This window comes from Arachis hypogaea, chromosome 20, assembly GCF_003086295.3.
Source record: "Arachis hypogaea cultivar Tifrunner chromosome 20, arahy.Tifrunner.gnm2.J5K5, whole genome shotgun sequence".
Lineage (NCBI taxonomy): Eukaryota > Viridiplantae > Streptophyta > Magnoliopsida > Fabales > Fabaceae > Arachis > Arachis hypogaea.
This window is the reverse complement of record NC_092055.1, coordinates 65,260,884-65,332,972: the sequence shown is the minus strand read 5'-3', so window position 1 is coordinate 65,332,972 and position 72,089 is coordinate 65,260,884. Positions and strand designations below refer to the sequence as shown.

Sequence of the window (72,089 nt, the reverse complement as noted above, 5' to 3'; positions counted from 1 at the left end):
TTGCTGCATTAATTTTAAGTAGTTGATTCATTGATGTTATTATTATTAATTTTATTGTTGATTGGTTTATGATGCTAATTATGAATATGCAGTGATATTACTAATTATGAATATTCTGAGGTTTTGTTGATTGTTGAATTGGTTTTATATGAATTCATAATATAAAGAAAAAATTGACATTATTCCAATTATCCAATGAATATTTTCTTATTTTGAAAATGTGTCATTTTAGGAAGAAATATTATTTTAAGTATATGTGTTATGTACATTATTGAGCTTCTTGTTGATTTTTTTCTTATTTTTAACTTGCAAATGTTTTGAAATCATCTTAGGTGCACTAATTGAGTTGAATTTGAACTTTGAAAAGTGTTTCGATTATTGAACTGAATTGTTGAATATTGTTGATGGAGTTGTTTGAAATTGCCTGAATTATGTTGATTCACTGTGTTACCACTACAAGAAAAATGTTAATTATCGTCGGATTTAGCGTTGTACATTAGTGTTGACTAAAGCGACAAATTTATTGACGATTTTGATGGGGAATTGGTTTAGTCAAATCGTTATCGGCATATTTCCAATTCCGACGGTAATCTCACTGGTAGTACTTGGAGGGAAAATGGGGAAAATAAGCGCGAAATGTAGCATGGGATTACCATCGAAACAATCTGCTGGTAACCCCATTTTAGTGAAACGCTCCGTTTTGGTCACATGTAGCGAGTTACCGTCGGATTTATCCACCGATAAATCCAACGATAATGAGCTCTAAAATTCAAAGCGCAAACCCCTCTCCCCCTTCAATTCAAAATAACTCTCTCTCTCTCTAATCTCTCTTCTCCCCACAACCGCTGACGACGACACCTCCGTCCTCTCCTTGCACCTTCCGTTTGCTGCGACGTCTCCATTCCAGCCGCCGTTGCAAATCGTACCCTCCGTTGCAGCCGCCGCTCTTTTCAATTCCAACGAGCGCCGTCCTTCGTGTTGGCAGCTTCTTCCCCTCGTCCAGTACGCTTCATCTGCCGCCAAGTTCGTCATCATCCGCCAGGTCCAGGTTAGAATCTGATTGACCATTTTTTATAACATTTATTATTATTCCCTTTTGACATTGGTTCATATGGTAGTATACATTTACTCATATATTGTGGGTTTTTTAAGTGAATTTTATGAATTTGCCAACACTTGCTACAATAGATTTAGACTAAAGGTTATATATATGTATTTAGTTTATTTATCATGTGGTTGAAGATTTGTTTTTTGCTGCATATTTTAACAAGGATACATATTACTTCTCATTAGAAATCTGTGCAAGCTTCTCTTTAGTTAATGGTGCACAAAATCGTGATTGTTCATTCCCCGGCAACGGCGCCAAAAACTTGGTATGCACGTTCATAATCTTAGTTCTTTTTTACAAATTCGCACAACTAACCAGCAAGTGCACTGGGTCGTCCAAGTAATAAACCTTACGTGAGTAAGGGTCGATCCCACGGAGATTGTCGGCTTGAAGCAAGCTATGGTCATCTTGCAAATCTCAGTCAGGCGGATTCAAATGGTTATGGTGAATTGATAGTTAAAATATAATTAAAATATAAAATAGGATAGAGATACTTATGCAATTCATTGGTGAGAGTTTCAGATAAGCGTATGGAGATGCTTTTGTTCCATCTGAACCTCTGCTTTTCTACTGCTTTCATCCTATCACTCATACTCCTTTCCATGGCAAGCTGTATGTTGGGCATCACCGTTGTCAATGGTTACATCCCGTCCTCTCAGTGAAAATGGTCCAAATGCACTGTCACCGCACGGCTAATCATCTGTCGGTTCTCAATCATGTTGGAATAGGATCCAGTGATCCTTTTGTGTCTGTCACTACGCCCAACACTTGCGAGTTTGAAGCTCGTCACAGTTATCCCTTCCCAGATCTTACTCGGAATACCACAGACAAGGTTTATACTTTTCGGATCTCAAGAATGGCCGCCAATAATTCTAGCCTATACCACGAAGACTCTGATCATGAACCAGGAGGCTAAGAGATACGCATTGAAGCTTGTTTTCATGTAGAACGGAAGTGTTTGTCAGGCATGCGTTCATAAGTGAGAATGGTGATGAGTGTCACATAATCATCACATTCATCATGTTCTTGTGTGCGAATGAATATCTTAGAATAAGAATAAGCTTGAATTGAATAGAGAAACAATAGTACTTTGCATTAATTCATGAGGAATAGCAGAGCTCCACACCTTAATCTATGGGGTGTAGAAACTCTACCGTTGAAAATACATAAGAACAAGGTCTAGGCAAGGCCGAATGGCCAGCCTCCCCCAAATGGCATATGAATTTGAAAAAAGGGAAAAAGACCGATCCCTGATCAAGGATGATCAAAAGATTCTAAAATAAATCACTAAAAGTAGTTTTTATACTAAACTAGTAGCTAGGGTTACATAAGATAAGTAAATGATGTAGAAATCCACTTCTGGGCCCACTTGGTGTGTGCTTGGGCTGAGCATTGAGCTTTTATATGTAGAGACTCTTTTTGGAGTTAAACGCCAGGTTGTAGCCTGTTTCTGGCGTTTAACTCCAGAATAGGGCAGGAAGTTGGCGTTTGAACGCCAGTTTGCATCATCAAAACTCGGGCAAAGTATGGACTATTATATATTGCTGGAAAGCCCTGGATGTCTACTTTCCAACGCAATTGAGAACGCGCCAATTGGGTTTCTGTGACTCCAGAAAATCCACTTCGAGTGTAGGGAGGTCAGAATCCAACAGCATCTGCAGTACTTCTTCAGCCTCTGAATCAGATTTTTGCTCATGTCCCTCAATTTCAGCCAGAAATTACCTGAAATCACAGAAAAACACACAAACTCATAGTAAAGTCCAGAAATGTGATTTTTATTTAAAAACTAATAAAATTATATTAAAAAACTAACTAAATCATACTAAAAACTATGTAAAAACAATGCCAAAAAGCGTATAAATTATCCGCTCATCATAACACCAAACTTAAATTGTTGCTTGTACCCAAGCAACTGAAAATCAAATAGGATAAAAAGAAGAGAATATACTATAAATCCCAAAATATTAATGAAACTTAGCTCCAATTAGATGAGCAGGACTAGTAGCTTTTTGTCTCTTAACAGTTTTGGCATCTCACTTTATCCCTTGAAGTTCAAAATGATTGGCATCTATAGGAACTCAGAATTCAGATAGTGTTATTGATTCTCCTAGTTTAGTATGTTGATTCTTGAACACAGCTACTTTATGAGTCTTGGCCGTGGCCCTAAGCACTTTGTTTTCCAGTATTACCATCTGATACATAAATGCCATAGACACATAATTGGGTGAAACTTTTCAGATTGTGACTTAGCTTTGCTAGAGTCTCCAATTAGAGGTGTCCAGGGTTCTTAAGCACACTCTTCTTTTTTCTTTGGACCTAGATTTTAACCGCTTAGTCTCAAGTTTTCACTTGACACCTTCACGCCACAAGCACATGGTTAGGGACAGCTTGGTTTAGCCGCTTAGGCCAGGATTTTATTCCTTTTGGGCCCTCCTATCCACTGATGCTCAAAGCCTTGGATCCTTTTTATTACCCTTGCCTTTTGGTTTTAAGGGCTATTGGCTTTTTCTGCTTGCTCTTTTTTTTTTCTTTATTTTAATTTTTATTTTTATTTTTTTTTCGCATTTTTTCTGCATGCTTTTGTATTCACTGCTTTTTCTTGCTTCAAGAATCAATTTTATGATTTTTCAGATTATCAATAACAGTTCTCCTTTTTCATTATTCTTCAAGAGCCAACAATTTTAACATTCATAAACAACAAATTCAAAAGACATATGCACTATTCAAGCATTCATTCAGAAAACAAAAAGTATTGTCACCTCATCAAAATAATTAAACTAATTTCAAGGATGAATTCGAAATTCATGTACTTCTTGTTCTTTTGTAATTAAAACATTTTTCATTTAAGAAAGGTGATGGATTCATAGGACATTCATAGCTTTAAGACATAGACACTTAGACACTAGTGATCATGTAATAAGACACAAACATAAATAAAACATAAAGTATAGTAAACAAAAAACAGAAAAATAAGAACAAGGAGATTAAGGAATGGGTCCACCTTAGTGAGGGTAGCGTCTTCTTCCTCTTGAAGAACCAATGGTGTTCTTGAGCTCCTCTATGTCCCTTCCTTGTCTTTGTTGCTCCTCCCTCATAGCTCTTTGATCTTCTCTAATCTCATGGAGAATGATGGAGTGCTCTTGGTGTTCCATCCTTAGTTGTCCCATGTTGGAGCTTAATTCTCCTAGGGAGGTGTTGATTTGCTCCCAATAGTTTTGTGGAGGGAAGTGCATCCCTTGAGGCATCTCAGGGATTTCAGGATGAGGAACTTCCTCATGCTCTTGTTGAGGTCCATGAGTGGGCTCTCTTGTTTGCTCCATCCTTTTCTTAGTGATGAGCTTTTGAGATGAATCTCTCCATCTCCCATGACTCAGAGGTGGAAGCTTTTGCCTTTCCTTTCCTCTTTCTAGAGGTTTCTCTGGCCTTAGGTGCCATAAATGGTTATGGAAAAATAAAAAGCAATACTTTTACCACACCAAACTTAGAAGGTTTGCTCGTCCTCGAGCAAAAGAAGAAAGAAGTGAGTAGAAGAAGAAGAAAATGGAGGAGATGGAGGTGTGTGAATGGTTTGAATTTGAGTGGGTAGGTGTAGGTGGGTTGTATGATGGTTTTGGAGGAGTAATGGAGGTGATTGGTGGAGGTTATTTTGGGGAAGAGTGTTATGAAAAGGTGTGAAGAGGAGAGAAGAAGAGGTGGGGTAGGTGGGGATCTTGTGGGGCCCACAGATCCTGAAGGGTCAAGAACTTAACATCCCTGCTCCAAGTAGGCGTGCAAAACGCTCTTAGAATGCATGTTTGGCGTTAAACGCCAGCTTGCTGCTTGTTTCTGGCGTTTAACGCCAGCTTTTCTCCCATTCTTGGCGTTAAACGCCAATTCCATGCTCTGTTCTGGCATTAAACGCCAGTCTGGTGCTTGTTTCTGGCGTTTAACGCCAGCTTGATGCTTCTTTCTGGCGTTAAACGCCAGTAAGCTTTTCCTCCAGGGTGAGCTATTTTTAATGCTGTTTTTCATTCTGTTTTTGATTTTTCAGTAGTTTTTGTGACTTCACATGATCATCAACCTAAAGAAAACATAAAATAGCAATGAAAAATAAATAGATATAATTAAATAATATTGGGCTGCCTCCCAACAAGCGCTTCTTTAATGTCAATAGCTTGACAGTGAGCTCTCATAGAGCCTCATAGAAAATCAGAGCAATGTTGGGGGCTCTCAACACCAAACTTAGAGTTTGGTTGTGGCCTCCCAACACCAAACTTAGAGTTTGGTTGTGGCCTCCCAACACCAAACTTAGAGTTTGAATGTGGGGGTTTTGTTTGACTCTGTATTGAGAAAAGCTTTTCATGCTTCCTCTCTATGGTTACAGAAGGAGAACTTTGAGTCTTGAATACAAGGTAGTCTTTATTCAACTGAAGGACCAACTCTCCTCTGTTAACATCAATCATAGCTTTTGCTGTGGCTAGGAAGGGTCTGCTAAGGATGATGGATTCATCCTCATCCTTCCCAGTATCTAGGATTATGAAATTAGCAGGGATGTAAAGGCCTTTAACCTTTACTAACACGTCCTCTACTAGTCCATAAGCCTGTTTCATTGATTTGTCTATCATCTCTAATGAGATTCTTGCAGTTTGTATCTCAAAGATTTCCAATTTCTCCATTACAGAGAGTGGCATGAGGTTTATCCCTGACCCAAGGTCACACAGAGCTTTCTCAAAGGTCATGGTGCCTATGGTACAAGTATGAAGAACTTTCCGGGATCCGATTTCTTCTGAGGCAATGTCTGCCTCATTAGTGCACTCAGTTCATTGGTGAGCAAAGGGGTTCATCCTCCCAAGTCTCATTACCAAATAAACTGGCATTCAACTTCATGATTGCTCCTAGATACTTAGTAACTTGCTCTGCAATGGTGTTTTCATCCTCTTCAGAGGAAGAGTATTCATCAGAGCTCATGAATGGCAGAAGGAGGTCCAATGGAATCTCTAGGGTCTCTGTATGAGCCTCAGATTCCTTTGGTTCCTCAAAAGGGAACTCCTTTCTATCTAGAGGATGTCCCAAGAGGTCTTCCTCACTGGGATTCACATCCTCCTCCTCCTCTGGGCATTCGGCCACACCAAGTAAGGTTATGGCCTTGCACTCTCTCTTGGGATTTTTTTTTATTGCTTGGGAGAGTACTAGGAGGAGTTTCAGCAATCTTCTTACTCAGCTGATCCACCTGTGCCTCTAAATTTCTAATGGAGGACCTTTTTCATTCATGAAACTTAGTGTGGTCTTGGATAGATTAGAGACTATGGTTGCCAGGCCAGAATGGCTCTGTTCATAATTCTCTATCTGTTGCTGAGAAGATGATGGAAAATGCTTGCTATTGCTAAACCTATTTCTTCCACCATTATTATTGAAGCCTTGTTGAGGTTTCTGTTGATCCTTCCATGAGAGATTACGATGATTTCTCCATGAAGGATTATAGGTGTTTCCATAGGGTTCTCCCATGTAATTCACCTCTGCTATTGCAGGGTTCTCAGGATCATAAGCTTCTTCTTCAGAAGATGCCTCTTTAGTACTGTTGGATGCAGCTTGCAATCCATTCAGACTCTGAGAAATCATATTGACTTGCTAAGTCAATACTTTGTTCTGAGCCAATATGGCATTCAGAGTATCAATTTTAAGAACTCCCTTCTTCTGAGGCATTCCATTGTTCATAGGATTCCTCTCAGAGGTGTACATGAACTGGTTATTTGCAACCATTTTAATGAATTTCTGAGCTTTTGCAGGGGTTTTCACGTGAAGAGATACTCATGCAGAATGGTCCAATGACATTTTTGACAACTCAGACAGACCATCATAAAATATACTTATGATGCTCCATTCTGGAAGCATGTCAGTAGGACACCTTTTGATCAGTTGCTTATATCTTTCCCAAGCTTCATAGAGGGATTCTCCTTCCTTTTGTCTGAAGGTTTGGATTTCCACTCTAAGCTTGCTCATCTTTTATGGTGGAAAGAATTTGGCCAGAAAAGCACTGACCACCTTATCCCAAGAGTTCAGGCTATCCTTAGGTTGTGAATCCAACCATGTTCTAGCTCTGTCTTTTACAGTAAAAGGGAAAAGCATAAGCCTGTAGACCTCGGAATCAACTCCATTGGTCTTGACAGTGTCACAAATTTGCAAGAATTCAGCTAAAAACTGATGAGGATCTTCCATTGGAAGTCCATGCAACTTGCAATTCTGCTGCATTAGAGAAACCAATTGAGGCTTAAGCTCAAAATTGTTTGTTCCAATTGCAGGAATTGAGATGCTTCTTCCATAGAAGTTAGAAGAAGGTGCAATAAAGTCACCAAGCATCTTCCTTGCATCTTCACCATTGTTATTAGGTTCGGCCATGTCTCCTTCTTTTTCGAAATTTTTTGTCAGGTCCTCTCCAGAGGGTTGTGCTTTAGCTTCTCTTAGTTTCCTCTTCAGAGTCCTTTCAGGTTCAGGGTCAGCTTCAACAAGAATGCTCTTATCCTTGTTCCTGCTCATATGAAAAAGAAGAGAACAGAAAAGAAAATATGGAATCCTCTATGTCCCAGTATAGAGATTCCTTTATGTGAGTAGAAGAAGAGAAGAATAGAAGAAGGAGAAGATAAGAATTCGAACACAGAGGAGAAGAATGGGTTCGAATTTTTGAATGGAAGAGGGGTGTTAGTAGATAATTAAATAAATAGAAAGAGATGAGAGGGGGAAGAATTCGAAAATTAAATAAAATAAATAAAAAAAATTTTTTGTTTTTATTTTGACTATTAGTTATAATTCGAAATTTAAAAAGAAAAATAAAATTAAATCAAATTAAAATTTAAAACAAATAGTTAATTAAAAATAAATTTTGAAAAAGAGGGGAGGGGTTTTTGAAAATTGGTGAGAGAAAAGTAGTTAAATGGTTTTGAAAAAGATAGGAATTAAAAAAAAATCAATCAAAAAGGTTAAGTAGTTAATTGAAAAATTTTTGAAAATCAAATTTGAAAAGATAAGAAGTTAGAAAAGATTTTGAAATTAAGTTTTGAAAAAGATATGATTGAAAGATATGATTGAAAATTTAATTTGGTTCGTGAGGAATCACAAGCCCCTGGAGTGGCCCAATTTGGTTCGTGAGGCGCAACATAGGAGGCGTGGAAATGCAAGCCCAACAGAGGAGAAATTAGAGGCCTCTGTGATGCTACATGAGGCACATCAATGGCCACGTGACGCACAGCATGGAAGGCGTGAGGCGCAGCATGGAAGGTGTGAGGCACACCATGGAAAGGCAGCCCCTGGGAGTGAGTTTGGGGGTTACGTGAGGCACAGGGGAGTTGGCGTGAGGCGCATGGGTGAATTGCACTTGAGATGGGGGCTGCATTCAATGCAAGATTTAGATGTGTTAGAAGCATGTCCACCATATACTATTATATATTGTTGGAAAGATCTAGAAGTTGGCTTTCTAATTCCACTGAAACTGCTTCATTTGGACCTTTGTAGCTCAAGTTATACTCATTAAAGTATGAAGAGGTCAGCATTGGCAGCTCACTAAAGTTCACTGGAAGTGCACCTTCAACCTTGGCATTCTTGTCCTTTTCTATTTATTTGTTCTTCCTCATTTTCAACACTTTTCTACACATACCAAAGCTCAAAGTAACTTCAAGAAATACTGGTTAAAAGCACTAAAATCTCAATTAAGAATAAGGAAATCTCTAACTTTATTGAAAGCAATACTAAAGAAAACAACTAAAGATGCTTATGCATCACAACAGTAAAAGGGAGATATGCCATACTAAGAAGCTTCCTATCAAACACAAAAAGATAGAAAACCGAACAGAATAATGTGAGTACCACAAACTTTACGGGCATTCTACCAACGATTGCTATGGTTTAAAGAATGGCATTGAGAAGTTGGCCAGGGAAGGTCAACTAGACAGGTACTTGGATAAGAGGTCGGACGATCAAAGGAAAAGGAAAAGAGATGAAGATGGAGGTTGGCAAGAACATCCACCTCAAACTCTTGAATGACACATACATAAGATAAATATAGCGTTTGCTGGAGGGAGAATCTCCAAATCTTCACGGAAAAGGCATCTTAAAGAGGTGTATCAAATTGGGAAAGATAATAGAACTCCCGATTTACCAACCATCTCGTTCACCAAAGAAGATGCTCAATGACTGATGGGTGCGTATGCACAGAAGGTGAAATTTCATTGTTGTGTGAGTGCGCACAAGGGTGTGCGCATGCACATGCCCTGTTTTTCCAAAAAAATATTTCTTTAAAATCTAAAGCACCAAGCCTTAGCTCAACCAAAACTCAACACCAAAATATGCAAGAACCTATAAATTCATAATCCAAACCAAAATTAACCTAACTAAACTCAAAATTAAACTAATTCTAAGGTAACCAAGTATAACAAAAATGCAACTAAGTCAAAATATATACAAGAAGAGAGGGGTTAGAACAATGTTACCATGGTGGGGTGTCTCCCACCTAGCACTTTGGTTTAGAGTCCTTAAGTTGGACTTTATTAAGAAGCTCTCACAATGCTTGAGTCTCCAAACTCTCCATTGATTGCACCAAACTTGAATGGAGTGTCCAACAAGCTATAAGCTCCCAACAAGAAAAACAAAAAGCAAATAAGAAAAACATATTCACAATATCAACATATTGACAATAGCAACTAAAAAGCAATATATTCACATATCAACATATTCACAATAACCAAAAATAAGCAAGCAACATATGTACAATCAACCAAAAACAAACTATTTACATATTTACATATTAACAATAGCCAATAATACAACACCATTACCACTCCTCGGCAACGACGCCAAATTTGACGATGACCATATTGCATAGGTTTGGATTTTTCACAATAAAAATAGGATTGGCATTGTAAGTATAGTCCAAACTCAACAATTGATCATCAATCAAATGTTATCACAATTCAAACCAAATATAAACCGAGAGTATTTAGACTCCCAGATCGTTCTCCCTAGGAGTTGCAATGAAATGTCATATTATTGGCTCTGAGGGATATTTTTGGGGTTTTTGATTGTAAGATGCAAGAAATGTAAAATGGCAATGAAATAAAAAGACATGCAATGAATTAAATGAAAAGCAAGTAAAGGCAATGCAAATGGAAATTAAATGATAAAAAGGACTCTTGGCAAGAAGTGGGTAATTAAGGATTCCTATCCTAGTTGTGGACCACAAACATGGTAATTGTGTGTGAATTAATCCCAATTAGTCTATCTTAACATCGAGGGTAAGTCAAAAGGGCATAATTGATTCCAATCCCTAAGTCCCAGTCAACACTAGTGGGTCACTTAGAGACAAGGGAAACCAAACCAATTAACAATCCTCACACAATGCGGAATGGACATCCACAACTAAATTTCACCCAAACACCCAATCTCTCAACTAAGAGTGTGAAAACTAAGCATGCAAGAAATTAAACATTAAAGCACTAAATGATCATACAAGGAATTAAAAGTCAAAGAAATAAAATTCAAGGAAAGGAAACTTCAAATGCAAGAAACCTCTTGGCATAGATTGAGGGCTAAGGCAACCCATCCTAGTCATTGACCACAAACACATGATGATTATGAAGAGTTAATCCTACTTAGTCAACCTTACATCGAAGATAAGTCAAATAGCCATAGTTGATTTCAATCCATAAGTCCTAAATCAACACTAAGGGTCACTTAGAGTCAATGAAAACCAAATCAACTAACTACTCTAATGTATCAAACAAGAATGGATGTCAATGACTCAAGGGTCAGCAAAATTACCAATTCTAAGCCAAGAGTGAAAAAAAGTAAGTAGAAACTAAGCCAAGAATTTTATCAAACACTTGGTGTGCATGAAAATAAAATAATATTTTTGCATTAAAAATAGAATCTAACTACCAAAAGCAAGAAAATGATAACAACAACTAAAAGAAGCATTAAATGAACATAAAACATAAATTGCATTAATTGAAATTGAAATTAACAAAAGTATCCATAAACATAAAAATGACAAAAGAAAGGAAATTACAAGAGAAATAAAGAAGATAAAGATAAGAAAGCATGAAAACATAAAGGAAACTACATCAAAACAAGAATTAAAGACTAAAATTAAAGGAAAATAAACTAAACCTAACCTAATTCTAGAGAGGGGGGAGCTTCTCTCTCTAGAAACTAAGAGAATAACATAACAAAAGCTAAACCTAATTGCCCCCCTTGCTTCCACTTGAATTGGGGTTGAAATAGCTTCAGAAATGAGTTAGATTGGGTTTTGGAGGCCTAGAATTCGCCCCCAGCAATTTACAATTAATGAGCTCACGTGACTCGGGTCACGCGTACGCGTGGGTCATGCGTCCGCGTCACCGAGCAAAATTCACTTCCACGCGTACACGTGGGTCACGCGTACGCGTCGCTTGGCTCACACTTGTGCACGCGCACACGTTGCTTGTGCGCACGCACGGATCATTGAACTTCCAAACTCCATTTCTTCATGGTTTCTTCCCTTTTGCATGCTCTTTTTCTTACTTCTTCAACCCATACTTGCCTTGGGAACCTGAAATCACTTAACGAACACATCAAAGCATCATATGGAATTAAAGTGAATAAAATTTAGCAATTAAAAGGCCTAAAAAGCATGTTTTCACTTTCAAGCACATTTTAGGAAGAAATCATGAAATTATGCTATTTCATTGAATAAGTGCAAGAAAAGTTGATGAAATCCACCCAATTAGAGCAAATAAATACCATGAAATGTGGTTCATCAGTAGCATTCAAACTCGAGAAGAGCTACGCCCCCAACTTGGAGGAAAGGTAGAAGAAGTGCAAATTGGAGATCATCCTAAAAAGATAATGAATATATGGGCTAACCTGGAAAGAGGATTGGAAGCACATCTCGTTGACCTCCTATGAAGAAACTCCGATCTCTTTGCTTGGAAAGCCTACGACATACCTGGTATAGCTCCCAACTTGATGTTTCATAAGCTCGCTGTCTACCCTGGTTCTAGACCTATTCAACGAAGCCGAATCTAGACGATGCTTGGTGCACGAAATTGTGATCACACTTTTCACAACTCCGGTACAACTAACCAGCAAGTGCAATGGGTCGTCCATGTAATAAAACCTTATACGAGTAAGGGTCGATCCCACGGAGATTGCCGGCTTGAAGCAAGCTATGGTCATCCTGTAAATCTTAATCAGGCGGATTCAATTGGTTATGAGTTTTGATAATTGAAAGATAAATAAAACGTGAATTAAAATAAAGATACTTATGTAATTCATTGGTGGGAATTTCAGATAAGCATTTAGAGATGCTTTGTTGCTTCTGAATCTCTGCTTTCCTACTGTCTTCTTCTCCAAACACACATAGCCTCCTTCCATAGCAAGCTGTATGTTGGTGGATCACCATTGTCAATGGCTACCATCCGTCCTCTCAGCGAAAATGGTCCAGGTACGGTTTCTGTACGGCTAATCAACTGTCGGATCTCTCGTCTCAGATGAAAAATACCAGGCATAACTACCGCACGGCTAATCATCTGTCGGTTCTCACTTGTGTCAGAATAGGATCTCTCTATACTTTTGCACACTATCACTGTGCCCAACATTCATGAATTTGAAGCTTGTCACAGTCATCCCCTCCCAGATCCTACTCAGAATACCATAGACAAGGTTTAGACTTTCCGAATCTCAGAAATGTTGCCAATTGGTTCTAGCTTCTACCACGAAGGTTCTAATCTCACAGATTCGAATGCTCTGTTTTCAGGAGAGGCAAGTCAAATCTGTGGATCAGAGACCCAAGAGACTATACTCCGGCTGTCGTCCAATGACTACGTTGAATATCATGTAGACCGCTTATGGTAGTCAGGCATGCGGATCTTGGCTAAGCGAGTAACAAAGATAGTGGGTGATTGTCACGGGTCACCCCTTCATTCTGACTTAACTGAATTAAGTACGAGAATATATCTTGGAGAAGAAGTAAGCATGAATTGAAAGTGAAACAATAGTACTTGCATTAATTCATGAAGAACAGCAGAGCTCTGCACCTTAATCTATGAGGTGTAGAAACTCCACCGTTGGAAAATACATAAGAGAAAAAGGTCTAGGCATGGCCGAATAGCCAACCTCCTAAATGTAAAAAATGGCATAAGATAATAAAAAGTCCCCTTTACAATAGGAAAGACTAGTATTTATACTAAAACTAGTTACTAAGGATTACAGAAATTGAGTAACTAAGTGCAGATAGTGCAGAAATCTACTTCCGGGGCCCACTTAGTGTGTGCTTGGGCTGAGCAATGAGATTTACACGTGCATAGGCCTTTTCTAGAGTTAAACACCAGCTTGGATGCCAGTTTGGGCCTTTAACTGCAGTTCTGGTGCCAGTTCCGGCATTTTACGCCAGAAAAGGGTCTCTAGCTGGTGTTGAACACCAGTTTGGGCCATCAAATCTCGAGCAAATTATGGACAATTATACATTGCTGGAAAGTTCAAGATGTCTACTTTTCAACGCAATTAAGAGCGTGCCAATTGGGCTTCTGTAGCTCCAGAAAATCCACTCCGAGTGCAGGAGGGTCAAAATCCAACAGCATCTGCAGTCCTTTCTCAGCCTCTAAATCAGATTTTTGCTCAGGTCCCTCAATTTCAGCCAGAAAATAGCTGAAACTACAAAAAAACACACAAACTCATAGTAAAGTCTAAAAATGTGATTTTTGCATAAAAATTAATAAAATAATAATAAAAAGTAACTAAAACATATTAAAAACTATGTAAAAACAATGCCAAAAAGCGTATAAATTATCCGCTCATCAATGCAGCTGTTTGGTTATCGCTCGAAGCAGCTCACGCTTTGGGCTGCCCCTTGAATCTCCTTTGTTGCTTGTTTAGAACCCTGCTTGGCGGCGCAGACTCGGCTCCCTCGTATGCTTCCGCTTGCCTGTACACGCCTTGGAGTGCGAGGGGTGGTTCGTCCGGGCATGCTGGGTTCGCGAACTATGTTGGCAGATGAGTGTTGTGTGGATCGTGAGTGTTGTCTGGCTCCTTGCCTCGTGCAATGAATGGTCACATCGAACCCTTTTCATGTGTGGGCTCGAGCTACGGTGCTCGTTCCACCATTGTGCAGTTCTTGTGTTTCTCACCCTACAGTGTGGTATCCTTGCCTTTCTCGAACCTCTCCTCTCTGGAGTCCCCTCGAGGGATTGCCGGGGGAGTTCTAAGACACGCCCACGGTGCGATGCATCCCGGCACTCTGCGTGGCAATGGAGGCCTGTGTGCGTGTTCTGTTCTCGTGGGTGCATTGCATGTGGTTGGGTGTAAAAAACTCGAGCCTGAAAGGACACAGGTCATGGAAGAACAGGTGCAAGCATTATTGGAAGGCGGATTCATAAGAAAGGTCAAGCATCCTTTATGGCTGGCTAATGTGGTTCTGGTAAAGAAGCAGAATGGAAAGTGGAGTATGTGTGTCAACTACACCGAGCTCCACAAGGCTTGCCCTAAGGACCCATACCCTCTCCCAAGCATTGATTCACTGGTTGATTCGGCTTCAGGCTATCAGTACTTATCCTTCATGGATGCATACTTGGGATACAATCAAATCCTGATGTATAAATCGGATCCAACAAAGACGTCTTTCATCACTCCCAAGCCTAACTATTGTTACGTAGTAATGCCTTTTGAGTTAAAGAATGCCGGAGCCACATACCAGCGATTGATGAACAAAGTGTTTTTCCCCCCACTTTGGGAAACTTATGGAAGTATATGTGGATGACATGCTCGTCAAAATTAAGGATGACTTAGCTCTCCTATCCGACCTCATTGAGGTATTTTCCACAATAAGGAAACATGGGATGAGACTAAACCCCTCAAAATGCACCTTCGTAGTAGAGGCTGGAAAGTTTTTAGGTTTCATGCTCACTCAAAGAGGCATAAAGGCCAACCCAGATAAGTGCACAACCATACTAGAGATGAAGAGCCCGACTTGTCTCAAAAAGTCCAACAACTAAATGGAAGGTTGGCAGTACTATCCAGGTTCTTAGCAGGATCAACGTTGAAGTCCCTACCATTATACTCAATCCTCAAAAAGGAGGATCAATTTAGATGGACCTAGGAATGCAAATAAACCTTTCAAGATTTCAAAGTGTTTCTGGGCCAACTCTTTATACTCACCTGACCTGTTGCGTGAGAAGAGCTCATCCTTTACTTTGCAGTGACGAGCCAAGCTATAGTCTCAGCCTTGAAATGAAAAGATGAGAACGGGCAGTAACCTATCTACTTTGTCAGGAAAGCTTTATAAGGAGCAGAACTAAACTACCAAAGGATAGAAAAGTTTGCATACACTCTTATCCTCACCTTCCGAAGGCTCCGACCTTACTTCCAAGCTCCCATGAAGCACATTTTACAAAATACAGACCTAGTAGGAAGAATCTTGCAATGGGCTGTGGAATTGTCCGAGATCGATTTGAAATATGAAGCTCGGACAACAATCAAATCCCAGTACCTCGTTGACTTTGTAGTCGAATACACTGAAAGTCAAAGAAGCCCTGCAACTTGGAGCTTGTATGTAGATGGATTATCCAATAAAGCTGGCAGTGGAGCAGGTGTTATCTTGGAAAATGAGCAAGAAACTCGGATAGAGCTCTCGCTAAGGTTTGAGTTTCTTGCTTCCAATAACCAAGCAGAATATGAGGCCTTACTTGCTGGCTTGAAACTGGCCAAATAATTGGGGACAAAAAGGTTGATAGTATTTAGTTACTCTCAAGTGGTAACTTCACAAGTTAATGACACTTATCAAGCCAAAGATCCCAACATAAAAATGTACCTAGACGAAGCACAGGAACAACTAACACAGTTCTCGGAAGTCGAGGTCCGACATATAACTCGGAAGTCAAATGCCCGAGCAGACGCCCTCTCTAAGCTAGCCAGCACTAAGCCAGGGGCAACAGTAGAAGTCCCATCTAAGAAACTCTCCATGCACCATCAGTATCAAAAGGAGATGACAACTCGGACATAATGACCATATCCAACCAAAATTCAGGATGGATGACCCCCATAGTCAATTATCTTAAATTTAATATCATTAATAAAGATGAAATAGAGGCTCAAAGACTTATCAGGGAAGCAAAAAATTATACCTTGATCCACAATGTTCTATACAAAAGAGGGATATTAACACCTCTACTAAAGTGCATCCTAACCTCTAATACGAAGGAGGTCCTAGAGGAAACGCATAACGGCATATGTGAAAACCACTTGGGAGTCCGATCACTAACCAAAAAAGTAATCCGAGCCGACTTCTTTTAGCCGTTCTTGCAAAGAGAAGCGGCCAAGTTCGTCAAAAGGTTCCCACCATGCTAGAAGCATGCCAACTTCCATGTTGCACCTCCCGAAGAGCTTATCAGCATCACCTCACCATGGCCATTTGCAAAATGTGGTCTCAATCTCCTCGGACCATTCCCTCAAACTCCAGGCACGTTAAAATACCTCATAGTATGGATTGATTATTTAACTAAGTGGATCGAGACGGAACCATTGGCAACCATCACGGCCTAGTGATGCATTCGCATATTTGCTATTTTAACTAGTTAGTTTAGTTGGTTTTAGTTTAATTTCATTTATTATTACTAGAATAAACAAGCAATTTTGTGAGTTTTCTCTACATGCATTCATAAACCAAGAACGAGGTGAAATTTGACATAACTCATGCAAATGATTTAAGAAGTTTATAAACAAGTTGATATGAATGATGCTCTTGAAATTCATTGCATAGGATGGTAAAACTTTGAGGAAGATTCTTTGGTTTATGTTAAGTGATGAAGAAAGAAGATGATGGAGCAAGAATTGGAGCAAGAAGGTTTGGAGATATATCAATCTTGGCAAGGAAACAGAGGAAGCACGTTGCCAACTCTGGAGTGTTTGTGGACAACGCCAGGAAGCTTGAAACAGAGCAAGAAGGCTCGAGAGCGTTGCCCAGTGAGGAATGAACTGGCGTGTTCATCAACAATGCCAGCAACAATGCTGGTCCCTGCAAGGTGGCTATGGAAAATGACCTTGGACATTGCCAACATGAAGTTGAATGTGCGTGTTCTTTGGCAACGCAAGGCCAAGAAATTGAGCCAAGGAGAGCTCGAAGGCGTTGTTGCCTTGAAGTTAAAGTGGCATGTTCATCAACAACGCCAGCAACAACGCTAAGGCTAAGAACTTGGGCCAGGGGAGGATTGGGTATTGTCATGGGCGTGTTTGACAATAACTTCAACAACAACTCCAACCAAGACAGCCTGACCTTGCCCTCTTCAAAGGAGCATATCTTGAGCTAGAAAACTCCAAATGAGATGATTTCAGTGGCATTGGAAAGTATACATCAAGAGCTTTCAAACTATATATCATAGCATGGAATTGGAGTTCATTTTAAGCTTCAAAAGCTGGCTTCATTTAGAGCCTCAGAAACTGAGCACGTTGTTGCTGGCGTGTTTGCCAACAACTTGGGCAACAACGCCAGGCAGACTGACCTTGCCTTCTTCAATGAAACATAACTTGAGCTACAAAGATCCAATTGAGGTGCTTTCAGTTGCGCTGGAAAGAAGACATCTAGATCTTTCCAACCATATATCATAGTCTATATTAAAGCATGAAATGGAAGCTCAAATCAGAGTCATCTTTAAGCCCCAAAAACAAGGAAATGAGGTTGAGATTCAAGGAACCATGAATGGGCCAAGAGAGGGGGTCGAACACGTTGCCAAGGCTAAAATGGCCTGGCGTGTTCCTTGGCAACTCCAGAAACAATGCCCAGGCCAAGAAATTTGGGCTAGAGGAGTTCTTGAGGGCGTTGTTAGTGGCGTTATTAGTGGCGTATTTGGCAAAAACGCCCAACCAAGGCAGCTTGACCTTGCCCTCTTCAATGGAGCATAACATGAGCTAGGAAGGTCTAAATGAAGTGATTCTAGTTGCGTTGGAAAGTAGACATCAAGAGTTTTCCAACCATATATCATAGTTTATAGTGGAGCACAAAATTGAAGCTCAAACCAGAGGCAATGTTGGGCATCAAAACTGAGTTCAAGCAAGTGTTTGGCAACAACTTGGGCAACAACTTGGGCAACAATGCCCAAGCACCATGTCCCACTCCCAGGAAATTACCATGCACGTTGCCAATGTGCACCAAGGCTAGCGTGTTTGCCAATAACGCCAGGCCATTGGGCCAGAGCAATGAAAATGAGTCCTGTTTCCTCTGTTTGACAAGAATTCTTTCATGAAGCAAAATCAACGAGAGCAAGGCCCAAATTGCTAACCCAAAAGGAGAATTTCAAGGAGTTTTAGGAATAGTATAAATAGAGAATAGTTTGGTACTTTAAAAATGGACTCTTGGAGACTTTTACTTTTACACTTAGACTTTTTTTTTTCACTGCTTCTCAACCATCTTCTATTTTGTTTTCTTTTGGTAATTTTGAATTTGAGTTTTTAAGAACTTCTTCTTCATTCTTCATTACTTTTCTCTACTGAATTTGAATGTTTACTTTTGCATTTGTTGTTGAATTTAGAGCTATGATTCACTAAACCCCATTTTCATTAGGGGGAGGAGCTCTGCTCATTTGAATGGGTTGGTAACTTTTCTTTTCCTTCTCAATTTAAGTGGTTCATCTAAGAGAAAACTCTTGTTCTTCATAGATTTAATCACCATCGAGAGAGGGATTGAATCTATATGAATTATGTGGTGAACTTGAGAAAGGAGCTACATAATTCAGTTTAGAGTTCATCCTTTCATGATTTCTTTGATCAATACACTTGGGTTGGTATGTGAGATGTAACCTCCCTTAGTTGAGATTCTAGAAGTTGTGTGGCTTGAATTAGAAATTGAACTTCATCTCTTCTCATGAACAATTAGATCACGAGAGTGGCAATTGGTTGTGTTGAGAGAAATTGAGTTGCCAAGAGATTGGGACTCAATTACCCACAATCTGCCATGGATCTATACCCATGATTGAGAAGGAATTGATCAACATCAATTCATGAGAATTTGCATCTCTGATCCTTAATGATCTTTTCCATCATTAATTCTCATTTCTTTTGTTGTTTAGTTATTTTGAATACCCATTACCCAATTGAATAGAGAAGAGTAATGAAGAATTAAGAAGAAATTCTTGAAAACTGAAATTCAAAATTGCTAAAAGAAAACAAAATAGAAGATGGTTGAGAAGCAGTAAAAACAGAAAAAGTCTAATTGTAAGAGTAAAAGTGTCTAAGCGTCCCTTAAAGTACAAAACTATTCTCTATTTATACTACTCCTAAAACTCCTTGAATTTCTCCTTTTGGGTTAGCAATTTGGGCCTTGCTCTTGTTGATTTTGCTTCATGAAAGAATTCTTGTCAAACAGAGAAAACAAGACTCATTTTCATTGCTCTGGCCCAATGGCCAGGCGTGTTTGCCAATAACGCCAGCCTTGGTGCACGTTGGCAACGTGCAAGGCATTTTTCTGGGAGTGGGACATGGTGCTTGGGCGTTGTTTCCCAAGTTGTTGCCAAACACTTGCTTGTTCTTCACTTTTTATGCTTGATGTTGCCTGAACTTTGAGCTTTAATCCTTTGCCTCAATATAAACTATTATATATCATTAGAAAGCTCTTGATGTCTACTTTCCAATGCAACTAGAATCACCTCATTTAGACCTTCCTAGCTCAAGTTATGCTCCATTGAAGAGGGCAAGGTCAGGCTGCCTTGGTTGGGCATTTTTACCAAACACGCCACTAACAACGCCCTCAAGAACTCCTCTAGCCCAAATTTCTTGGCCTGGGCGTTGTTGCTGGAGTTGCCAAGGAACACGCCAGTTCATCTTGGCCCTAGCAACGTGTTCGACCCCCCTCTCTTTGCTCATTCATTCTTCCTTGAATCTCAACCTCATTTCCTTGTTTTTGGGGCCTAATGATGACTCTGATTCGAGCTTTCATTTCATAGTTCACTATAGACTATTATATATCGTTGGAAAGCTCTGAATGTCAGCTTTCTAACGCAACTAAAAGCACTCAAATTGGATCTCTGTAGCTCAAGTTATGTTCCATTGAAGAAGGCAAGGTCAGGCTGCCTGGCGTTGTTGCCCAAGTTGTTGGCAAACACGCCAGCAACAACGCCCTTAGTGTCTGAGGCTCTAAATAAAGCCAAATTTTGAGTCTTCAAATGAACTCCAATCCCATACTATGATATATAGTTGGAAGCTCTTGATGTCTACTTTTCAATGCCACTAAAATCACATCATTTGGAGTTTTCTAGCTCAAGATATGCTCCTTTGAAGAGGGCAAGGTCAGGCTGCCTTGGTTGGGCGTTTTTGCCAAACACGCCACTAATAACGCCACTAACAATGCCCTCAAGAACTCCTCTAGCCCAAATTTCTTGGCCTGGGCGTTGTTGTTGGAGTTGCCAAGGAACACGCCAGGCCATTTTAGCCTTGGCAACGTGTTCGACCCCCTCTCTTGGCCCATTCATGGTTCCTTGAATCTCAACCTCATTTTCTTGTTTTTGGGGTCTAAAGATGACTCTGATTTGAGCTTCCATTTCATGCTTCACTATAAACTATGATATATGGTTGGAAAGCTCTGGATGTCTTCTTTCCAACGCAACTAGAAGCACCTCAATTAGATCTCTGTAGCTGAAGTTATATTCCATTGAAGAAGGCAAGGTCAGGCTGCCTGGCGTTGTTGCCCAAGTTGTTGGCAAACACGCCAGCAACAACGTGCTCAGTTTTTGAGGCTCTAAATGAAGCCAGCTTTTGAAGCTTCAAATGAACTCGAATCCCATGCTATGATATATGGTTGGAAATCTCTTGATGTCTACTTTCCAATGCCACTGAAATCACTTCATTTGGAGTTTTCTAGCTCAAGATATGCTCCTTTGAAGAGGGCAAGGTCAGGCTGTCTTGGTTGGAGTTGTTGTTGAAGTTATTGTCAAACACGCCCATGACAACGCCCAATCTTCCCCTGGCCCAAGTTCTTAGCCTTGGCAGTGTTGCTGGCGTTGTTGATGAACACGCCACTTTAACTTCAAGGCAACAACGCCTTCAAGCTCTCCTTGGCTCAATTTCTTGGCCTTGCGTTGCCAAAGAACACGCACATTCAACTTCAAGTTGGCAACGTCCAAGGTCATTTTCCATAGCCACCTTGCAGGGACCAGCGTTGTTGCTGGCGTTGTTGATGAACACGCCAGTTCTTCCTCACTGGGCAACGCTCTCGAGCCTTCTTGCTCTGTTTCAAGCTTCCTGGCGTTGTCCACAAACACTCCAGAGTTGGCAACGTGCTTCCTCTGTTTCCTTGCCCAGATTGATATATCTCCAAACCTTCTTGCTCCAATTCTTACTCCATCATCTTCTTTCTTCATCACCTAACATAAACCAAAGAATCTTTCTCAAAGTTTTGCCATCTTATGCAATGAATTTCAAGAGCATCATTCATATCAACTTGTTTATAAACTTCTTAAATCATTTTCATGAGTTATGCCAAATTTCACCTCGTTCTTGGTTTATGAATGCATGTAGAGAAAACTCACAAAATTGCTTGTTTATTCTAGTAATAATAAATAAAATTAAACTAAAACCAACTAAACTAACTAGTTAAAATAGCAAATATGCGAATGCATCACCTAGCAACGTCGGAAGTTTCTCTACAAGAATATTGTCACAAGGTTTGAAGTTTCCTACTCCATCGCCACAAACAATGGAACCCAATTTACCGACTCGACCTTCAAGAATTTGGTAGAAAGCCTCAAGATAAAGCACCAATTCACATTGGCAGAACATCCTCAGGCCAATGGACAAGTTAAAGCTGCAAACAAAGTCATATTAGCTGGATTGAAGTGCCAACCATAAGATACAAAGGGACCATGCACAGACAAGCTTCCTCAATTCTTATGGTCGTATCAGACAACTTCTCATTCCACAATAGGCAATTCACCTTTCTGACTTGCTTACGAAGTGAAAGCCACAATTCTTGTAGAGATCGCTAAAGAATCTCTGAGGGTTATTTCAACAATGAAAGGTTCAATAACCAAGCACAAAAGGAAGAGCTTGACCTCCTCCCAGAAGTCCGAGAACAAGCTCAGATCAAAGAGGAAGCACTAAAGTAAAGGATGACTTTAAGATACAATCATAAGCTTTACCAAGAACGACCTTATACTGATCCAGAATGATATCGGGATTTAGAAGGCGGCCGATGGAAAGTCGGCTGCAAATTGGAAAGGACACTACAAGATTGTTGAACTCTTAGGGAAAGGCTACTACAAAGTGACCGACCTATAAGGAAGGGAACTCCCGAGGTCATGGCACGCGTGTAATTTGAAGAAGTACTACAGTTAGGTGGCACACTTTGTTCCCTGGTGTATTCTTTTTCCTGAACTTATGCTTTTTTCGCAGGAAGGATTTTTTCTGAGAGTGGTTTTAACAAGGCACCATAACAAGGGATAAGGGTAGTCAATATCCTTAGTTGCAAATTTATGTAAAGGAATTTTTCATTTATCAATGATAAATCCACTTCTTTCTTAAAAGTTTCCTATAAAAACACATTAATTTTAGCTCGACAAATCGCAAAAATCATTGCCCGACAAAGAATGGTCGGCAACATGAAGTGACGAGGTACAAATTAATGTAAGAAGTTATGTAAGCAATTCATAAGACCGACCTAAAAACTAAGGCAGAATAAAAATGAAGTGTAAAAGTAACTTGACAAAGTCCGATTACATGAAGTCAGAACTTACAAAGGAAATCACTATATCGACCTACTTCACCGACATCATTTTTAACTTAGCAAAAAAAAAAAAAACAGCATTAAAAGTTGTAAAAACATGATTTGCAACTAAACGGATGTATAGGCTAAGATCTAACTCAAGAAGTAATTACTTAAAACATATAATCATTATCAAAATGAAGGTTTTTTGATAAAAAACTAAAGTTGTCTAAAAATTACAACTGAAATATAAAAGTGTTCAAAGCTACAAGCTATTACAAATAAAGATTGTTCATTAAAGATCCACACATCAGGCCATTCAAACTATTAAAGATGAAGGAAATTACAAAGGAGTGAGATGCTCTTCTGTGACATCATCCTTGGCTCAAACAGAAGGGATCCGGTTATACGCAGAAATCGGCACAGATGGAATAGGACCAGTCGAAGAAGGAGGGAGCTCACCACTAATGACCTCGTTCCTAAAAGGAACCTCAAGATTCTGGGGAATTTGACCGACGTCTGCCCCTAAAGTTTTCGGGTCGGGCAAACGAACCTCCTCATCATCCTCAAAAGCAAGGACAATCTTTCCATCTACCACAATATTGTCCTAGCTAATTAAGGAAAGGTCAGCCTCGAGAGCAATATCTTGGAACTGGGCCTTTAGATTTGCAAATATTTCGTCTATTCCCTCAGCTGTAGATTCCTTCATCCCTACTAATGTGGCTATGAGAGAGAATATGCTTCTCACTCCAAGAAAGCCTATCAAAGCCCTTGTCGTATATGCTTTCCAACTCAGTAGTCTTCTATCTTTTAGGATTTGGCTTAGAGGAAGAAGGAGGAGGACAGGCTGCGGTACTGTCCAAGGTGAAAAGGGGAGGAATTTGCCGAGACAGTGGGACGGGTATAACCTTTCGAAAGGTTGACATACCTGATTCTGATTTTGAGGGTGGAGGCCGGGCAACAGTGTCACTAGTTTCCTTTAATTGTATACCCCAAGCCACGACATTCTTTCTGGTGGTCGGAAGTGTGTTCATTGCAGCCGACTTAGGAGCCATTATTTCTGTAACATCAAAATAAAGGCACATTAGTCGTCAACACAACCTTACAACCAAAATTCATAAGCAAAAGGAAAGAAGGCTACCTAACTCGCACTGGAGTTGACTGGGATCCCCTATAAACTTTTTGATGTCCAAATAAGGAGTTCGGCCCAACACTCATGAAACTGGTCCACTACGCTCTCTTCATGCTCATCTAAATCATCTACATTATACTTAATTATTATAGGTTTTTCCTCCCAATATAAAGGAAAACAAGGTTCCTCATTCTCGTCAAGGAAGAAAGTCGAGAATCCTCAATAGCTCAGATTTTGAAAAGGTAATTTTTAAAATTATGGAAGGACTCGTCAAAAATAGAAAAAAAAATTTCTACCCTGAACAACATGAAAAGGAAGCCAACCTATCTTTTTGTAACTAAAAGGCTTGGTTAACACAAAAAGGTAAAAGAGGACTTTAAGGGAAGGTCGGACATCCAGTCCCCAACAAAGAAGCTTGTATATTTTTAGAAAAGCCCACAAATTAGGATGTAGTTGAGTATGAGCGACGTTGCAAGGCTAGAGGATATTAATTTCAAAATCAGAAAAAGGAAGTTTAACATATAGCTTAGTGAAAAAGTAATCATAGGCATAAAAGAAAGGACGTTTTGACCTATCAAGTGGGGGAAAATGCACCCTCTTCTCGGGATGAGCAACCACTATTTCATTGTTTCTATCATCCTCCCAGTTTTCACACAAGCTATGGTGCCTACGAAGGTCTTGGTATACTCTCTATCAATAACTAGGACAAAAGTAAGAACAGAAATATCTACCCAGGTCAACTGAGAGGGAACTATGGTAGACATGTTATGAATAATAGATCGAGACATAAAGCTACACGTACAAATACAACAAACAAAGAAATTGTCACAAAAGAAGTCGGACACCAAACAAAGGAAGTCGGCCTTTCTATCAACAAAACAAAAACTATGATTTTAAAAATGGTTTTTCAATAAAGAAACCCAAGATATCAAAATGGCATCACTTTCGAACAAGCAAAAGCGACACCATTTAGGGACAATACAATTACATACATAGTAACAATCTCGATCAACGATAGTTTTAAATAGCTTCAAGATACAACAAGTAGCGAAGAAAATGCAAAAGTCTCTGTTGCCAACAATATTTCAAATCACTATTCAAAGTGACATTCAAAACAAGGAAATACAAATACTACCTAGAGTACATCAAAAACAGCAAACAAGAAAAATGGGCAAAAGCACCAACCTTAATGAAACGAGGAAATAGAAGGGCGCGTCACACAGCAAGAATCACGAACGTTCCTCTCCAAAATACAAATGAATCTTTAAAAGATTCAAGATGGAGAAATCTTGAATTGGAACACAATTATGGATGAAGAACGAAGAAAGTGAAAGAAGGAAGTGATAAGCGGATATTTTATACGCTTTTTGGCATCATTTTCATATAATTTTTAGTATGTTTTGTTTAAGTTTTATTAATTTTTCATAGGTTTTAGTGCAAAATTCATATTTTTGGATTCTACTTTGAGTTTCTGTATTTTTATACAATTTCAGGTATTTTCTGGCTGAAATTGAGGAGCTAGAGCAAAAGTCTGATTCAGAGACAGAGAAAGTGTTGTAGATGTTGTTACGATCTGACCTCCTTGCATTCAAAAGAGCTTTTATTGAGCTACAGAAGTCCAAATGGAGCGTTCTCAATAGATATGGAAAGCTAACATCTAGAGATTTCCATCAATGTAAAATCATTCATACTTTGTTTCAGAATTGAAGGCACAAAACTGGCGTTCAACGCCAGCCTCCAGCCCTATCATGGCGTCCAATGCCCACAAGGAGGAGACCAGCGTCCAACTCCCACAAAGGACCTCCAAGCAGGCGTTCAACACCCAAGGATCCTCCTAGCATGTGGTTCTCAATCAAGCTCAGCCTAAACACTCACCAAGTAGGCCCCATAAGTGGATTTTTGCACTAAAAGACTGTTTTACCCTTCTTATGTAATCCTTAGTCATAAGTCTAGTATTTATTTGAGAACTTTTACACTTATCAAGGACCTTTTGACACTTTACACGTTTTAGATTGTATTTTCTATCAGTATGAGTTTCTAAACCTCATAGGTTGAGGAGAGGAGCTCTGTTGAGTTTTATGGATTAATAAAGTACTACCGTTCTATCTCATTTCGTGTTTGATTCTCTATTCCAAGATATATCTTCATTCTTCATCATTATAAATGCGTTGAACCGGCACAAGGTTATCTCATTCTATATGGGTTTAGAGTGAGTCTTTCATCGGACAATGATGAACCACTAGCTTGATTGTACATCTCTTAGCAGGCTAATCCACGAGTTCGTTGGGGACTTCTCAAGACACCGGTTCAGCCGAGCTATGGGGAGATTAGAGTCTTTGTGGTAGAGGCTAGAACCAATGGCGCAACATTCTCTGATCCGGAAGATTTGACCTTGTCTCTGGTGTTTTGAGTAGGATCACTAAGGAGAATGAACTGCAGGAGCTTCACCCTCAATCAAAATGGATCCGCACTAACCCTGGGGTTTAGATCCAGAAGAGCATTGGCGACCTCTCAAGAAAGGCATTGATCACATACAGCCTACCATAGAAGAAATCATTCACAGTTAGAGGAGACAGTAAAACCGAATTGATCCAGAAGAACAAAGCATCACCGAAGCAACTTCTTATCATTACATTCACCATCAACTGAGTAACGTTTTATTTATTTTATTTTATGCGTTTTAAACAACCAACCAACTTTTTTCTCCACCTGACTAAGATCTACAAGATAACCATAGATTGCTTCAAATCACAATCCTCATGGGATCGACCCTGACTCACTCAGGTATTACTTGGATGACCCAGTTCACTTGCTGGTTCAGTTGTGCGAAGTGTAATTCCGCACACCAAGTTTTTGGTGCAGTTGCCAGGGATTGTTCGATTTTGGACCACTAACAATTATCTTATTGCTTAAATTTTTCAAAAAAAAAAACCTTTTCTTTTCTTTAATTTTTATCTTTTGGTTTGAGTCTTTTGTTCTTGTTCTTCTTTGAGTCTTTTTCGAATTTCTTGAGTCTTTTTTCTAAAAGTTTTCAAAAAATAGGCTTTTGTTTGAGTCTTGTGTCAATTCTTATTCAGTTAATAGAATGAGTAGAAAAGAGTATATTGAGGAGTATAAAATAGAATCTAATTCTATATATAATAATATATTATTAAATAATAAAAAATAGAAAGAATGAATGTAAAACGTAGAACTAAAAAAAAGTTTGGTGTCTTCTTGTGTCTTTTCCTTTAAAATTTTCGAAATTTGTGTTTTTGGTTTTCAAAATTTACAAGTTTGGTGTCCTTTGCATCTTCTTATTTTCTTTGAATTCTTTGAGTTTTGTTCTTGGTGTTCTTCTTGATCTTCAAAGTGTTCTTATTTTTCTTCTTGTTTTGATCTTAAAATTTTTAAGTTTGGTGTCTCTTTGTGTTTCTCTTTAAAATTTTCACATAGTAGTGTCGTAGATCTAAAAATTTTAAGTTTGGTGTCTTTTTGTTGTTTTTCTCTTTCTTCATTAAATTCAAAAATAAAAAAGATTAAATATCTTTTATTATCTTTTCATTAACTTTTGAAAATCTTGCCATTTTGTTTTCAAAATTTTTTAAATTAGGTGTTTTCTTGTTAGTCAAGTCAAGATTTAGTTTTCAAAATCATATCTTTTTCAAATTACTATCTTATCTTTCTATCTTTCTTTAAAATTCAAAAATCTTATCTAATCTTGTTTCAAATTCAAATTTTAAAATTCAATTTAAAAAATTTAAAATTTCAAAATTAAATCTTTTTCAAAAATCAAATTTCAAACCTTATCTCTTTCAAATCTTTTCAAATTCCTATCTTATCTTTTCTAATTTCAATTTTCAAAATCTAATATTTTTCAAATCTCTTTAACTTCCATCTTATCTTTTCAAATTTCAAATTTTAAATTCAATTCTTTTCTAATCTTCTATCTTATCTTGTTTCAAATATTTTCTTAATTACTTACTTGTTTTCTCTCTCTTCTTTTTCAAAACTCCCTAACTAATTCCTCTCTCTTCTAATTTTTGAAAACTTCTTGCTTCTTTCTCTTTCTTATTTTTTGAAATTCATTAATTAGTATTCAAATATTCTTAATTAATTAAATTTTATTTTTGAATTAATTAAATAAATTAAATAAAAACAAAAATATTTTAATCATAATTTACATCTTTATCCTTAATTCTTCTACTCCTTCTACCTTTCTTCATCATGAACCCCAATGGGAATGAAGAGTTCAGAAGAACTCTGGGGTTATATACAATCCCCAATGCTAACTTCTATAGAAGAAGTATTAGCATACCCCCATCAGAGTAAGCAACTTTGAGTTGAACCCTCAACTCATTACTCTGGTGTAGCAGAACTGCCAGTACTCTGGACTTCCACAGGAAGAACCTACCGAGTTCTTGGTAGATTTCTTACAGATTGCTGACACAGTATACAGTGAAGGAGTAGACCAAGATGTCTAAAGACTATTGCTTTTTCTTTTTGCTGTAAAGGACCAAGCAAAGAGGTAGTTGGATAACCAGCTGATGAGCGGATAATTTATACGTTTTTTGGCATTGTTTTTAGTATGCTTTTAGTAGAATCTAGTTACTTTTAGGGATATTTTCATTAGTTTTTATGTTAAATTCACATTTCTGGACTTTACTATGAGTTTGTGTATTTTTCTATGATTTCAGGTATTTTCTGGCTGAAATTGAGGGACTTGAGCAAAAATCTGATTCAGAGGTTGAAGAAGGACTGCTGATGCTGTTGGATTCTGACCTCCCTGCACTCAAAGTAGATTTTCTGGAGCTACAGAACTCGAAATGGCGCGTTTCCAATTGCGTTGGAAAGTAGACATCCAGGGCTTTCCAGAAATATATAATAGTCCATACTTTGGCCAAGAATAGACGACGTAAACTGGCGTTCAACGCCAGCTTTCTACCCAAATCTGGCGTCCAGCGCCAGAAAAGGAGCCAAAACCAGAGTTGAACGCCCAAACTGGCACAAAAGCTGGCGTTCAACTCCAAGAAGGACCTCTACACGTGCAACACTCAGGCTCAGCCCAAACACACACCAAGTGGGCCCAGGAAGTGGATTTATACATCAATTACTTACTCATGTAAACCCTAGTAGCTAGTTTATTATAAATAGGACCTTTTACTATTGTATTAGACATCTTTGGATTACCTTATGATCCTTTGATCACATTTTGGGGGCTGGCCATCTCGGCCATGCCTGGACCTTCACTTATGTATTTTCAACGGTAGAGTTTCTACACTCCATAGATTAAGGTGTGGAGCTCTGTTGTTCCTCAAAGATTAATGCAAGTACTATTGTTTTCTATTCAATTAATCTTATTTCGCTTCTAAGATATCCATTCGCACCCAAGAACGTGAAGAAGGTGATGATTATGTGTGACGCTCATCACCATCTCCCCTATGAACACGTGCCTGACAAACACTTCCGTTCTACATGAAATAAGCTAGAATGAATATCTCTTAGATCTCTTAACCAGAATCTTCGTGGCGTAAGCTAGAATGATGGCAGCATTCAAGAGAATCCGGAAAGTCTAAACCTTGTCTGTGGTATTCCGAGTAGGATTCGATGAATGAATGACTGTGACGAGCTCCAAACTCGCGATTGCAGGGCGTTAGTGACAGACGCAAAAGGATAGTAAATCCTATTCCAGCATGATCGAGAACCGACAGATGAATAGTCGTGCCGTGACAGGGTGCGTGAGCATATTATTCACTGAGAGGATAAGATGAAGCCATTGGCAAGGGTGATGCCTCCAGACGATTAGCCGTGCCGTGACAGGGCATTGGATCATTTTCCCGAGAGATGACCGAAAGTAGCCATTGACAGTGGTGATGTATCACATAAAGCCAGCCATGGAAAGGAGTGAGACTGATTGGATGAAGATAGCAGGAAAGCAGAGGTTCAGAGGAATGAAAAGCATCTCCATTAGCTTATCTGAAATTCCTACCAATGATTTACATAAGTATCTCTATCCCTATTTTATTATATAATATTCGAAAACACCATTATCACTTTATATCTGCCTGACTGAGATTTACAAGGTGACCATAGCTTGCTTCATACCAACAATTTCCGTGGGATTCGACCCTTACTCACGTAAGGTATTACTTGGACGACCCAGTGCACTTGCTGGTTAGTTGTATCGAAGTTGTGACAAAATATAAGTGTGTAACCACGATTACGCGTACCAAGTTGCTCACGTGCCAGGAATAGTTTGAGCCTGGACATCACAATTTCGTGCACCAAGTTTTTGGCGCCGTTGCCGGGGATTGTTCGAGTATGGACAACTAACGGTTCATCCTGTTGCTCAGATTAGGTAATTTTCTTTTTATTTTGTTTTCAAAAATTTTTCAAAAAAATCTTTCAAAATTTTCTCCTTTGTTTTCGAAAAAAAAATAATATAAAAATGTTTTCAAAAATTCTATTCAAAATTTTTAAGAATGAATTCTAGTGTTTCATGAAGCATGTGAAGCCTGGCTGGCTGTAAAGCCATGTCTAAATTCTTGGACTGGGGCTTCCAAACCATCAGCATAGAGGCAAGTTACTTTGATAAGTAATGAGCAGTATATTCTCTTATGTTGCATGCTGAAGCTTGGCTGGCCATTGGCCATGTCTAGTGTTTTGGACCGGAGCTTTCATTGAAAGCTTGGCTGGCTAGTGAGCCATGTCTAATTCCTAGACTGAAGCTTTAGACTAAGAATGCAAGATTCCTGGAATTCATGTTAAAAAATTTTGGAATCCTTATTTTTCTTTTTCATATAATTTTCGAAAAAATCCAAAAAAAAAATTAGAAAATCATAAAAATCAAAAAATATTTTGTGTTTCTTGTTTGAGTCTTGAGTCATATCATAAGTTTGGTGTCACTTGCATACGCATCTTGCATTTTTCGAAAATGTCATGCATTCATAGTGTTCTTCATGATCTTCAAGTTGTTCTTGGTAAGTCTTCTTGTTTTATCTTGATGATTTTTTGTTTTGTGTTGTATGGTGTTTTTCATATGCATTCTTGAATTCTTAGTGCGTAAGCATTAAAGAATTCTAAGTTTGGTGTCTTGCATGTTTTCTTTGCATCAAAAAATTTTCAAAAATATGTTCTTGATGTTCATCTTGACATTCAAAGTGTTCTTGGTGTTCATCTTGACATTCATATCATTCATGCATGCATTCATTGTTTTGATCTAAAAATTTCATGCATTGTATCATTTTTCTTGTTTTTCCCTTGCATCATAAAAATTCAAAAATCAAAAAAAAAATATCTCTCCCTTTTTCTCTCATCAAATTCGAAAATTTGAGTTGACTTTTTCAAAAATTTTTAAAATCAAGTTGTTTCTTATGAGTCAAATCAAATTTTCAATTTGAAAATCTTATCTTTTTCAAAATCTTTTTCAAAAATAAAATCTTTTTCAAATTTCTTAGTTATTTTCGAAAATTCTAAAAATATTTTGCAAAAATCTTTTTCTTATTTTTATATCAAATTTTCGAAAATAACATAATCAATTAATGTTTTGATTAAAAAATTTGAAGTTTGTTACTTGCTTGTTAAGAAAGATTCAAACTTTGAGTTCTAGAATCATATCTTGTGATTTCTTATGAATCAAGTCATTAATTGTGATTTTAAAAATCAAATCTTTTTTAAAACTAATTTCAATCATATCTTTTCAAAAATATCTTCTTATCTTATCTTTTTCAAAAAAATATCTTTTCAAAATATCTTTTCTAACTTCCTAACTTCTTATCTTTTCAAAATTTGTTTCAACTAACTAACTAACTAACTTTTTGTTTGTTTCTTAACTTTTTCAAAACTACCTAACTAACTCTCTCTCTCTAATTTTCGAAAATATCTTCCCTCTTTTTCAAAAATTTCTTTTTAATTAACTAATTATTCTTATTTTTATTTTTAATTTTAAAAAATTTTTCGAAAAAAAAAAATACTAACAATTTTCAAAAACCATTTTCGAAAATCACTAACTCTTTTTCAAAATAATTTTCGAAAATTATCCCTCCCCCATCTTATTCTATTTATTCATTCATATCCTAACATCTCATCTCACATCTCTACCATCCTCACAGTTGTGTTTCTTCCATTATATTACATTCTTTGTCTCCCCCTCTTCTTCTACTCACACAGGGATCCCTATACTGTGGTATAAAGGATCTCTATTATTATTATTATTTTTCTGTGCCCTCTTCTTTGTCATATGAGCAGGAGCAAGGATAAGAACATTCTTGTGGAAGCAGATCCAGAACCTGAAAGGACTCTGAAGAGAAAATTAAGAGAAGCTAAAATACAACAATCCAGAGATAACCTTTCAGAAATTTTCGAACAGGAAGAGGAGATGGCAGCCGAAAATAATAATAATGTAAGGAAGATTCTTGGTGACTTTACTACACCTAATTCCAATTTACATGGAAGAAGCATCTCCATTCCTGCCATTGGAGCAAACAACTTTGTGCTGAAACCTCAATTAGTTTCTCTGATGCAGCAGAACTGCAAGTTTCATGGACTTCCATCTGAAGATCCTTTTCAGTTCTTAACTGAATTCTTGCAGATATGTGATATTGTTAAGACTAATGGAGTAGATCCTGAAGTCTACAGGCTCATGCTTTTCCCTTTTGCTGTAAGAGACAGAGCTAGATTATGGTTGAATTCTCAACCCAAAGATAGCCTGAACTCTTGGGATAAGCTGGTCACGGCTTTCTTAGCCAAGTACTTTCCTCCTCAAAAGCTGAGCAAGCTTAGAGCTGATGTTCAAACCTTCAGACAGAAAGAAGGTGAATCCCTCTATGAAACTTGGGAAAGATACAAACAGTTGACCAAAAAGTGTCCTTCTGACATGCTTTCAAAATGGACCATCCTGGATATATTCTATGATGGTTTATCTGAGCTATCAAAGATGTCACTGGACACTTCTGCAGGTGGATCCATTCACCTAAAGAAAACGCCTGCAGAAGCTCAAGAACTCATTGACATGGTTGCTAATAACTAGTTCATGTACACTTCTGAAAGGAATCCTGTGAGTAATGGGACGCCTATGAAGAAGGGAGTTCTTGAGGTTGATACTCTGAATTCCATATTGGCTCAGAACAAAATATTGACTCAGCAAGTCAATATGATTTCTCAGAGTCTGCATGGAATGCAAGCTGCATCCAACAGTACTCAAGAGGCTTCTTATGCAGAAGAAGCTTATGATCCTGAGAACCCTGCAATAGCAGAGGTAAATTACTTAGGTGAACCTTATGGAAACACCTATAACTCATCATGGAGAAATCATCCAAATTTCTCATGGAAGGATCAAAAGCCTCAACAAGGCTTTAATAATGGTGGAAGAAACAGGTTTAGCAATAGCAAGCCTTTTTCATCATCCACTCAGCAACAGACAGAGAACTCAGAACAAAATACTTCTAATCTAGCAAATTTAGTCTCTGATCTATCTAAGGCCACTATGAGTTTCATGAATGAAACAAGGTCTTCCATTAGAAATTTGGAAGCACAAGTGGGCCAGCTGAGTAAAAGGATCACTGAAATTCCTCCTAGTACTCTCCCAAGCAATACAGAAGAGAATCCAAAAGGAGAGTGCAAGGCCATTGACATAAGCACCATGGCCGAACCCAAATAAGGAGAGGAGGACATGAATCCCAAGGAGGAAGACCTCCTGGGACGTCCAGTGATCAATAAGGAGCTTCCCTCTGAGGAACTAAAGGACTCTGAGGCTCATCTAGAGACCATAGAGATTCCATTGAACCTCCTTATGCCCTTCATGAGCTCTGATGAATATTCCTCTTCTGAAGAGAATGAGGATGTTACTGAAGAGCAAACTGCCAAGTTTCTTGGTGCAATCATGAAGCTGAATGCCAAATTATTTGGCATTGATACTTGGGAAGTTGAACCTCCCTTGTTCATCAATGAACTAAGTGATCTGGATCAACTGACATTGCCTCAGAAGAGACAGGATCCTGGAAAGTTCATAATACCCTGTACCATAGGCACCATGATCTTTAAGGCTCTGTGTGACCTTGGTTCAGGAATAAACCTCATGCCCCTCTCTGTAATAGAGAAACTGGGAATCTATGGGGTGCAAGCTGCTAAAATCTCATTAGAGATGGCAGACAATTCAAGAAAACAGGCTTATGGACAAGTAGAAGACGTGTTAGTAAAGGTTGAAGGCCTTTACATCCCTGCTGATTTCATAGTCCTGGATACTGGAAAGGAAGAGGATGAATCCATCATCCTAGGAAGACCTTTCCTGGCCACAGCAAGAGCTGTGATTGATGTTGACAGAGGTGAAATAGTCCTTCAATGGAATGAGGACTCCCTTGTGTTTAAAACTCAAGGATCTCCCTCTGCAACCATGGAGAGGAAGCAGAAAAAGCTTCTCTTAAAGCAGAGTCAACCAGAGCCCCCACAGTCAAACTCTAAGTTTGGTGTTGGGAGGCCACAACCAAACTCTAAGTTTGGTGTTGAACTCCCATATCCAAACTCTAAGTTTGGTGTTGGAGAGTCTCAACAAAGCTCTGCACATCTGTGAGGCTCCATGAGAGCCCACTGTCAAGCTATTGACATTAAAGAAGTGCTTGTTGGGAGGCAACCCAATGTTTATTTATCTAACTATATTTTTCTTAGTTATATGTCTTTATAGGTTCATGATCATGTGGAGTCATAAAATAAATATAAAAATTGAAAACGGAATAAAAAATAGCAGAAGAAAAATCACACCCTGGAGGAGTATCTGTCTGGCGTTCAAACGCCAGAACAGAGCATGGTTCTGGCGCTGAACACCCAGAATGGGCAGCATCCTGGCGCTGAACGCCCAGAACAAGCATGGTTCTGGCGTTCAACGCCAGAAATGGCAGCAAATGGGCATTGAACGCCCAAAATGGGCACCAACCTGGCGCTGAACGCCCAGAGTTGTGTGCAAGGGAATTTTACATGCCTAAATTGGTGCAGGGATGTAAATGCCTTGACACCTCAGGATCTGTGGACCCCACAGGATTATCCCAGGATCTGTGGACCCCATAGGATCATCTCAGGATCTGTGAGCCCCACAGGATCCCCACCTACCTCATCATCTCTCTTTCCATTCATGATCATCCCTTCTGTTTTCCATTTACCACTCACATCCATACACCCACTACCTTCAAAATTCAACATCTCTCTCTCTCACCCAATCCCACCCATATGGCCGAATACACACTCCCATCCATCTCCTCCAAATCTTCTTCTTATTTTTCTATTCTTTCTTCTTTTCCTCGAGGGCGAGCAACATTCTAAGTTTGGTGTGGTAAAAGCATAGTTTTTTTTGTTTTTTCCATAACCATTGATGGCACCTAAGGCCAGAGAAACCTCTAGAAAGAGGAAAGGGAAGACAAAAGCTTCCATCAAGGGTCTATAGCTCAGTGGTAGAACATTTGACTACAAATCAAGAGATCCTTGAGATACCTCAGGGGATACATTTTCTTCCACACAATTATTGGAAGCAACTAAGGGTGGAACATCAAGAGCACTCCATCATCCTTAATGAAATTAGAGAATATCTAAAAGCAATGAGGGAGGAGCAACAAAGACAAGGAAGAGACATAGAAGAGCTAAAGGACATCATTAGTTCCTCAAGAAGGAAACGCCACCATCACTAAGGTGGATTCATTCCTTGTTCTTATTTCTTCTATTTTTCGTTTTCTATGTTATGTGCTTATCTATGTTTGTGTCTTCATTACATGATCATTAGTAGTAGTAGCTATGTCTTAAAGTTATGAATGTCCTATGAATCCATCACCTCTCTTAAATGAAAAATGTTTTAATTCAAAAGAACAAGAAGTACATAAGTTTCGAATTTATCCTTGAACTTAGTTTAATTATATTGATGTAGTGACAATGCTTCTTGTTTTCTGAATGTATGCTTGAACAGTGCATATGTCTTTTGAAGTTGTTGTTTAAGAATGTTAAATATGTTGGCTCTTGAAAGAATGATGACTAGGAGACATGTTATTTGATAATCTGAAAAATCATAAAAATGATTCTTGAAGCAAGAAAAAGCAGCAAAGAACAAAGCTTGCAAAAAAAAAAAAATAGGCGAAGAAAAAAAAATAGAAAGAAAAGCAAGCAGAAAAAGCCAATAACCCTTAAAACCAAAAGGCAAGGGCAAATAAAAAGGATCCCAAGGCTTTGAGCATCAGTGGATAGGAGGGCCTAAAGGAATAAAATCCTGGTCTAAGCGGCTAAACCAAGCTGTCCCTAACCATGTGCTTGTGGCGTGTAGGTGTCAAGTGAAAACTTGAGACTGAGCGGTTAAAGTCAAGGTCCAAAGCAAAAAAAAGAAGAGTGTGCTTAAGAACCCTGGACACCTCTAATTGGAGACTTTAGCAAAGCTGAGTCACAATCTGAAAAGGTTCACCCAATTATATGTCTGTGGCATTTATGTATCCGGTGGTAATACTGGAAAACAAAGTGCTTAGGGCCACGGCCAAGACTCATAAAGAAGCTGTGTTCAAGAATCATCATACTGAACTAGGAGAGTCAATAACACTATTCAAAATCTGAAGTTCCTATAGATGCCAATCATTCTGAACCTCAATGGATAAAGTGAGATGCCAAAACTATTCAAGAGGCAAAAAGCTATAAGTCCCGCTCATATGATTGCAGCTATGTTTCATTGATAGTTTGGAATTTATAGTATATTCTCTTCTTTTTATCCTATTTGATTTTCAGGTTCTTGGGGACAAGCAACAATTTAAGTTTGGTGTTGTGATGAGCGGATAATTTATACGCTTATTGGCATTGTTTTTAGTATGCTTTTAGTAGAATCTAGTTACTTTTAGGGATGTTTTCATTAGTTTTTATGTTAAATTCACATTTCTGGACTTTACTATGAGTTTGTGTGTTTTTCTATGATTTCAGGTATTTTCTGGCTGAAATTGAGGGACTTGAGCAAAAATCTGATTCAGAGGTTGAAGAAGGACTGCTGATGCTGTTGGATTCTGACCTCCCTGCACTCAAAGTAGATTTTCTGGAGCAACAAAACACGAAATGGCGCGCTTTCAATTGCGTTGGAAAGTAGACATCCAGGGCTTTCCATAAATATATAATAATCCATACTTTGACCAAGAATAGACGATGTAAACTGGCGTTCAACGCCAGCTTTCTACCCAAATCTGGCGTCCAGCGCCAGAAAAGGAGCCAAAACCAGAGTTGAACGCCCAAACTGGCACAAAAGCTGGCGTTCAACTCCAAGAAGGACCTCTACACGTGCAACACTCAGGCTCAGCCCAAACACACACCAAGTAGGCCCAGGAAGTGGATTTATACATCAATTACTTACTCATGTAAACCCTAGTAGCTAGTTTATTATAAATAGGACCTTTTACTATTGTATTAGACATCTTTGGATTACCTTATGATCCTTTGATCACGTTTTGGGGGCTGGCCATCTCGGCCATGCCTGGACCTTCACTTATGTATTTTCAACGGTAGAGTTTCTACACTCCATAGATTAAGGTGTGGAGCTCTGTTGTTCCTCAAAGATTAATGCAAGTACTACTGTTTTCTATTCAATTCATCTTATTTCGCTTCTAAGATATCCATTCGCACCCAAGAACGTGAAGAAGGTGATGATTATGTGTGACGCTCATCACCATCTCCTCTATGAACACGTGCCTGACAAACACTTCCGTTCTACATGAAATAAGCTAGAATGAATATCTCTTAGATCTCTTAACCAGAATCTTCGTGGCGTAAGCTAGAATGATGGCGGCATTCAAGAGAATCCGGAAAGTCTAAACCTTGTCTGTGGTATTCCGAGTAGGATTCGATGAATGAATGACTGTGACGAGCTCCAAACTCGCGATTGCAGGGCGTTAGTGACAGACGCAAAAGGATAGTAAATCCTATTCCAGCATGATCGAGAACCGACAGATGAATAGCCGTGCCGTGACAGGGTGCGTGAGCATATTATTCACTGAGAGGATAAGATGAAGCCATTGGCAAGGGTGATGCCTCCAGACGATTAGCCGTGCCGTGACAGGGCATTGGATCATTTTCCCGAGAGATGACCGAAAGTAGCCATTGACAGTGGTAATGTATCACATAAAGCCAGCCATGGAAAGGAGTGAGACTGATTGGATGAAGATAGCAGGAAAGCAGAGGTTCAGAGGAACGAAAAGCATCTCCATTCGCTTATCTGAAATTCCTACCAATGAGTTACATAAGTATCTCTATCCCTATTTTATTATATAATATTCGAAAACACCATTATCACTTTATATCTGCCTGACTGAGATTTACAAGGTGACCATAGCTTGCTTCATACCAACAATCTCCGTGGGATTCGACCCTTACTCACGTAAAGTATTACTTGGACAACCCAGTGCACTTGCTGGTTAGTTGTATCGAAGTTGTGACAAATTATGAATGTGTAACCACGATTACGCGTACCAAGTTGCTCACGTGCCAGGAATAGTTTGAGCCTGGACATCACAATTTCGTGCACCACCAGCGTAAATCTAGCCTGAAAACATGGAAATAGTTAGTAGACAAGTTTTTAAATCAATTCTTCCCTCCAAGAAAGTTAACCCAGCTAAAGCTGGAGATCTAAGTTTTCAAACAAGAGAGCAATGAATCTCTTCATGATGCCTGGGAGAGGTATAGAAGGACGCTAAGAAAATATACCACTTAAATATTTTCAAAATGGGTACAGCTAGACATCTTTTACTATGGACTTTCAGACATGGCTAAAATGTCCTTGGACCACTTTGCTGATGGTTCCATACATATGAGAAAGACCATTGAGGAGGCTCACGAGCTTATTGAGACAGTTGCCACTAATCAGCATCTGTACTCAGCTGCTGAGACTTCTATGAAAGGAGAGGTTAAGGCAATATCTACTGAACATGACCCTCCAGAACAGGATGACCCATTGACTAAACAACTCCATGCCCTTGCCCAGCAACTACTGAAATTGCAAGAGGCTTTGCGAGAAACTCAGGCTTCCAACAGGAATGTAGAAGCCCAAATGACTCAAACAAGGCAACAGTTATCTAAGCAGATAACAGAAGAATGCCGGGTTATTCAACTGAGGAGTGGGAAATCCTTAAACACCCAACCTCAGTACAACAAAAGATCAAAGGAAGAAATGATAACAGAGGAACACCAGACTGCTGTCTAAGACATCTCTGAGGGCGTTGAACACCCAAAGAGGAATGTCATTGGTGTTCAACGCGAAGAAGGGGTATTCATCCCTGGCGTTAAATGCCCAAAAGGGGGCAGCAACCTTGGCGTTGAACGCCCAAGAGGGGATGATGTTTCTGGCGTTGAACACCAGGAAGAGGGTAGCAACAAGGGCGTTGAACGCCCAAACAAAGGTGGTCAATCACATACTGATAACATCCCTCAAAAGCAAGCTAATAACCCCCCTTCCAATACACAAGGCACTCAGCCTCCATCAACCATACTATAAATTCCAAACTATCAATGAAACATAGCTCCAATTAAATGAGCGGGACTTATAGCTTTTTGCCTCTTGAATAGTTTTGGCATCTCACTTTATCCATTGAAGTTCAGACTGATTGGCATCTATAGGAACTCAGAGTTCAGATAGTGTTATTGATTCTCCTAGTTCAGTATGATGATTCTTGAACACAGCTATTTTATGAGTCTTGGCCGTGGCCCTAGGCACTTTGTTTTCCAGTATTACCACCGGATACATAAATGCCACAGACACATAATTGGGTGAACCCTTTCAGATTGTGACTCAGCCTTGCTAAAGTCCCCAATTAGAGGTGTCCAGGGTTCTTAAGCACAGTCTTTTTTTTTTTTTTTTGCTTTGGACCTTGACTTTAACCACTCAGTCTCAAGTTTTCACTTGACACCTACACGCCACAAGCACATGGTTAGGGACATCTTGGTTTAGCCGCTTAGGCCAGGATTTTATTCCTTTAGGCCCTCCTATCCACTGATGCTCAAAGCCTTGGGATCCTCTTTACTTACCCTTGCCTTTTGGTTTTAAGGGTTATTGGCTTTTTGCTCTTGCCTCTTGGTTTTAAGTGCTTTTGGCTTTTTCTGCTTGCTTTTTCTTTCTATTTTTTTTCGCCTATTTTTTTTCTCTTTTTTTTTCTGCAAGCTTTGTTCTTTGCTGCTTTTTCTTGCTTCAAGAATCGTTTTTATTTTTCAGATTATCAAATAACATGTCTCCTTGTCATCATTCTTTCAAGAGCCAACATATTTAACATTCTTAAACAACAACTTCAAAAGACATATGCACTATTCAAGCATTTATTCAGAAAACAAGAAGCATTATCACCACATCAATATAATTAAACTAAGTTCAAGGATAAATTCGAAACTCATGTACTTCTTGTTCTTTTGAATTAAAACATTTTTCATTTAAGAGAGGTGATGGATTCATAGGACATTCATAACTTTAAGACATAGTTACTAACTACTAATGATCATGTAATAAGACACAAACATAGATAAGCACTTAACATAGAGAAAACGAAAAACAGAGAATGTAAGAACAAGGAATGAGTCCACCTTAGTGATGGTGACGTTTCCTTCTTGAGGAACCAATGACGTCTTTGAGCTCTTCTATGTCCCTTCCTTCTCTTTGTTGCTCCTTCCTCATTGCTTTTTGATCTTCTCTTATTTCATGAAGGATGATGGAGTGCTCTTGATGTTCCACCCTTAGTTGTCCCATGTTGGAACTTAATTCTCCTATGGAGGTGTTGATTTGCTCCCAATAGTTTTGTGGAGGAAAATGCATATGAGGCATCTCCGGGATCTCATGGTGATGAGCTTCCTGTGCCTCTTGAGCTCTATGAATGGGCTCTCTTGCTTGCTCCATCTTTTTCTTAGTGATGGGCTTCTCTTCCTCAATGTGAATGTCTCCTTCTATGGAAGCTCCAGCTGAGTAACATAGATGGCAAATAAGATGAGGAAAAGCTAGCCTTGCCCTAGGAGAGGGCTTTTCGGCTATTTTGTAGAGTTCAAGGGAGATGACTTCATGAACCTCTACTTCTTCTCCAATCATGATGCTATGGATCATGATGGCCCGATCCACAGTAACTTCAGATCGGTTGCTAGTGGGGATGATGGAGCGTTGGATGAACTCCAACCATCCTCTAGCTACAGGCTTGAGGTCCAATCTTCTTAGTTGAACTGGCTTGCCTTTGGAGTTAATCTTCCATTGAGCTCCTTCCACACATATGTCCATGAGGACTTGGTCCAACCTTTGATTAAAGTTGACCCTTCTAGTGTAGGGGCGTTCATCTCCTTGCATCATAGGCAAGTTAAACGCCAACCTCACATTTTCCGGACTAAAATCCAAGTATTTCCCCCGAACCATTGTAACATAGTTCTTTGGATCCGGGTTCTTACTTTGATCATGGTTCTTGGTGATCCATGCATTGGCATAGAACTCTTGAACCATTAGGATGCCAACTTGTTGGATGGGATTTGTTAGAACTTCCCAACCTCTTCTTTGAATTTCATGTCGGATCTCTGGATACTCATTTCTTTTGAGTTTGAAAGGGACCTCGGGGATCACCTTCTTCTTGGTCACAACATCATAGAAGTGGTCTTGATGAGTTTTGGAGATGAATCTTTCCATCTCCCATGACTCGGAGGTGGAAGTTTTTGTCTTCCCTTTCCCTTTTCTAGAGGATTCTCCGGTCTTAGGTGCCATCAATGGTAATGGAAAAACAAAAAGCTTATGCTTTTACCACACCAAACTTAGAATATTGCTCGCCCTCGAGCAAGAAAATAAAGAATTAGATGAAGAAGAAGAAGAAAAGATGGAGAAGAGGGGGGAGGTGTGTTTCGGCCAAGAAGAGAAGAGAGGGTTGTGTTGTGTGAAAATGAGGAAGAATGGAAGGCTTTATATAGGGAAGGGAGGGGGGTTAAGGTTCGCCCATATGGGTGGGTTTGGGTGGGAAATTAATTTGAATTTTAAAGGTAGGTGGAGTTTATTGGGTAGGTTTATGGGGAAGTGTGGGTGGATGTGAGTGGTGAAGGGTTAATAGGGAAGAGAGATGGAGGTGATAGGTGAAGGGTTTTGGGGAAGAGTGTTTATTGGGAATAGAGGATGATTTAGAAGAGAGAAGAGAGTGAGTGGAGGTAGGTGGGGATCCTGTGGGATCCACAGATCCTGAGATGATCCTGTGGGGTCCACAGATCCTGAGGTGTTCAAGGATTTACAACCTTGCACCAAATTGGGCATGCAAAATGCTCTTGCACACAACTCTGGGCGTTCAGCGCCAGATTGGTGCTTGTTCTGGGCGTTGAACGCCCATTTGTTGCCCATTTCTGGCGTTGAACGCCAGAACCATGCTTGTTCTGGGCGTTCAGCTCCAGCTCTTCTCCAGGGTGCATTTCTGGCGTTCAAACGCCCAGATGCTGCCCATTTCTGGCGTTCAGCGCCAGAACCATGCTCTGTTCTGGTATTGAACGCCCAAAACATGCTTCTTACTGGCGTTTAAACGCTAGTAAGGTCTTCCTCCAGGGTGTGATTTTTCTTCTGCTATTTTTGATTCCGTTTTCAATTTTTATATTTATTTTATGATTCCACATGATCATGAACCTAATAAAATATGAAAAACAATGAAAATTAGATAAATAAACATTGGGTTGCCTCCCAACAAGCGCTTCTTTAAGGTCAATAGCTTGACAGTGGGCTCTCATGGAGCCTCACAGATGTGCAGAGCTTTGTTGAGACCTCCCAACACCAAACTTAGAGTTTGGATATGGGGGTTTGACACCAAACTTTGAGTTTGGTTGTGGCCTCCCAACACCAAACTTAGAGTTTGACTGTGGGGGCTTTGTTTGACTCTGCTTTGAGAGAAGCTCTTTATGCTTCCTCTCCATGGATGCAGAGAGAGATCCTTGAGTTGTAAACACAAGGTTGTCCTCATTTATTTGAAGGATCAATTCTCCTCTGTCCACATCAATCACAGCTCTTGCTGTGGCTAGGAAAGGCCTTCCTAGGATGATGGATTCATCCTCTTCCTTTCCAGTATCCAAGACTATGAAATCATTTGGGATGTAAAGGGCTTCAACCTTCACTAACACGTCCTCTACTTGTCCATAAGCCTGTTTTCTTGAATTGTCTGCCATCTCTAATGAAATTTTAGCAGCTTGCACCCCATAGATTCCTAGTTTCTTTATTACAGAGAGGGGCATGAGGTTTATTCCTGAACCAAGGTCACACAGAGCCTTAAAGATCATGGTGCCTATGGTACAAGGTATTATGAACTTTCCAGGATCCTGTCTCTTCTGAGGCAATGTCAGTTGATCCAGATCACTTGGTTCATTGGTGAACAAGGGAGGTTCGTCTTCCCAAGTTTTAATACCAAATAATTTGTCATTTAGCTTCATGATTGCACCAATGAATTTGGCGGCTTGCTCTTCAGTAACATCCTCATTCTCTTCAGAAGAGGAATACTCATCAGAGCTCATGAATGGCATAAGGAGGTTCAATGGAATCTCTATGGTCTCTAGATGAGTCTCAGATTCCTTAGGTTCCTCAGAGGGGAGCTCCTTATTGATCACTGGACGTCCCAGGAGGTCTTCCTCCTTGGGATTCACGTCCTTCTCCTCTCTTGTGGGTTCGGCCATGGTAATTAATTCAATGGCCTTGCACTCTCCTTTTGGATTCTCTTCTGTATTGCTTGGGAGAGTACTAGGAGGGATTTCAGTGATCCTTTTACTCAGCTGGCCCACTTGTGCCTCCAAATTTCTAATGGATGACCTTGTTTCATTCATGAAACTCACAGTGGCCTTAGATAGATCAAAGACTAAGTTTGCTAAATTAGAGGTATTTTGTTCAGAGTTCTCTGTCTATTACTGAGTGGATGATGGAAAAGGTTTACTATTGTTAAACCTGTTTTTTCCACCATTATTAAAGTCTTGTTGAGGCTTTTGATCCTTCCATGAGAAATTTGGATGATTTCTCCATGATGGGTTATAGGTGTTTCCATAAGGTTCACCCATATAATTTACCTCTGCTATTGCAGGGTTTTCAGGATCATAAGCTTCTTCTTCAGAAGATGCCTCTTGAGTACTGTTGGATGCAGCTTGCATTCCATTCAGACTCTGACAAATCATATTAACTTGCTGAGTCAATATTTTATTCTGAGCCAGTATGGCATTCAGAGTATCAATTTCAAGAACTCCCTTCTTCATAGGCGTCCCATTACTCACAGGATTCCTCTCAGAAGTGTACATGAACTGGTTATTAGCAACCATGTCAATGAGTTCTTGAGCTTCTGCAGGCGTTTTCTTTAGGTGAATGGATCCACCTGTAGAAGTATCCAATGACATCTTTGATAACTCAGATAAACCATCATAGAATATATCCAGGATGGTCCATTCTAAAAGCATGTCAGAAGGACACTTTTTGGTCAGCTGCTTGTATCTTTCCCAAGCTTCATAGAGGGATTCACCTTCTTTCTGTCTGAAGGTTTGAACATCAGCTCTAAGCTTGCTCAGCTTTTGAGGAGGAAAGAACTTGGCTAAGAAAGCCATGACCAGCTTATCCCAAGTGTTCAGGCTGTCTTTGGGTTGAGAGTCCAACCATATTCTAGCTCTGTCTCTTACAGCAAAAGGGAAAAGCATGAGCCTGTAGACTTCAGGATCTACTTCATTAGTCTTAACAGTATCACAGATCTGTAAGAATTCAGTTAAGAACTGAAAAGGATCTTCAGATGAAAGTCCGTGAAACTTGCAGTTCTGCTGCATCAGAGAAACTAACTGAGGTTTTAGCTCAAAATTGTTTGCTCCAATGGTAGGAATGGAGATGCTTCTTCCATGTAAATTGGAATTAGGTGCAGTAAAGTCACCAAACATTCTCCTTGCATTATTATTGTTGGGTTTGGCTGCCATCTCCTTTACTTGTTCGAAATTTTCAATAAGGTTGTCTCTGGATTGTTGTAATTGAGCTTCTCTTAGTTTTCTCTTCAGAGTCCTTTCAGGTTCTGGATCAGCTTCAACAAGAATGCCTTTTTCTTTGTCCCTTCTCATAAGAAAGAGAAGAGAAAAAGAAAAGAAGAGGAATCCTCTATGTCACAGTAAAGAGGTTCCTTATTGTTAGTAGAAGAAGAAAAGAAGAAAAAAATTCGAACACAGATAGAAGAGGGGGTTCGAATTTGGTGAGTGATGTGAGGAAGAGATGTTAGTAGATGAATAAATAAATAGAATAAGATGAGAGAGGGAGAGAATTTTCGAAAATAATTTTTGAAAAAGGTTAGTAATTTTTTTTGAAAAGTTTAAAATCAAAAGCTAAAATAATTAATTAAGTAAAAAGAATTTTTGAAAAAGAGGGAGATATTTTCGAAAATTAGAGAGAGAAAGTTAGTTAGGTGGTTTTGAAAAAGATAAGAAACAAACAAAAAGTTAGTTAGTTAGTTGAAACAAATTTTTGAAAAGATAAGAAGTTAGGAAGTTAGAAAAGATATTTTGCAATCACTTTTTTGAAAAAGGTAAGATAAGAAGATATTTTTGAAAAGATATGATAGAAATTAGTTTTTGAAAAAGATTTGATTTTTAAAAATCTCAATTAATGCCTTGATTCACAAGAAATCACAAGATATGATTCTAGAACTTAAAGTTTGAATCTTTCTTAACAAGTAAGTAATAAACTTGAAATTTTTGAATCAAAACATTAATTGATGGTGTTATTTTCGAAAATTATGTAATAAGAAAAAGATTTTTGAAAAATTTTTTGGAATTTTCGAAAATAACTAAGAAATTTGAAAAAGATTTGATTTTTGAAAAAGATTTTGAAAAAGATAAGATTTTCAAATTGAAAATTTGATTTGACTCATAAAAACAACTAGATTTTAAAAATTTTTGAAAAAGTCAAATCTAATTTTCGAAATTTTAAGAGAGAAAAAAGGAAAGATATTTTTTTGATTTTTGAATTTTTATGATGAGAGAGAAAAACAAGAAAAATGTTGCAATGCATGAAAGTTATGGATCAATATAATGAATGCACGCAAGAATGCTATGAATGTCAAGATGAACACCAAGAACACTATGAAGATCAAGATGAACATCAAGAACACATTTTTGAAAAATTTTTAATGCAAAGAAAACATGCAAGACACCAAACTTAGAATTATTTAATGCTTAGACATAAAGAATTCAGGAATGCATATGAAAAACAAGAAAAGACACAAAACATGCAAATGCAAAGATCAAACAAGAAGACTTACCAAGAACAACTTGAAGATCATGAAGAACACTATGAATGCATGAATTTTTTTCGAAAAATGTAAAATGAACATGCAATTGACACCAAACTTATAACATGACTCAAGAATCAAACAAGAAACACAAAAAATATTTTTGATTTTTATGATTTTCTAATTTTTTTTTATTTTTTCTTTTAATGTTTTTCGAAAATCATTTTGAAAAAGAAAAATAAGGATCCCAAAATTTTTAATATGAATTCCAGGAATCTTATGCTCTTTAGTCCAAAGCTCCAATCAAAGGGTCAGGCATGGCTTAATAGCCAGCCAAGCTTTAGTATGTAACTCAAACATGACACGCCTGACATACCCTACAGCCAGCCAGGCTTCAACATGCTTCATGAAACACTAGAATTCATTCTTAAAAATTCTGAAGAAAAAAATATTTTTGAAAACATTCTTATTTTATTTTATTTTATTATTAAATTATTAATTTTTTTTTTTGGAAAAATTTTTCGAAAACAAAAGGAAAATTTTTGAAATATTTTTGAAAACTTTTTGAAAACAAAATAAGAAGAAAATTACCTAATCTGAGCAACAGAATGAACCGTCAGTTGTTCAAACTCGAACAATCCCCGGCAACGGCTCCAAAAACTTGGTATGCGAAATTGTTACTCAGGTTGTGAATTATTGTTCGAAATTGATTCCCTGGCGATGGCACCAAAAACGGATGCACAAAACCATGGTCTAAACATATCTTCACAACTTCGCATAACTAACCAGCAAGTGCACTGGGTCGTCCAAGTAATAAACCTTACGTGAGTAAGGGTCGATCCCACGGAGATTGTTGGTATGAAGCAAGCTATGGTCACCTTGTAAATCTCAGTCAGGCGGATATAAAATAGTTATGGAGTTTTCGAAATTAATACTAAAATAAGGATAGAAATACTTATGTAAATCATTGGTGAGAATTTCAGATAAGCGTATGGAGATGCATTCATTCCTCTGAACCTCTGCTTTCCTGCTGTCTTCATCCAATCCGTCTTACTCCTTTCTATGGCTGGCTTTATGTAAGGATGTCACCGGTGTTAATGGCTACTTTCAATCCTCTCGGGAAAATGGTCCAAATGCTCTGTCACAGCACGGCTAATCGTCTGGAGGCATCACCCTTGTTGTTGGTTGCATCCTATTCCTCTCTGTGCAAATGGTCCGATGCGCTGTCACTGCATGGCTAATCATCTTGGAGGTTCTCGATCATACTGGAATAGAATTTACTATCCTTTTGCGTCCGTCACTACGCCCAGCACTCGCGAGTTTGGAGTTCGTCACAGTCATTCAATCCCAGAGGCCTACTCGGAATACCACGGACAAGGTTTAGACTTTCCGGACTCTCATGAATGCCGCCATCAATCTAGCTTATACCACGAAGATTCTGAATAAGAGATCTAAGAGATACTCATTCAAGCTAATGTAGAACGGAAGTGGTTTTCAAGCACGCGTTCATAGGGAATGATGATGATTGTCACGTTCATAACATTCAGGTTAAAGTGCGATTGAATATCTTAGAAACTGAATAAGTTGAATTGAATAGAAAACAGTAGTACTTTGCATTAATCCGTGAGGAACAGCAGAGCTCCACACCTTAATCTATGGAGTGCAGAAACTCTACCATTGAAAATACATAAGTGATAATGGAGATCATTGGTCTCGGCCCCAGAGGGGAACCGGAGTAACCAAGACTACGAATACAATGATAAAAAGTTCTATTTATAATAAACTAGTCACTAGGGTTTACAGAAGTAAGTAATTGATGCATAAATCCACTTCCGGGGCCCATTTGGTGTGTGCTTGGGCTGAGCTTGAAGTCTACACGTGGAGAGGTCATTCTTGGAATTGAATGCCAGCTTTTGTGCCAGTTTGGGCGTTGAACTCCACTTTGCAACTTGTTTCTGGCGCTGGACGCCAGAATTGGACAGAGAGCTGGCGTTGAACGCCAGTTTGTGTCGTTTAAACTTGGGCAAAGTATGGACTATTATATATTTCTGGAAAGCCCTGGATGTCTACTTTCCAATGCAATTGGAAGCGCGCCATTTTGAGTTCTGTAGCTCCAGAAAATCTATTTTGAGTGCAGGGAGGTCAGAATCCAATAGCATCAGCAGTCCTTCTTCAACCTCTGAATCTGATTTTTGCTCAAGTCCCTCAATTTCAGCCAGAAAATACCTGAAATCACAGAAAAATACACAAACTCATAGTGAAGTCCAGAAATGTGAATTTAACATAAAAACTAATGAAAACATCCCTAAAAGTAACTAGATCCTACTAAAAACATACTAAAAACAATGCCAAAAAGCGTATAAATTATTCGCTCATCACAACACCAAACTTAAATTGTTGCTTGTCCCCAAGCAACTAAAAATCAAATAGGATAAAAAGAAGAGAATATACTATAAATTCCAAACTATCAATAAAACATAGCTCCAATCAAATGAGCGGGACTTATAGCTTTCTGCCTCTTGCATAGTTCTGGCATCTCACTTTATCCACTGAGGTTCAGAATGATTGGCATCTATAGGAACTCAGAGTTCAGATAGTGTTATTGATTCTCCTAGTTTAGTATGATGATTCTTGAACACAGCTATTTTATGAGTCTTGGCCTTGGCCCTAAGTACTTTATTTTCCAATATTACCACCGGATACATAAATGCCACAGACACATAATTGGGTGAACCTTTTCAGATTGTGACTCAGCTTTGCTAAAGTCCCCAATTAGAGGTGTCCAGGGTTCTTAAGCACACTCTTTTTTTTGCTTTGGACCTTGACTTTAACCGCTCAGTCTCAAGTTTTCACTTGACAACTACACGCCACAAGCACATGGTTAGGGACAGCTTGGTTTAGCCGCTTAGACCAGGATTTTATTCCTGTAGGCCCTCCTATCCACTGATGCTCAAAGCCTTGGGATCCTCTTTATTTAACCTTGCCTTTTGATTTTAAGGGTTATTGGCTTTTTGCTCTTGCCTCTTGGTTTTAAGAGCTTTTGGCTTTTTCTGCTTGCTTTTTCTTTCTATTTTTTTCGCCTATTTTTTTTTCTTTTTTTTTCTGCAAGCTTTGTTCTTTGCTGCTTTTTCTTGCTTCAAGAATCATTTTTATGATTTTTCAGATTATCAACTAACATGTCTCCTTGTCATCATTCTTTCAAGAGACAACATATTTAACAATCTTAAACAACAACTTCAAAAGACATATGCACTGGTTAAGCATACATTCAGAAAACAAGAGGCATTGTCACCACATTAATATAATTAAACTAAGTTCAAAGATAAATTCAAAATTCATGTACTTCTTGTTCTTTTGAATTAAAACATTTTTCATTTAAGAGAGGTGATGGATTCATAGGACATTCATAACTTTAAGACAAAGTTACTAACTACTAATGATCATGTAATGAAGACACAAACATAGATAAGCACTTAACATAGAGAAAATGAAAAACAGAAGAAATAAGAACAAGGAATGAATCCACCTTAGTGATGGTGGCGTTTCCTTCTTGAGGAACCAATGATGTCCTTGAGCACTTCTATGTCTCTTCCTTGTCTTTGTTGCTCCTCCCTCATTGCTTTTTGATCTTCTCTAATTTCATGAAGGATGATGGAGTGCTCTTGATGTTCCACCCTTAATTGTCCCATGTTGGAACTTAATTCTTCTAGGGAGGTGTTGAATTGCTCCCAATAGTTTTGTGGAGGAAAATGCATTTGAGGCATCTCCGGGATCTCATGGTGATGAGCTTCCTACGCCTCTTGAGCTCCATGAATGGGCTCTCTTGCTTGCTCCATCTTTTTCTTAGTGATGGGCTTTTCTTCCTCAATGGGAATGTCTCCTTCTATGGAAGCTCCAGCTGAGTAACATAGATGGCAGATAAGATGAGGAAAAGCTAGCCTTGCCCCAGGAGAGGGCTTTTCGGCTATTTTGTAGAGTTCAAGGGAGATGACTTCATGAACCTCTACTTCTTCTCCAATCATGATGCTATGGATCATGATGGCCCGATCCACAGTAACTTCAGATCAGTTGCTAGTGGGGATGATGGAGCGTTGGATGAACTCCAACCATCCTCTAGCCACAGGCTTGAGGTCCAATCTTCTTAGTTGAACTGGCTTGCCTTTGGAGTCAATCTTCCATTGAGCTCCTTCCACACATATGTCCATGAGGACTTGGTCCAATCTTTGATTAAAGTTGACCCTTCTAGTGTAGGGGCGTTCATCTCCTTGCATCATAGGCAAGTTAAACGCCAACCTCACATTTTCCGGACTAAAATCCAAGTATTTCCCCCGAACCATTGTAACATAGTTCTTTGGATCCGGGTTCTTACTTTGATCATGGTTCTTGGTGATCCATGCATTGGCATAGAACTCTTGAATCATTAGGATGCCGACTTGTTGGATGGGATTTGTTAGAACTTCCCAACCTCTTCTTTGAATTTCATGTCGGATCTCCGGATACTCATTTCTTTTGAGTTTGAAAGGGACCTCGGGGATCACCTTCTTCTTGGCCACAACATCATAGAAGTGGTCTTGATGAGCTTTGGAGATGAATCTTTCCATCTCCCATGACTCGGAGGTGGAAGTTTTTGTCTTCCCTTTCCCTTTTCTAGAGGATTCTCCGGTCTTAGGTTCCATCAATGGTAATGGAAAAACAAAAAGCTTATGCTTTTACCACACCAAACTTAGAATATTGCTCGCCCTCGAGCAAGAAAATAAAGAATTAGATGAAGAAGAAGAAGAAAAGATGGAGAAGAGGGGGGAGGTGTGTTTCGGCCAAGAAGAGAAGAGAGGGTTGTGTTGTGTGAAAATGAGGAAGAATGGAAGGCTTTATATAGGGAAGGGAGGGGGGGTTAAGGTTCGCCCATATGGGTGGGTTTGGGTGGGAAATTGATTTGAATTTTGAAGTTAGGTGGAGTTTATTGGGTAGGTTTATGGGGAAGAGTGGGTGGATGTGAGTGGTGAAGGGTTAATAGGGAAGAGAGATGGAGGTGATAGGTGAAGGGTTTTGGGGAAGAGTGTTTATTGGGAATAGAGGATGATTGAGAAGAGAGAAGAGAATGAGTGGAGGTAGGTGGGGATCCTGTGGGGTCCACAGATCCTGAGATAATCCTGTGGGGTCCACAGATCCTGAGATGATCCTATGGGGTCCACAGATCCTGAGGTGTTCAAGGATTTACAACCTTGCACCAAATTAGGCATGTAAAATGCCCTTGCACACAACTCTGGGCGTTTAGCGCCAGGTTGGTGCCCATTTTGGGCGTTCAACGCCCATTTGTTGCCCATTTCTGGCGTTGAACGCCAGAACCATGCTTGTTCTGGGCATTCAGCGCCAGCTCTTCTCCAAGGTGCAATTCTGGCGTTTAGCGCCCAGATGCTGCCCATCTTGGGCGTTCAGCGCCCAGATACTGCCCATTTTGGGCGTTCAGCGCCAGAACCATGCTCTGTTCTGGCGTTGAACGCAAGACAGGTGCTTCCTCCAGGGTGTGATTTTTCTTTCGCTGTTTTTGATTCTGTTTCTGAATTTTTCGTTTATTTTGTGACTCCACATGATCATGAACCTAAGAAAACATGAAAAACAAAAATAAAATTAGATAAATAAACATTGGGTTGCCTCCCAACAGGCGCTTCTTTAATGTCAATAGCTTGACAGTGGGCTCTCATGGAGCCTCACAGATGTGCAGAGCTTTGTTGAGACCTCCCAACACCAAACTTAGAGTTTGGATATGGGGGTTTGACACCAAACTTAGAGTTTGGTTGTGGCCTCCCAACACCAAACTTAGAGTTTGACTGTGGGGGCTTTGGTTGACTCTGCTTTGAGAGAAGCTTTTTCTGCTTCCTCTCCATGGATGCAGAGAGAGATCCTTGAGTTGTAAACACAAGGTTGTCCTTATTTAATTAAAGGATCAATTCTCCTCTGTCCACATCAATCACAGCTCTTGCTGTGGCTAGGAAAGGTCTTCCTAGGATGATGGATTCATCCTCTTCCTTTCCAGTATCCAGGACTATGAAATCAGCAGGGATGTAAAGGCCTTCAACCTTTACTAACACGTCCTCTACTTGTCCATAAGCCTGTTTTCTTGAATTGTCTGCCATCCCTAATGAGATTTTAGCAGCTTGCACCCCATAGATTCCCAGTTTCTCTATTACAGAGAGGTGCATGAGGTTTATTCCTGAACCAAGGTCACACAGAGCCTTAAAGATCATGGTGCCTATGGTACAAGGTATTATGAACTTTTCAGGATCCTGTCTCTTCTGAGGCAATGTCATTTGATCCAGATCACTTAGTTCATTGGTGAACAAGGGAGGTTCAACTTCCCAAGTTTCAATACCAAATAATTTGGCATTTAGCTTCATGATTGCACCAAGGAACTTGGCAGCTTACTCTTCAGTAACATCCTCATTCTCTTCAGAAGAGGAATACTCATCAGATCTCATGAATGGCATAAGGAGGTTCAATAGAATCTCTATGGTCTCTAGATGAGTCTCAGATTCCTTAGGTTCCTCAGAGGGAAGCTCCTTATTGATCACTGGACGTCCCAGGAGGCCTTCCTCCTTGGGATTCACGTCCTTCTCCTCTCTTGTGGGTTCGGCCATGGTAATTAATTCAATGGCCTTGCACTCTCCTTTTGGATTCTCTTCTATATTGCTTGGGAGAGTACTAGGAGGGATTTCAGTGATCCTTTTACTCAGCTGGCCCACTTGTGCTTCCAAATTTCTAATGGAAGACCTTGTTTCATTCATGAAACTCACAGTGGCCTGAGATAGATCAGAGACTAAATTTGCTAAGCTAGATGGATTCTGCTCAGAATTCTCTGTCTGTTGCTGAGTGGATGATGGAAAAGGCTTGCTATTGCTAAACCTGTTTCTTCCACCATTATTAAAGCCTTGTTGAGGCTTTTGATCCTTCCAGGAGAGGTTTGGGTGATTTCTCCATGATGGATTGTAGGTGTTTCCATATGGTTCACCCATGTATTTTAACTCTGCTATTGCAGGGTTCTCAGGATCATAAGTTTCTTCCTCAGAAGATGCCTCTTGAGTACTGTTGGATGCTGCTTGCATTCCATTCTGACTCTGAGAAATCATATTGACTTGCTGAGTCAATATTTTGTTCTGAGCCAGTATGGCATTCAGAGTATCAATTTCAAGAACTCCCTTCTTCATAGGCGTCCCATTACTCAAAGGATTCCTCTCAGAAGTGTACATAAACTGGTTATTAGCAACCATGTCAATGAGTTCTTGAGCTTCTGCAGGCATTTTCTTTAGGTGAATTGATCCACCTGCAGAAGTATCCAATGACATCTTTGATAGCTCAGATAAACCATCATAGAATATATCCCGGATGGTCCATTCTGAAAGCATGTCAGAAGGACACTTTTTGGTCAACTGCTTGTATCTTTCCCAAGCTTCATAGAGGGATTCACCTTCTTTCTGTCTAAAGGTTTGAACATCAGCTCTAAGCTTGCTCAGCTTTTGAGGAGGAAAGAACTTGGCTAAGAAAGTTGTGACCAGCTTATCACAAGAGTTCAGGCTGTCTTTGGGTTGAGAGTCCAACCATATTCTAGCTCTGTCTCTTACAGCAAAAGGGAAAAGCATGAGCCTGTAGACTTCAGGATCTACTTCATTAGTCTTAACAGTATCACAGATCTGCAAGAATTCAGTTAAGAACTGAAAAGGATCTTCAGATGAAAGTCCGTGAAACTTGCAGTTCTGCTGCATCAGAGAAACTAACTGAGGTTTCAGCTCAAAATTGTTTGCTCCAATGGTAGGAATGGAGATGCTTCTTCCATGTAAATTGGAATTAGGTGCAGTAAAGTCACCAAGCATTCTCCTTGCATTATTGTTGTTGGGTTCGGCTGCCATCTCCTTTACTTGTTCGAAATTTTCAATAAGGTTGTCTCTGGATTGTTGTAATTTAGCTTCTCTTAGTTTTCTCTTCAGAGTCCTTTCAGGTTCTGGATCAGCTTCAACAAGAATGCCTTTTTCTTTGTCCCTTCTCATAAGAAAGAGAAGAGAAAAAGAAAAGAAGAGGAATCCTCTATGTCACAGTAAAGAGGTTCCTTATTGTTAGTAGAAGAAGAAAAGAAGAAAAAAATTCGAACACAGATAGAAGAGGGGGTTTGAATTTGGTGAGTGATGTGAGGAAGAGATGTTAGTAGATGAATAAATAAATAGAATAAGATGAGAGAGGGAGAGGATTTTCGAAAATAATTTTTGAAAAAGGTGATAACAAGTCATCTTAGCCTAGTTTCACTAGTCTTTTTCTTTTGTTTTCAATTGATTTTATGCACTTTCTTGAGCCATAAGTAAGCCAATCGGGTAGAATTTCATGTTTCCTTTGATTCAATCAACCATGGATGAATTAATGTAATTTCATGAGATTTTGTGCTATAATTGTCATATATTATGAAAGAGTAACAAACTCATGATTTTGAGCATAGCTTTGATGTGTTTAGTTGATTGATGATAGGTGAAAAGGTTGAAGAAAGAAGAAAGGGCAAGGAGCAAGAGAGAATAAAAAGCTTGAGCAAAAGCTTGCCTCAAACTTTAGCTCAAACTTTTGGAAGAGTTGAATTCACCCTGGATGGAGCAAAAGGTTGCGCCAACGTTTGCCTCAAGCTTTTTGGCAAACGTTGGCACCACACACCAACACCCTGGAGGAGAAAAGCTTGCGCCAACGTTTGCCTCAAGCTTTTTGGCAAACGTTGACGCCACACATCAACACCCTGGAGGAGAAAAGCTTGCGCCAACGTTTGCCTTAAGCTTTTTGGCAAACGTTGGTGCCACACATGCACACAAGTGGATCCACGTTTGGCTTAAAGTTTGACCTCAAACTTTAGCTCAAACATGGATAGCAGCAAAAGGGGGTGGCTGATATGAAAAGCTTGAGCCAAAGTTTGCCTCAAACTTTGACTTAAGCTTTTGTGCTTTATGTCCCGATTCACAATGGGTTTCTCTCCAACTCCAAGTGCAATCAACAGAGGCTTTTATCAACCCAATTCCATCAAGAGCAAAGGCCCAATTCAAGGCTTGAAGACCATTTGAAGAAAGTGTATAAATAGCTTACGATTTAAGTTTTCGGGGAGCTTTTCTGTTTTGAGTTTTTACAGAGTGATTTTGGGAGAGCTTTTGGTTTTGAGTTACTTTGAGTTTCTGAGTCTCGGGGAAGGAGAATTGAATTTTCCTTCTCTTAGTTTTCTTGTTTTCAATTTCATTTACATTTGTCTTGGATCTTGGGTTGGAGAATTGAAGGAATTATGTTTCAATCTCATCCTGAGATCTCTCTGTTTTATTTACTGCATAATTGAATTTCAATTTCTGTTCATTGCTTCTTCTTCTACTCTTTCTGCAATTTACTTTTCTCTATTTCCTCTGCAATTGTTCTTGTTGGATCAAGGAAGGTAATGAGATCTAGACTTAGTTTTCTAGTCTCTTGACCCCTGAGATCTGAATTGTCATTTTACCTTCTCTGTTTAACGCTTTTCATGTTCATTTACATTTCCGTTTTAGATCCGGTTTAATTCAATTCCTCTTCTACTTTTCTGTTTATTGCAATTTTACTTTTCCTTGTTTAACTTCTGCAAATCCACTTCCCAATTCCCTTTATAATTCAAGCAATTTACATTTCTTGCACTTTAAGATTCTGCAATTTACATTTCTTGCGTTCTAAGCTTCTGCCATTAAATTTCTTGCTCTTTAAGATTCAGCACTTTAATTTTCTGTTCTCTTTAATTTCATGCAAATTACCCATTCCCTTTATTTTCCATGCAATTTAAATTCTGTTAATCATAAATCACTCAACCAAATCTTGATTCGCTTGACTAAATCAACCACTAAACTAAAATTGCTCAATCCTTCAATCCTTGTGGGATCGACCTCACTCACGTGAGTTATTATTACTTGATGCGATCCGGTGCACTTGCCGGTTAGATTTGTGTGTTTGGAATTCGTTTTCCGAAAATACACATCAAAAGGTTAGTAATTTTTTTTTGAAAAGTTTAAAATCAAAAGTTAAAATAATTAATTAATTAAAAAGAATTTTTGAAAAATAGGGAGATATTTTCAAAAATTAGAGAGAGAGAGTTAGTTAGGTGGTTTTGAAAAAGATAAGAAACAAACAAAAATTTAGTTAGTTAGTTGAAACAAATTTTTGAAAAGATAAGAAGTTAGGAAGTTAGAAAAGATATTTTGCAATCACTTTTTTGAAAAAGGTAAGATAAGAAGATATTTTTGAAAAGATATGATAGAAATTAGTTTTTGAAAAAGATTTGATTTTTAAAAATCTCAATTAATGACTTGATTCACAAGAAATCACAAGATATGATTCTAGAACTAAAAGTTTGAATCTTTCTTAACAAGTAAGTAATAAACTTGAAATTTTTGAATCAAAACATTAATTGATGATGTTATTTTCGAAAATATGATGTAAAATTAAGAAAAAGATTTTTGAAAAATATTTTTAAAATTTTCAAAAATAACTAAAAAAATTGAAAAAAAGATTTGATTTTTGAAATAGATTTTGAAAAAGATAAGATTTTTTTTAAATTGAAAATTTGATTTGACTCATAAAAACAACTAGATTTTAAAAATTTTTGAAAAAGTCAAATCTAATTTTCGAAATTTTAAGAGAGAAAAAGGGAAAGATATTTTTTTATTTTTGAATTTTTATGATGAGAGAGAAAAACAAGAAAAATGATGCAATGCATGAAAGTTATGGATCAAAACAATGAATGCATGCAAGAATGCTTATGAATGTCAAGATGAACACCAAGAACACTATGAAGATCATGATGAACATCTAGAACACATTTTTGAAAAATTTTTTATGCAAAGAAAACATGCAAGACACCAAACTTAGAATTCTTTAATGCTTAGACTCTATGAAGGCAAGAATGCATATGAAAAACAAGAAAAGACACAAAACATGAAAACATCAAGATCAAACAAGAAGACTTAACAAGAACAACTTGAAGATCATGAAGAACACTATGAATGCATGAATTTTCGAAAAATGCAAGATGAATATGCAATTGACACCAAACTTTCAACTTGACTCAAGACTCAAACAAGAAACATGAAATATTTTTTTGATTTTTTATGATTTTGTAAATTTTTTTGTATTTTCTTTTAATTTTTCGAAAATCATTTTGAAAAAGAAAAATAAGGATTCCAAAATTTTTAATATGAATTCCAGGAATCTTATGCTCTTTAGTCTAAAGCTCCAATCAAAGGGTCAGGCATGGCTTAATAGCCAACCAAGCTTTAGTATGCTGTTGATACCTTCCATGTATAGAACAACTAAGTGTGTGAGAATCAACAAGCTCTTGTGATGATAAGTTGAAACCCCAGTCCAAAAGATTAGACATGGCTTACAGCCAGCCAAGATTCAACAAATCATCATGAAACACTAGAATTCATTCTTAAAAATTTTGAAGAAAAATATTTTTTGAAAATATTTATTTTTAAAATTTTTTCGAAAACAAAGGAGAAAAATTTTTTTGAAAGATTTTTTTGAAAATTTTGAAAATAAAACAAAAAGAAAATTACCTAATCTGAGCAACAAGATGAACCGTCAGTTGTTCAAACTCGAACAATCCCCAGCAACGGCGCCAAAAACTTGGTATGCGAAATTGTTACTCAGGTTGTGAATTATTGTTCGAAATTGATTCCCAGGCAATGGCACCAAAAACGGATGCACAAAACCATGGTCTAAACATATCTTCACAACTTCGCATAACTAACCAGCAAGTGTACTGGGTCGTCCAAGTAATAAACCTTACGTGAGTAAGGGTCGATCCCACGGAGATTGTTGGTATGAAGCAAGCTATGGTCACCTTGTAAATCTCAGTCAGGCGGATATAAAATAGTTATGGAGTTTTCGAAATTAATACTAAAATAAGGATAGAAATACTTATGTAAATCATTGGTGACAATTTCAGATAAGCGTATGGAGATGCATTCATTCCTCTAAACCTCTGCTTTTCTGCTGTCTTCATCCAATCCGTCTTACTCCTTTCTATGGCTGGCTTTATGTAAGGATGTCACCGGTGCCAATGGCTACTTTCAATCCTCTCGGGAAAATGGTCCAAATGCTCTGTCACAGCACGGCTAATCGTCTGGAGGCATCACCCTTGTCGTTGGTTGCATCCTATTCCTCTCTGTGAAAATGGTCCGATGCGCTGTCACTTCATGGCTAATCATCTTGGAGGTTCTCGATCATACTGGAATAGAATTTACTATCCTTTTGCATCTGTCACTACGCCCAGCACTCGTGAGTTTGGAGTTCGTCACAGTCATTCAATCCCAGAGTCCTACTCGGAATACCACGGACAAGGTTTAGACTTTCCGGACTCTCATGAATGCCGCCATCAATCTAGCTTATACCACGAAGATTCTGATTAAGAGATCTAAGAGATACTCATTCAATCTAATGTATAACGGAAGTGGTTGTCAGGCACGCGTTCATAGGGAATGATGATGATTGTCACGTTCATCACATTCAGGTTGAAGTGCGAATGAATATCTTAGAAACTGAATAAGTTGAATTGAATAGAAAACAGTAGTACTTTGCATTAATCCGTGAGGAACAGCAGAGCTCCACATCTTAATCTATAGAGTGCAGAAACTCTACCATTGAAAATACATAAGTGATAATGGAGTTCATTGGTCTCGGCCCCAGAGGGGAACCGGAGTAACCAAGACTACGAATACAATGATAAAAAGTTCTATTTATAATAAACTAGTCACTAGGGTTTACAGAAGTAAGTAATTGATGCATAAATCCACTTTCGGGGCCCACTTGGTGTGTGCTTGGGCTGAGCGTGAAGTCTACACGTGGAGAGGTCATTCTTGGAGTTGAACGCCAGCTTTTGTGCCAGTTTGGGCGTTGAACTCCACTTTGCAACTTGTTTCTGGCGCTGGACGCCAGAATTGGACAGAGAGCTGGCGTTGAACGCCAGTTTGCGTCATCTAAACTTGGGCAAAGTATGGACTATTATATATTGCTGGAAAGCCTGGATGTCTACTTTCCAATGCAATTGGAAGCGCGCCTTTTTGAGTTCTGTAGCTCCAGAAAATCCATTTTGAGTGCAGGGAAGTCAGAATCCAACAGCATCAGTAGTCCTTCTTCAACCTCTGAATCTGATTTTTGCTCAAGTCCCTCAATTTCAGCCAGAAAATACCTGAAATCACAGAAAAACACACAAACTCATAGTGAAGTCCAGAAATGTGAATTTAACATAAAAACTAATGAAAACATCCCTAAAAGTAACTAGATTCTACTAAAAACATACTAAAAACAATGCCAAAAAGCGTATAAATTATCCGCTCATCAACCACGCTGCTCTAAAATATCTACTAACTAAGCAGGATTCTAAACCTAGGCTCATAAGATGGGTATTGCTCCTACAAGAGTTTGATATAGAAATTAGAGACAGAAAGGGTACAAAAAACCAAATAGCTGATCACTTGTCTCGGATTGAGCCAGTGGCAGGGACTTCTCCTCCTTCCACTGAGATATCTGAGACCTTTCCAGATGAGCAACTCTTTGCCATCCGGATAGTATCTTGGTTTGTAGACATTTCAAATTACAAGGCTATAAGATTCATTCCCAAAGAATACAACAGGCAGCAAGCCCAAAAACTCATGCATGACACAAAGTACTACTTATGGGATGAATCATATCTCTTTAAAAGATGCTCGGATGGAATAATCTGATGCTGTGTGTCTGAAAAAGAGGCACAGAGAATCCTATGGCATTGTCATGGCTCAGACTATGAAGGACACTTTGGAGGTGAGCGGATAGCCACCAAGGTTATCCAAAGTGGCTTCTACTGGCCCACACTCTTTAAGGACTCTAGAGAGTTTGTCCGTAACTGTGATAGTTGGGAAAGGGTTGGTAATCTCTCTCATGGTCACGACATGCCTCAGCAAGGGATCCTAGAGATTGAGCTGTTTGATGTATGGGGTATAGACTTCTTGGGACCCTTTCCACCTTTATACTCAAACACCTACATCCTTGTGGCAGTAGACTATGTGTCTAAATGGGTTGAAGCAATAGCATCACCAACTATTGACACCGGAGTAGTGATGAAGTTCCTCCAAAAGAATATCTTCAGCAGATTTAGTGTCCCTCGAACACTAAGTAGTGATGGAGGTACTCATTTCTACAACAAACAGCTTAATTTTGTCTTAAGCCGTTATGGAGTTCGCCATAAAGTGGCAACACCATATCATCCCCAAACAAATGGGCAAGATGAAGTTTCAAATAGAGAACTAAAGCGAATCCTAGAGAGGACAGTAAGTGCCACTAGAAAGGATTGGGCTAGAAAGCATAATGATGCTCTGTGGGCATATAGAATAGCTTTCAAAACCCCCATTGGAATATCACCATATCAACTGGTGTATGGGAAATCCTATCATTTGCCAGTGGAACCAGAACACAAGGCCTATTGGGTAACTAGATTCCTCAACCTTGATACTAAAGTAGCCGGAGAAAAATGGCTACTCGAACTAAATGAGTTGGATGAATTCCGACTAGCTGCATTTGAAAATGCAAAAATCTGTAAAGAAAGAGCAAAAAGGTGGCATGACAGGAAGATATCTTCCAGAGTTTTTGAACAAGGACAAAAGCTCCTGCTCTTCAACTCAAGACTCAAATTATTTCCTGGGAAACTCAAATCCCACTGGAAGGGACCATATGTGATTACTAGTGTATCACCTTATGGACACATAGAACTTCAAGGTAAAGACCCGGACAACAGGTTCACTCTCAATGGACAGAGAGTCAAGCATTACCTTGAAGGAGATATTGAGACAGGAGGCTCAACACTACTACTAAGTTAAGTACAGTGAAGTCCAGTTAAAGACATTAAAATAAGCGCTTGTTGGGAGGCAACCCAATGATTAATAGCATAGTATTTTCTATTTTTCCAATTATTCATGTTTTAATTAGTTTTTTTTTCATATTTAGTTTTAATTAACTTGCTTTTCAATGATTAGTGATCATGAAATGTGTTTAAATAATGACAGAATAATGCAGAACAAAAACCAGAACACCCTAGAGGAAGCACCTCTCTGGCGTCCAACGCTAGAAAAGGGTGGAGATTGGGCGTTCAATGCCCAACAAGGAGGGCGGCCTGGTGTTGGATGCCAGAATGGGTGCCATTCTGGGCGTTCAATGCCCAGCAAGTGGAATAGCCAGTGTTAAACGCCAGAATGCAGCCATTCTGGGCGTTTAAATGCCAGAATGCAGCCATTCTGGGCGTTTAAACGCCAGAATGCAGCCATTCTGGGCGTTTAAACGCCAGAAAGAGGGCAAGGAGATTAATTTTGAAAATCCCTCCACCCTCCCTAAATATATATATATATATATATATATATATATATATATATATATGTGCTCCACTCTCACTCATTCACCACATCTTAATTCAAATTCTCCTTTCCTCTTCTCCTCTCCTTCATCTTCGTCATCTTCCTTTCTTCCTTTTTGCTTGAGGACGAGCAAAACTTTTAAGTTTGGTGTGGAAGGAGCCTTGTTCTCTCAGTGAGATTCGAATCCCATGGCTCCAAGAAGTGGCAAGACCGCTCCAAGAAATAAGAAAGAAGATGATCCAACAGTTGTTTTCAAACATGTTAGATTCTACACCAAGCAACATGAAGAACATTATCACAAAATAATGAGCAAGAGGCAATGATCTCTGAGGTTAGATTCGAATTAGTAGAAAATGAATACCCAGAGATTCAAGAGCAAATTCGAAAGAGAGGCTGGGAGATTCTAGACAATCCTGAGATCACTGTTTGGTTCAATATGATCCATGAATTCTATGCAAATCTGTGGATGACAGATAAGCAAAAGAAAGATGGAATAGCATTCCATACTTTTCGCACTATGGTCAGGGGGAAGATCATTTATTTTCATCTGGATAGGGTGAGCGAGATCTTTAAATTACCCTTACAAAGGGATGACCCTGATTTCTACAATAGAAGGGTGGTAGCCAACCCAAAGCTGGATTAAGTCCTAGAGGACATCTGCCTACCTGGAACTCAACAGATTGAGGATGCAAAAGGCAAGCCAAACCAGCTAAAAAGAATGAACCTTAAGCTAATTGCTAGAGGATGGCTAGACTTCATTGGGCATTCTATACTCTCTACTAGTAACTGCTCTGAGGTTACTATTCAGAGAGCTGTGATGATTCACTGCATCATGATGGGGAATGAGGTAGAAGTTCACCAAATAATCTCCCATGAGATGTACAAGTTGGCAAACAGGATGTCTACTCATGCCATGCTGGCCTATCCAAACCTTATCGTTCACCTATGCCAAGAGGCTAAAGTCCTGATCCACGTGGATACATTTATTCAAGTGCAAAGCCTAATCACCAAGAAAGTGATGGAAAGCTCCAAGGTACCAGAGGATCATCCCAAAAGAAAGGCACTTGAGCCTCCCCAAGAGATCCCTCCAATTGAATATTGGGATGAGTTGAAAGCATCTGTGATGCAACTGCAAACCATCTTGGATCAAATAAGAGAGGAGCAGAAAGACCAGACTAGCATGATTTGCAAACTAATCAAAGAGCAAGAGAAGCAGGGGTGTGAGATAGAAGAGTTGAAGTGCCAGAAGCTATCACCTGAAGAGCCCAGCGCCCCTCAAGCTTGAGGTTGTTGAGTTTCAGCCGTGTGACTATTCCAATTCCTATTTTTCATATTTCTATTATTCTAATTCCTATGTCTCATATTTAGGTTTACATGATCACTAATAGTATTTAAGATTTTATTTTATTTTTCTATCTTTTAATTTAAGAGTTGCAATTGCATTAGTAATAATTGAGTTTTTATTTTCCGATTAGCTATAAAATATTCTTCTTATCATCACTAAACTTGAATAAAATAGTGATTTTTTAGAAGAATTAGAGATGCATAAATTTTTGAGTTTCATAATAAGAATAATCAATCATCTTAATGTGGTGGCATTGCTTTTATTTTCTGAATGTACGAATAAACAGTGCATATTTGAAGTTGGAATTAAGAATGTTGGCTCTTGAAAGAATGATGAAAAAAAGAGAAGTATTATTGGTAATCTGAAAAATCCAAAAATTGATTCTTGAAGCAAGAAAAAGCAGCAAAGAAAGCAATAAAAGAAAAAAATACATATATATGCTTGCGAAAAACAAAACAGAAATAAAAAGCAGAAAAAGACAATAGCTCTTTAAACTAAAAGGCAAGAGCAAAAAGCCAATAACCCTTTAAACCAAAAGCCAAGGGTAAAAGGATTTAAGGCTTTGAGCATCAATAGTTAGGAGGGCTTAAAAGAAACAAAATCTTAGCCTAAGCACTTCAAATGAAAAGTGTCCCTAACTATATGCTTGTGGTGTGAAGGTGTCAAGTAAAAAGCTTGAGACTGAGCAGTTAAAGTCATGATCCAAAGCAAAAAGAGTGTGCTTAAGAACTCTGGATACCTCTATCTGGGGATTCTAGCAAAGCTGAATCACAATCCGAAAGGGTTCACCCAGTTAAGTATCTGTGGCATTTATGTATCCGGTGGTAATACTGGAAAATAAAGTGCTTAGGGCCACGGCCAAGACTTTAAAAGCTGTGTTCAAGAATAAAAAATATCTGAACTAGGAGATTAAACAATATCATCTGGATTCTAAGTTTCTAAGGATGCCAACACTTCCTAGTTTCAATGGATAGTGACATGCCAAAACTATTCAGAAGCAAAAAGATACTAAGTCCCGCTCATCTAATTGAAACTGAGCTACATTAAAAACTCTAGGATTTATTGTATCTTAACTCTTCTTTTTATCCTACTTTGTTTTTGGTTGCTTGGGGACAAGCAACAGTTTAAGTTTGGTGTTCTAATGAGCGGATATTTTATATGCTTTTTTGCATCATTTTCATATAGTTTTTAGTATGTTTTATTTAAGTTTTATTAAGTTTTCATAGGTTTTAGTGTAAAATTTACATTTTTGGATTGTAGTTTGAGATTGTATGTTTTTATGCAATTTCAGGTATTTTCTGGCTGAAATTGAGGAGATAGAGCAAAAGTCTGATTTAGAGACAGAGAAAGTGCTGTAGATGCTATTAAGATCTGACCTCCTTGCATTCAAAAGAGATTTTCTGGAGCTACAGGAGTCCAAATAGAGCATTCTCAACGGATATGAAACGCTAACATCTAGAGCTTTCTAGCAATGTATAATAATCCATACTTTGCTTCAGAATTGAAAGCCCAAAACTAGAGTTCAACGCCATCTTCCAGCCCTATTCTGCCATCCAACGCCCACTAGGAGGAGACTAGCGTCCAACTCCCACAGAGGACCCCCAAGCAGTTGTTCAACACCCAAGGAGCCTCCTAGCACATGGATCGCAATCAAGCTCAGCCCAAACACTTACCAAGTGGGCCCTAGAAGTGGATTTTTGCACTAAAAGATTGTTTTACCCTTCTTATGTAATCCTTAGTCATAAGTCTAGTATTTATTTGAGAACTTTTACACTTATCAAGGGCCTTTTGACACTTTACATGTTTTAGATTGTATTTTTTATCAGTATGAGTTTCTAAACCTCCTAGGTTGAGGGGAGGAGCTCTACTGAGTTTTATGGATTAATAAAGTACTACCGTTCTATCTCAATTCGTGTTTGATTCTCTATTCTAAGATGTATCTTTGTTCTTCACCATTATGAATGCGTTGAACTGGCACAAGGTTATCTCATTCTACATGGGTTCAGAGTAATTCTTTCATCGGACAATGATGAACCACTAGCTTGATTATACATATCTTAGACGGCTAATCCACGACTTCGTTAGAGACTTCTCGAGACACCAGTTCAGCTGAGGTATGGGGAGATTAGACCTTATCTAATCCGAAAGATTCGACCTTATCTATGGCATTTTGAGTAGGACCACTAAGGAGAATGAACTGCATGAGCTTCACCCTCAATCAGAATGGATCTGCACTAACCCTGGGGTTCAGATCCGGAGGAGCATTGGCGACCTCTCAAGAAAGGCGTTGATCACATACAGCTTGCCATAGAAGAAATCATTCTCAGTTGGAGGAGACAGTAAAACCAAATTAATCCAGAAGAACAAAGCATCTCCGAAGCCTTAACCATCTTCTTATCATTACATTTACCATCAACTGAGTAACGTTTTATTTATTTTATTTTTACGCGTTTTAAACAACCAACTAAATTTTCTATTCACCTGACTAAGATCTACAAGATAACCATAGCTTGCCTCAAATCACAATCCTTGCGGGATCGACCCTGACTCACTCAGGTATTACATGGACGACCCAGTGCACTTGCTGGTTCAGTTGTGCGAAGTGTAATTCCGCACACCAGGAAGCAATTAACAAAGCAAGTAAACGTTTATAGAAATGGAAAATAAGGAAGAGAGAAGAGATGAAACTTTTATAAGATACAACGAACAAAAAAGACATTTCACACCCTTCTTTAGAAGCCATGCACGGATCCACAAAAAACTGCCGCGTAATGTGCTTAACATCATTAAAGTGGCATGGCAACGTTTTAAAATTTGAAACGCGTTGAGTACCTGACCTCATGAAGGGGGTGTACTCGACACAGGAAGCAAGAACCACAAATGCTTGAACCCAACCTCATGGAAGCTCAGATTCAAGCAGAGGCACTGTTCATACCCAGGCCCAAAAATAAAGCTAGGCTCAACAAGGAATAAAGGCCCACCCAAAAAGGGTGACCTCTTCCACTTGCCCGACTTCTTAAGAGGTCAGACTTAACAAGAAGGTCTAGCTTTACTTATCTGAATGAGTAACTACCTCCCTAAATCTCTCCTACTATCTCTATCTTATGTAGAAGATAGATCCTAACAAACTCCCAAGATAAAGGGTACGGTTATCTACCAAAAAAGATGAAACTACTTTAAAAAGGTGGTTATCTATTCTACTATAGATACACTGACACCTCTTAGGTATATTCAAGTCCCAATCTACTAAAACCTGCTTAAAGTCCTTGCTAACTTGAGCATCGGAGTATCTTGCAGGTACCACCTCCAACCTCCTCACGAGGAACTCAAACGGCGGCACCTCGACACCTGTACAAGTTAGACGCTGCCTCAGAAAGAGTTTAGACCTCACGTTCAGGCCCAAATTACCATTTCAGGTAACCTTTGGAACAATCATGTTTCTCTAGATTAAAACCTCAACCAATAGGGTTCAAATGTGTTTAGCACAATTAGTTATTTTAGCCTTCCAATATTTATATTCTCCTGCTAGCTTCTTCTTAATTCACCCCTATTTTTTTTCCCTTTTATGATCATGATTCTCATTTGCATTAACTAACAAGCTTTAGTATAATAGTCATGATGAAATAGCACATGATGTAATTCACAAAGACACTTCCTAACATTCTCTTATTAGCAAGGAAAAGATCACACACATGCATACACTAAAATTAAAAAATATATGCATTAAAAGAATTCTCACGCACACATTAGAAATGTAAGACACAACCATCAAATGGAATTAAAACACACTCATGCAGGAAGTTGAAAACAAGAAAGAATTCCACAATAATAAGAACTTGACCACCTAGTTCAATCATCACTATCCTCTTCATTGTTGGACTCAATATTCCTAGGCTCCCATACATTTGGTGCTTCTATGTCATCGGGAGTGAAGGTCCTTAACTCCCAAAATTCATGCCCCTCCGTGCTCTTCCGCACCCTTTCTCCATGAATGAATTGGAACTCTCTCATCTCATGTACAAGCCTCTTTGCTATCTTTGGGTATGGTCGTAAAGTTGGTTGCTCCTTTTGAAGTCTTGTACATAAGTAGCCCAGCTTTGCTTGAGCATTTAACTCACCCTCCACTCGATTGCCATGCCTGCATTCCTCTAAATGCCTAAACTCTATGAACTTCTCGTGCTACCCTAAATCAAGCAACTGTTGGGTTTGAGCTTGTTGGTTCCTTTGATATTGAAGTTGTTCTTCCATTGAATTAGAACTGTTGTTCTTGGAGTTTCAATTGTAGTTAAAAAATGCTTTGTAAGGCACCTTGGATTTGGCTCCAATCAAATTGACTCCCATCTTGAACTTGTTGTGGTGGTACATGGCATTGACTTGTTCCTTCTTACTGAAGAGGTGGAATTTATTGTCCTTCTTGATATGGAGATGGGACTTGTAGTGCTTGTTTAACTTGTGTAATTACCCTCCATGGTGGTTTTCTTTGAACTTGGCTCAGCATCACTTTCTCCATCTTCTCTAGGGTGATTGGTTTGGCTACTTACACCATGGTGTCATCCTCATCTTCAAAATGCACCCCTGCTTGTGACATAGATAATGGATGAGGCTTGGGTATCAAAGCATTGTGTCTTTTGTTATATCCTCTGCTATTCTTTGAATATTTGGTGGTATGATCTCTTCTACTTCTACCATCTCTCTAATCATAATAGAATGAACTAAAATGACTCTCTTTATGGTATAGAGCCATTGGAGGTAGACTAAATTGACCTTCTTACAAACTCATACCATCCTCTGGCTGTCGAAATGAAATAACTGATGTAAAGGATTTATAGTGTCGGTATAGAATTTCACAAATAAATTCTCGTTGCAAGTATAGTTTCTAAACCAACAAACAATCCTCAATAAAAAATTTGGTTGTCATAAGTACAAACCCCAATGAAAATTAACCGAAGTATTTAAACATCGGGTCGTCTCATAAGGAATTGCAATGAAATGCTCAATATTGGCTATGAAGGAATAAGGGGGTTTGATTTATAAAAGGGAAAGAAAGTAAATGGCAAGAAAATAAAAGTAACGACTATGTAAAGCAAATAATAAAGAGAGACATTCATGGCAAGGATTGAGAATATAGGCTTTCTATCCTAGTCACTAATCATAACAATACTTAACAAGAATTTATCTTATTTTGTCATCTCTAACATGGAAGAAGGTGTAAAGTTATTTTCCATGAAGTGTTAAGGCACTGCTAGATTGAGGCTACAAAACCAGAAGTTCAAAAAAACGTCCACAGATCGGACCATAGCAAGCACATAATGAAGAAAGACATAAAGAAAGAATAATAAAGGATCCAAATTTGCCCCGGTAGCTGCATCTTTGGGAGAAGGAGGGATAACTAAGATCAGAGTAGCTCTGACAACCCCATCCGGGCCATTCAAGATCTCCACATCAAATTCAGGCTCAGGAGGGGTCACCTCGGCGGAAGGAGCTACGGACGATCCAACACGAGGGGATGCAGAAGCCTTAGCTGTCGACACGGAAGGAGGAGCCTCATCATCCTCAGGGGCAGGCACAATTTTACCGTCCTCCACAACGTTGTCCATGTTGAATAAGGAGAGGTCAGCATCGGGAGCAAGAACTCGGACCTTGGCCTTCAATTTGTATAGCGCAGTCATACCATTCACTACATGGCCTTGGAGCTCGACATAATCATCATAAGCCGACTAAAGCCTCTCCTTCGTCTCCAACAGCTCGCCATATGTCTGAGTATAACTCTCCTTCCACTTCTTAGCCATATCTTCGGCCAGATTGGCAGCCGCCTCCGCAGTAGTAACCCGAGCCTTTTCCCTCTCCACAGCAAGCTCCAGCCCAACAGACTTGGCCTCCAACTCATCCTTCAAACCCTTCACCCTGTCATAATCGGCCTTGGCCTCCTCCAGAAAAGCCTTAGTAGCACGAACAGGGGACTCTTTGATAACCCAAGACAAGGCAGCACTAAGATTAGCTACCCGGATGCTTTTACTTGATATAAAGTCAAGGTGGTGAAGGATTGACATGTCGTCAGTCGGAACCTTGCCACAAGGAGCAATGAGTTCTGAAGCAAAGGCCACACAATCAAAGTCTTGATCATCCAAATTGAAAATCTCGGTAGTCCTCGGTTTCTTAGGAGGAAGACCAGACGAAGTAGAGGAGGAGGCGGCACCAGAAGTCGAAGAAGGAGGCTCAGTAGGAACCGTCCGAACCCGAGGGGTTGGGATGATCTTCCTCGGACCTTGAGGATCAGACTCTGGCTTCTTTGAGGGAACCTGGCTAGAACCCTCCCCCGACGCCTTGTTTTAAATCTGTTGGGCAGCTACTGTCTTCTTGGTCTTCCTGAGGAACTTCATCGAGTCAGAATGAGCCACCATCTCTGAAAAAGAGAAGAGAAAACCATAAAAACAAGTCACAGGACAGAGGAATGCAAAATCCAAACAAATAAACAAGAAAAGACTGCCTTATAAAGAAGTCGAACGCTACCTAGTTCGGAGAGAAGGAGAGCCGGATCGCCTAAAAATTTCTTCGTCTCCAAAGGAGGAGGCTCCCCCTAGTGCTCCTCAAAAACTCCTACAAAGGCCCTCTCTACCTCATCCAGACTCTCCCACGAATACTTAAGGCTTACGATATCATTTTGCCACCACAAGGGAAAGGTCGGCTCATCATTTTCATCCAAAAAGAAAGGGCGAACACCCTCAACAGCCCAGACTTTGAAATAAAAGTTCTTAAAGTCCCGGAAAGAGTCATCAAACATAGAAAAAACCTTCTTCCCCTGAGTAGCCCGGAAGGAGATCCAAGAAGCCTTCTTCTTGGCCGTCCCTAGTTTTGTCAACACAAACAGATAAAGGAAAAGGGAAAGGGTAGGTCGGACACCCAGCTCTTGGCACAACAACTGAAAAATCTTCATAAAAGCCCAAGAATTCGGGTGAAGCTGTGATGAATCCACATTTTATGGTGTTTATTTGCTCTATGTGGGTGGATTTCATCAACTTTTCTTGCATTTATCCATTGAAATAGCATAGTTTCATAATTTCTCTCTAAATTATGCCTGAAAGTGAAAACATGCTTTTTAAGTTATATAATTGCTAAATTTTATTCACTTTAATTCCATTTGATGTCTTGATGTGTTTATTGAGTAATTTCAGGCTTACAAGGCAAGTATGGATTGAAGAAGTGGAAGGAAAGCATGCAGAATGGGAGAATTCAAGAAATGATGGATTTGTAAAGCTGCAAGTCCTGACCGCTCGGTACTAAATTGATCATAACTTGAGCTACAAAGGTCCAAATGAGGCAGTTTCAGCGGCATTGGAAAGCTAACATCCCGGGCTTCAAAATGATATATAATTTGCTATGGTGGACATAAGTTGAAGTGTGCGTACGCACACAACTTGTGCGTACGCACAAGACAGGGAAATAGCAAGTGTGCGGACGCACACACCTGTGCGTCCGCACAGGTCCTAGCCCGTGAGTTCATTAATTGCAAACTGCTGGGGGCGATTTCTGGGCTCCCAAAACCCAATCCAACTCATTTCTGAAGCTATTTCAAGCCAAATTGAAGAGGAATGAAGGGGGGAGCACTTAGGTTTAGGTTTTTACATGTTTTTGTTAATTTTCTTGAGAGAGAAGCTCTACCTTCTCTCTAGAATTAGAGTTTTATCTTCATTATCTCATTAATTTCTCTCTTTAATTCTTGTTTTATTGTGGTTTTATTTACATTTTCATGTTCTATTGCCTTTAATCTCTTAGTTTCCTTTGTTAATTTCACTTTCATGCCACTTTTGTTTTATGAACACTTTTGTTACTTTCAGTTTTATTTAATGCAATTTTGATGTTTTATGTCTCTCTTTAATGCTTGTTTGAGTTGTTATTATCATTTTATTACAATTGGTAGTTCTAGATTTATTTTTATTACAATTTATGATATTTTCCCTTTTATGCATGCTAAGTGTTTGATAAAATATCTCTTTTAGTTTTTGCCTAGTTTTTCACACTCTTGGCTTGGAATTGGATAATTAGGTGACCTTGAATCATAGATGTCCATTCGATATTGCGATTAGAATTGTTAGTTGGTTTGGTTTCCACTAATGCTAGTCTTTCACTAAGTTAATTAGTGAGTTGATTAGGACTTGTGGATTGAGATCAATTATGCCCTTTTGACTTATTCTCGATGTTAGGATAGACTAATTGGGATTAATTCTTAGCAATTATCATGTTTGTGGTCTATGATTATGATAGGGATCCTTAACTCCCAATCCTTGCTAAGAGTTCCTACTTTTTGCCACTTGAATTACATTTTTGATTTACTTTATTTGAGCTTTAATTTCTTGCATGTGTATTTACTTCCTTGCCTTTTAATTTACTTGTCACTTGCAATCCCAATACCCCCATGTCTCATAGCCAATAATAGGACACTTAATTGCAATTCCTAGGGAGAACGACCCAGGAGTTTAAATACTCTTGGTTATTTGATTTGAATTGTGACTATTCTTTGATTTAAACTTTGATTGTGAGAGTTCATTGTTGGTTTGGACTATGCTATTAAAGAAGTGATTCTTATTTTGATTGATTCTAAACCGGCAATAATTCTCACATCAAGTTTTTGGCGCCGTTGCCGGGAATTGCAATGGTGTTACATTGTTGGCTATTGTTAATATGTGAATATGTGAATAGTTTGTTTTTGATTGGTTGCTTGTTTTTGTTTGTAAATATGTCTCTTGGTTGTTAGCTTGCCTTAATAGATTTTTGTTTTAAAGTGCATATGTGAATAGTTAGTAATTTTGCTTTAAATTGCATTTTTGACATGAATTGCATGTTTAAAATTTTTAATTAGTTTTTGAATGGTTGAATTTGGATAGATTTTTATTTGTGCATATTACAAGTGCTTTGAATAGTCCATGATTTTTATTTGAAAAATAAAATTTTGGATTAATTTTAAAGTTAATGTAAATAGTTGCATATTTTTGTTAATTTCTTGTTTATATGCATATTAGAATGTTGGGTTAAATCCTGTTAAAAAAATAATTTACTCTGTGCGTACGCACTCCCAATTCACCCTCCTCTGTTGGGAGCACCGGCACGCTATGTGTGTCCGCATTCCCCTGAACGCAGTCCTTTCACCTTCCCTTGTCTTGTCTTTTCTCTTTCTTTGAGCACCATAACTTCCATCTTCTTCACCATCATCATCATCCATCA

General features: G+C 38.8%; 3 non-coding genes across 3 annotated transcripts; 2 read left to right on the top strand and 1 right to left on the bottom strand.

Annotated features, from left to right (window-relative positions):
* Positions 1 to 32,677: 32,677 nt before the first annotated feature.
* LOC112788348 (small nucleolar RNA R71) lies at positions 32,678 to 32,785 on the bottom strand. Its single transcript, XR_003195715.1, has one exon. It is a non-coding gene; the product is annotated as a small nucleolar RNA R71 (small nucleolar RNA).
* Positions 32,786 to 44,304: 11,519 nt separating this feature from the next.
* LOC112787681 (small nucleolar RNA R71) lies at positions 44,305 to 44,412 on the top strand. The gene has a single exon (XR_003195080.1). It is a non-coding gene; the product is annotated as a small nucleolar RNA R71 (small nucleolar RNA).
* A 9,094-nt stretch (positions 44,413 to 53,506) lies between these two features.
* Positions 53,507 to 53,614, top strand: LOC112788660 (small nucleolar RNA R71). The gene has a single exon (XR_003196017.1). It is a non-coding gene; the product is annotated as a small nucleolar RNA R71 (small nucleolar RNA).
* The last annotated feature ends 18,475 nt before the right edge of the window (positions 53,615 to 72,089 follow it).